Genomic DNA, 59,999 nt, shown 5'->3' on the forward strand with positions numbered 1-59,999 from the left:
GCTTGTACGCCCATTCAACATATAATTTCTCACTAAAGAGATATCATGAGCATGGTTTTAAATTTCGACCGAAATTTTGGATTTTGGTGAGGACTGAAACCGAAACGTACTGAAATTGAAATTATCTAAAATTTCCAAATTTCGTTCCAAATTTCGGGAATTTATGGAATTTCGTCAAAATTCTTATTAAAATATTAATTTTCTATTCCGTTAAATAAACTAAAATTTTGGGATAAGTCCAAAATTTTAGACAAAACCGAAATTTAAAACCATGATATTCATGAGATGGATGGGAGAAGAAGAATATCAGAATCGATAAATTCATCGCTGAAAGGCCAAGGTAATCCATGGAACGGGTAAAAAGAGGTAGCTTTTTTCATAGCACTCAGGATCAACGGTCTCCACTACACGTAGGGGTGGCAATGGTTCGGTTTCGGTTCGGTTTGACCCCCAAACCGAGCCGAACCAAAATTTGAATCGGTTTGGTAAAACCAAACCCGAACCGAACCGAAACCGAATTTTCCGATTTCGCCAATCCTTACTCATAATCATTGGAAATATTCAGTTTCGGTTCGGTTTGATCCCCAAACCGAACCAAACCGAAATTTGAATCGGTTTGGTTGGTTAAACCGAAATCGAATTTTCGGTTCGGTTCCGGTTCGGTTTGGCCAATTTTGCCACCCCTAACTACACGTAGATGTTACAAGTACTTATCGCCATACTGGGACCCACACTTTGTTCGGTACGAATATTTCGTTTCACATGACAACATCTGTCGTCCATATATGAGGCACGTGTACGGCGGAGATGAACGGATTGGGGATGATATTTTTCCACGGCAACAAAAGTGGGTGAATGAATTAATGCGGAAGAAAAACTTTATCGTTTTCCACGCGAGCGACAACGTGTTTCTCTCTTATTAAAGAGAAAGAAAAGGTCTGATTCATATCAGCCGTTGATTCATTATCACCGCCTTATTGAGAAGCAAAGCACAGCTGTTTCCACGTGCACGTATTTTAGCCGTGGATATCCACCTACTAAGGATTAATCCAACCGTCAATTCCATCAGCCGTTGATTCATTATCACCGCCTTATTGAGAAGCAAAGCACAGCTGTTTCCACGTGCACGTATTTTAGCCGTGGATATCCACCTACTAAGGATTAATCCAACCGTCAATTCCATCAGCCGTTGATTCATTATCACCGCCTTATTGAGAAGCAAAGCACAGCTGTTTCCACGTGCACGTATTTTAGCCGTGGATATCCACCTACTAAGGATTAATCCAACCGTCAATTCCTCATGGGAATTCAATAAATTAGGGCTTCATCTCTCTTTCCTCCTCATTCCTATCTTCTCTCATCGTCCTTCATCTTTGTTTCTATTTTCTTAGATCTGCTTTTATCTTCTACGTTATTGTCCATTCTATGATCAGATCTGTTTAGATCGGTTGCTGATCTACGTTCTGATAGTCTTTTCTGTCCTTTCGCCTGAGTTTTTTTTCCGATTTGTGGGAATCCTGTCTGATTTATAGAGTCCCTGGTTTTGCTTAGATCTGCGTCGCTTTAACCGTTTTTTTTGTTGATTTTTGTATCGGTATTTTATTTTTGCAGGCTGTTTCTTTGTTTTTGATTGGTCTGTAGTCGAAGTGTTATCCAGATCATGAAGCCTTTGGATCTTTCCAGATCAGCCGATTGGCGAGACAAATCGATAGTTTTGGTTGGTTTCAGATCGATCAAAGGAGCAGATCGTTATCTTAGCAAGCAAATATATGAAAGGATGGTGTAGCTCTTGACGGATTGATGTCTGATCTGAATTTTAATTTAGATATTAGGTGATGGATGGATATGGTGGTGGTGTGATTATCAATTGATGGAGGTTGTGATTATCGTGAAAAGAAGGGTAATCTCTACATACATAGAAGATTATATGTCCCCTGGCTGACCTATGCCATGACAGGTGCGCTTGCATGGCAGGTCACAATACCTTAATAAAATATACTACTTTTCTGGTTTTGGGAGGAGATCGCACGGGGCATTCTCGCCTGGGATCTCTTCTTCCCGTGTTTCGCCTTGTTTTCCTTTTGTCTTCTTTATCCTTTACAAGCTTTTATACTTCAAGCGGACCAGATGCAGAAGCCAATATCGTTCCATACGCTAACAAATACTACTCATCATCCGAAAGGTACTCTTCAATTTTTCTCTAAACTTGGTTGATTACATGTCTTCAATTTTTCTCTAAAATTAATTGTGAATGGTTCAATCGCACATGCATCTAAAAATTCGGTAACATCTTGTCGAGAAGAAAAGTTACTATAATTCGTTAATTTCTGGTTACTATAATTGGTTTGTGAGTTGTTCTACATTGGGCATCGACACAGCAAATGCAAGAATGGTTATGTTGAATTTCTATGGTGGAAACTGGAAAATATTATCTTTTCATTTAAACATGATCCCACCACTATACGGCATAAATGGGTGTTTGCTATTTTGCATCGAATGCTGCTATGTTATCACCCACTATTCTTTTCATTTCTTGGATAGTTGCTAAATTATGTTCTTGTTACATGTAATAATGTATATTTCCTTTCATTGTTGCCATCGTCATTGGATGTGGATTTGGGCCAATCAGACCTATTTATGTTTGTATTGTTATCATATAAATTTGGTTGTTGAGTATGCTGCTTAAAAGATGCCATGGAAAAGCTCTAGGGGTCTAATGTTGAGTCCAAGGAAGCTACACAAGGGACAGGGTTTATTTATTTTTCAAATGGATCGTGTGCTTTAACGGGTGGGAAATCTGCAATTTGCTTGGAATTGGAAGCCTATGATGGGGATGGGATGGGGATGGGATGAGTGTTTCTCAGCATAGAAGAAGTACGTTGGAACATGGTTCTCCACTTCTGTTGAAAGACTATTCTAGGTTTTCTAGGTTCACTGTGAAGCCATTTTTGCTGTTTACATATGTACTTATAATGTGAGCATGTATACACACGACCTTTGCCATGACGGGGTGCGCTTGCATGGCAGGTCGAAATACACCCTAATGAACTTTTCTTGTTTTCTGGCTGGGTAGGCAGGATCCTCCACTTTTGACCCCTAGCCTTGTCCCTTTTATTGGGTTCCTCCATTTTATTTTAGTCTCTTGAATTTAAGGAGTCACTGGGCTTGGCACCACCTATTACATAACTTCCTCATTGTCGGTCTCATCGTCTTGCCTCCATAGGTGAGGCTGTGGCCGATAAGTCACACTTATCATTTGTGATGCTTCCAAGATTTTAAACGGGTCAGGTAATGTGAAAATGAGGCAGGATCAATACTCGCCCCCAGCGCGCAACCCCCAGCAACCAGTGAGTTGAGATACTGTGTTTGTATTAGTTATATTTGTAAGCATTCGAGTTTTGTTTATCCATTTGGTTTGTTTCTTTGTTCTATTTTTCATATATATGTAGCCGCAATATATGTTTGAATATTTTTGGTGAGTTTTATGGTCATTTTGATTGAAGTCCCTTTGTTAGGCTAGTGGAATTGCGTACTTTTTTCTTCATTTTTATTGCTATAGATGATGATGCCCTTCATTATTGTCACAGTGTATAAGATTTGGGCTTGGGCAACCATAATTTCCTAATGCAGATTAGGAGTTTTTAAGATTTGTGTGCCAGCCAGCCTTCCTATTGTGGAAGGATGGTTGTTAGATTGTTTTTCTTTTCCCGAAGGATGGATTGTCGCAACATATTTTTATGTTAACAGTTGTGTAAAATAAGGGTGATGATTTTTTCACCCCCCTAGGATTATGCCCTCCCCTTTATATGTGCTTTTTTCACTCTAGGATTATGCACTCCACTCTTTATGTGATTTGATAAAATTTGCTACAATTTGAGGGGTGCAAAATCCTACTTGGGGTGAAAATATCATCTCCCTAAAATAATAGTAAATCATTTTGCTAAATCACCTTAATAGTCTTAACTTCTGGTTTGTTTAGAATCTTGAATTGTCTCTCCACTTCCATGTATTCTTCTTTAGATAGATTACTTGTTGCTCCTTCAAATCCATAGCTAATAAGAACAAGAGACGGTAGAATGGAATCCCATCTAACTATGGAAGCAAAGACCTCCCATAAGCCTATTAAGTAGTTCCTTTCTATAGATATGATAACCCAAAATGTTCCCCATAGAAACTGTCCAATACGATGTAGCTCACATGTCCCCCCTTTTTCTTTTTTTTTGTTATGCAAGCAATATTTTTTTTTGTTATCAAGGAATTATTGACCTGTCGTTTTCCTTTTTTTGAATATATAGATGTTACATTATTCTCTACTGAAAATCTATAGGAGGAAACCTACCAAGATTGCATCTTGAAATGATAGAGCTTCCTAATACATTATACCCACTAGTGGAAGATTATTCAAAGCCAATTTTTTTTAACTTTAGTGGAGGTGTTATTTTCGGTCAATTTTCGGTCAGTTCTTTTCTGACTTTCTAATTTCATTGCCGGTGTTCTTGCCGCACGACTACCCACTACCCTTGTCTAAAAGTAATGGTGTTATGAACTCGGATTTCGGTCTCGCATTTAATGCCGAGCCGTTTCGAGGATACTATCCCTTTTAGATGGTTTGCCAATGAAATGCTGTTCACGCTTCTCGCGTTGCCTTTGGACCTTAGGTCTCAGGATGATACCACCACACCTTTAAGTTCCCCTTCACTCTCCCCTATGTATGATATGCAAAATTTAGAATTTAAGTAAACCTTTGCCTTCCTTCCTGCATTACTTTGCACAAGATTTCAGAACAATTCATTTTTCATTTCAATTCATTTGATTACAGACAAGCAAGTATAAATTATCTAGGCAGGTATTAATAAGGCAAAATTTATGAGCAGAGCTACATTGCATAGACAATTTATATTAAAAACTATTACAAGGCAAAGTCTAGCTGTCACCTGCCTTCAAGTTAGATTTGTGGATAAAAATTTTGACGAGCTCCTTAGAGGAGGTGGCAAGATTGATAACCTGGCAATGATGAGATACATAGTTTATACATTAAATTGATTTTAACGTGGATGTGGTTTTCTGCAGATTTTGGAGCTTGAGATATAAGGCATGTGTAACGTCCCGGATTTTTTTATGTGAACCCCACATGTCACTATTTATGTGGACCCCATATGTTACTATTCAGGTGGACCTCACATGTCACTATTCATGTGGAACTCATATGTCACTCTTCATATGGACCCCACATAGTTTATTCACTAAATTGATTTTAACGTGGATGTGGTTTTTTGCAGGTTTTGGAGCTTGAGATATCGGGCATGTGTAACGCCCCAGATTTTTTTTTTATGTGAATCCCACATGTCACTATTCATGTGGACCCAACATGTCACTATTCATGTAGACTCTAAATGTCACTATTTAGGTGGACTCCACATGTCACTATTCGTAGTAGTTTATTGACAGATTTATCTTGAAGTGGATTTCATTTCCTTCTCTCTCGAATTTTCTTTTTTCCTTCTCCTCTTTCAGATTTTCTTTTCCTTCTCCTCTTACTCTTTTTGCGAGCTTTCTCCTCTTACTTTCTGCGAGCCTTCATCTCTTACTCTTTCTGCGAACGTTCTCCTCTTATTCTTTCTGCGAACCTCTATTTATAGGTTTAACTTGAATTATTATATTATTATTTTATTTCTTTGAATAGTAATTTAAATTATTATATTATTATTTTATTTACTTGAATAGTAACGTGAATTATTATATCATTTATTATTATTTTCGTCGTCTTTCGTCGGCGCAACTGCTCAATATTTATCATTTATTATTTCTATTTGTGAGTCTTGCTTGTAAATGGAAAATCAAGTCAAAATTTTATAGAAAGTCTGCTATTAAAGTTATCTAGCAAATAAAATATAAATATTGAGCCGTTGCACCGACGAAAGACGACGAAAATAATAATAAATGATATAATAATTTAAATTACTATTTAAGCAAATAAAATAATAATATAATAATTCAAGTTACTATTCAAACAAATAAAATAATAATATAATAATTCAAGTTAAGCCTATAAATAGAGCTTCGCAGAAAGAGTAAGAAGAAGGAAAATAAAATCTGAGAGAGGAGAAGGAAAAAGAAAATCTGAGAGAGGAGAAGGAAAAAGAAAATCCGAGAGTGGAGAAGGAAAGGAAATCCGAGAGAGGAGAAGGAAAGAAAATCCACTTCAAGGTAAGTCTGTCAATGAACTACTACGAATAGTGACATGTGGGATCCATATGAATAGTGACATGTGGGGTCCACAAAACAAAAAAACCTGGGCGTTACACATGCCCTATATCTCAAGCTCCAAAATCTGCAGAAAATCACATCCACGTTAAAATCAATTTAGTGTATAAACTATGTATCTCATCCTTGCCAGGTTATCAATCTTCCCACCTCCTCTAGGGAGCTTGTCAAAATTTTTATCCACAAATCTAACTTGAAGGCAAGTGACAGCTAGACTTTGCCTTGTAATAGTTTTCAATATAAATTGTCTATGCAATGTAGATCTGCTCATAAATTTTGCCTTATTAATACATGCCTACTTGTCTGGAATTAAATGAATTGAAATAAAAAAATGAATTGTTCTGAAATCTTGTGCGAAGTAATGCAGGAAGGAAGGCAAAGGTAATGTACTTAAATTTCAAATTTTGCATATCATACATGCGGGAGAGTGAAGGGGAACTTAAGGGTGTGGTGGTATCATCCTGGGACCTAAGGTCCAAAGGCCAACGCGAGAAGCGTGTACAGCCTTTCGTTGGCAAACCATCTAAAAGGGGTAGTATTCCGAAAACGGCTCGGCATTAAATGCGAGACCGAAATTCGAGTCCATAACGGTACTACCTTTAGACAGGGGTAGTGGGTAGTCGAGCGGCAAGGACACCGGCAATGAAATTAGAAAGTTAGAAAAGAACTGACCGAAAAATAAACCGGGGGAAAAGCCGGATGTACTTGGGGAATGTGCTGTCTCAATATATAAAATTGTTGCATACATAGTATAAATTTGCATTATTGTCACTCCTTTTAATTATATTGCCTTGAAGATTGTAATTTATTTCAGTCGCTATTATTGTTGCTATATATATTGCTGAAGATCTTGACTATATTGCCTGCACTGTTTATATTGTCTCCTTTACTCTGCTTGGTCTCTGGAGGACCTTGCTCTGACGTTGTTTCATCCACCACAGGGGTTGAGGCGTTAAATGGTTGAGCGTTCGCAAATGAAGGAACCTTGGGATAAGGTACTGTGTGATCAGAGAATTCGTTTCTGGAGTTTTTGCTCTTTGGCGTCTTGCGTCATTTACCATTTTTATTTCTAGCTTGGACTTTGTGGATTTAAAACTTTGCTTTTCTTTTGAAGTATGAGTATTGAAATTGTTATGGTAAGAAATATTTAAGTTGGAATAAGATCTTATCGTGGTTGATGTTTTTTTAAAAAAAAAAAAATATTTCAATGATTTTTGCGTTTTTTGCTCGTAGCGACTCGACGGAAATCGGGTCGTTACAAGTTTGGTATCAGAGCCGACCACGCCGTACCCCGGTGTGCCAGCGAGGACGCTGGGTCCCCAATGGGGGTGGATTGTGAGATCCCACATCGGAACGGGTGGAAAGATTTGGGGCTTTATATGTAACGTGCTTGGATCCCACCAAGGAATTATTTATCTGTAGGCCAATAGGCGAGTCCAACAGCCAGCCGGTCCCACCACTAGTGGGGCTCACAATTACCACAATAAATTTTAATCATTAATTAAAACTGTTGGATTTAATTTTCTAAATGGTGATTGTAATAAATTACCGACAAAATCGTTTAATAGATAACCGACGAAACTGTTATGTTTTACTATTACAATAACAATCGACGAAATTTGATCGAATAAAAAAATATAGAATATTTAATAATTAATTTTAGTCTTTTATATTATTCAAAAGTCATTATTCAAATATGTAAACCCATACTATTTTTTTATATATGAATAAAATAAATATAGTAATGACATTTGTCCAAATTGTAAAGCTATCACAATTTAGATATTATTAATTGCACTTTTTATTCAAACTTTTTCTACAAATAGACAGCGAGAGAAGTAGAAAAATAGAGAATAAAATAGAGGAGAGGAAGAAAGAAAGAAAAGGAAAAGAGAGAACAAAAGGAGGGAAAAGACCTAGGAGAATAAATACACACCGTGTGAAGAAGCAAAATAGAGAGAATAAGTTAGGAAGAAGAGAATCATTGAAGCCAACCAAACAATGCCCTTTTTGGTTATTTTACCACTAAAACTCCGTTTCGGGGCATTTGCAACCAAACACATAATACCTCCGTTTGCCGTTTAAAACGCCGTTTTGATCTAGCCAACCAAACATGAACATGCCGTTTGGCAAAACACCGTTTTGAACCAAAACACCGTTTTGCAAAACGGAGTTTTAAACGCTATTTCAAACGGTACGCCAAACACACCCTTTTATGAGGAATGATGGAGGCAAGGGCCCTCTTTATGCAAGTGCTAAAGAAGGGCCCATGAATAGATCCACGTCATTAAGTGCAACCGAATTCGGTTTCTCAACCGACTTTAAAAATGACGTGGATCTATTCAAGGGCCCTTCTCCAACCCTTGCATTTATCATTCCTAATATATATATATATATATATATATATATATATATATATATATATATATATATATGAGAAAACGGTTCCTACACATATGTGTAGAGAGTTCTCTACACACTAGCTTAAAATACAGTGGGGGCCCACATTGTTTGGGTGATCCAAGCCATCAATTTTAAAGGCCCTCACATAGATAGGGTGTCTACAAAAAATCAGATCAATAGGATCATCCCAACCCTACGATTTGTGGAGGTAAAATGGATGTCTCTAAATCTTCACAAATTAGTCCATTTTTTGCTAGCACAGTTCGAATGGTTAGGATGATCCTACGGATCTGATTTTTTGTGGACACCCTATCTATGTGAGGGCCTTAAAAATGAATGGTTTGGATCACCCAAATAATATGGCCCCCACTGTATTTTAAGCTAGTGTGTAGATAACTTATCTACACATATGTGTAGGAACCGTTTTCTCTCTCTCTATATATATATATATATATATATATATATATATATATAACCCATCCAAAAGTGAAGGGCAAAATAGATAGACACTGTTTGCCACAAATCTGCCCATTTTTGCCCTCCGCTTTTGGAGGGGTTAGGATGATCCAATGGAGCTGATTTTTGGCACACACCCTATCTATGATTGGACTTTGCAAATGAATGGTTTGGATCACCACAAAAAATGTGGGACTCATGTGTTTGGGCCCTCAAGCTCATATATATAAAAAATGCGGAAAACAAAATGAGTGGTGCCATTATAAAAACACGGCAGTGCGGATTTTAAGTCCCGGTAGAAAATAGATGATTTCTAAACTAAAGGGTGCTCTTGCAAAAACCCAGCTCAAAGGGCTCCCCATTGGATCCACCTCACCCAAATGCATCTATAATGGCACAGAATTGTAAAATCAAAGGAGTAATAAATGATGCACTTGGGTGAGCGGTCTATGGGGCGCCCTTGCCGCTGGGTTTTTCCAGGGGCGCCCTTCAGTTTAGCATTCAATTCCTCAACAATTTTAAACTGAGTGAGATTTTCAATCTCTCAAAGTAGAATGAAGATGTAGTCATGGCCCACCAAAGACTTGGCACACATGATTGGGGATCGGGACTCTTGATTTAATGGTCCACCGCCACGGAGATAGTGGGCCCTGATTCGATGCTTTTGATCCTCTCCACTAGATCATGGCCTTCCAATAAGTTTGAATTTTGTCCATTATCTATATTAGGATGGACCACATAAATCTAGCCTACCAAATCAACACACTCTTTCTTTCTGTTTTTTTCTCATGTTTTGTGCCCAATTTCTGTTCTTTGTTACACCCTTTTTTGGTTTAAATCAATCACGTCTTCACAGACAGTGTGACCTCCCTATTTCACCTATCCCCTTTTCACCGTAGTTACACCCCCCTCTCTCTCTCTCTCTCTCTCTCTCTCTCTCTCTCTCTCTCATGATTGTCACAACTCACAACCCAACAAAAAACCCGTGTCAGGTATGTGAGAGTAGCAGGCTCGTTTCTTTCAGATTTTGTTCACTGGGTATTTGTTATTTTACAAAATTATGCCTAGGTAATCCATGCAACGGCTAAGAAGATGAAACACTTTTCATAAACAGTCTCAGGATCAACGGTCTTCGACGTTACACCTACGATCCATACAGGGACCCACATTTTGTTGGGTAGGAATATTTCGCTTCAGACGACAAGATCTGTGGTCTATATTGATATTATTACATGAGGCACGTGTACGGCGGAGATGATATTTTTCCATGCCAGCAAAAGTGGGTGAATTTATTGCGGAAGAAAAGCTTATCGTTTTCCACGCGACAACGGTGACGTCTGAAATACCAACGGTGCTTAAGAATTACGCATCACCACGTGCTTCTCTCTTATTAAAGATAAAGAAAAGGTCTGATTAATATCAGCCGTTGATTCATTATCACCACCTTGTTGGGAAACAAAAGCACAGCTGTTTCCAGCTGTGGATATCCACCTACTGAGAATTAATCCAACCGTCAATTTCTCATGGGAATTCAATAAATTAGGGCTGCATCTCTCACCCTCTTCATTTTCTTCTGCTTCGAGTTTCTTTCTTAGATCTGTTACTTTGTTTGACGTTATTGTCTATTGTATGAGCAGATCTGTTTAGATCGCTTGCTGATCTACGTTCTGATAGTCGTTTTTTCTTTTTTATGTTTCTTTTCTTTCCATTTGAAGAGATTCACCCCTCGAATCGATCGGACGTTTGCTTGTTTCGCTTATTTGTTTGAAGGTCTGAGTTTTTTTGCCCTGTTATTTCTTGTTTGTGGGAATCCTGTATGATTTAAAGTCCCAGGTTTTGTTGCAAAGAAGTTTTTTTTAAAGCTTTTTACGCTGTTTTATCTGCTCTTTTCTTTGTTTGGTTGCTTGGTTTGCAGATCTGCGTTGCTTTAACCGTTTGTTTTGTTGGTTTTTTGTGGCGGTATTTTATTTTTGCAGGCTCTTTCTTTGTTTTTGATTGGTCTGTAGTAGAAGTGTGATCCAGATCATGAAGGCCTTTGGATCTTTCCGGATCAGCCGACAGATCGGTAGTTTTGGTTTCAGATCTACCAAAGGAGCAGATCGTTTGCTTTTATTTCATATCTTAGCGGGTGTGGTGAAGGATGGTGTAGATCGTGACGGATTGATGTCTGATTTGAATTTTAATGTAGATGGTAGGCGATGGATGGATTTGGTGGTGTGATTATCAATTGGAGTTGTAGATGAAGAAGGGTAATCTCTACATACATGGAAGATTATGTGCCCTGACCTATGCCATGACAGGTGCGCTTGCATGGCAGGTCACAGTACCTTAATAAAATTTATCACTTTTCTGGTTATGGGAGGAGATCGCACGGGACATTCTCGCCCGGGATCTCTTCTCCCCGTGTCCTGCCCTGTTTTCGTTTTGTCTTTACCCCACGTCCTTCACACACGCTTTTTATATTTCAAGGAGACCAGATCGAAGAAACAGCAGCGGCAAATATGGTTGTTCCTCATGCCTTCCAAATACAACTCATCATCTAAAAGGTACTTTACAAACTAAGATTATACATGTCTTCAATTTTTCTCTAATATTGATTGTGCATGGGTCAATCGCACACATTTCAGGCATGAAATCTGCTTTTAAGTATGGTTTAGTGTAATACTTGAACCTTTATTATCAAAAAATTCCACTGACATCTTTACGAGAAGAAAAGTTACCTAGGATTTTTTAGTAACCAAAAAAATTATTAACTGAAATAATTTCAGAGCTTTTCTCTTTAGAGTACAGAGTGAAGGGATTTCACAATTCAATGCCATAAATTTTTTTTTACAGACCACTTCCATCTAAAATCTTTTTTTTAATGCAGTGGAAAGTTTAATTACAATTATTCAAATTTTAATTTGTCTGAAATAATTAAGAAGTTCTTAAAAATTATTTCAGTAAAATTGTGCATAATGGTTATAATGTAAACACTTAGTGAAAATGGTTATCATGGTTAGGGAGAAGTGAAGTCTCAAGCATTTTTAATTCTTCTCTCTACCCATGTTGTTGGAAGGTCGCCCATCACTATGTATAGGAAAAGTTCCATTGAATAGTATAAAAACTCCTCTTTTTGTATGTAAATTTAGTGATAGCTTTATTAAATTTTAGTAGATGTCTCTGTATCATATTTTATTTGTAAAATAAATGAATAATATGTATCCATATTTGAATAGTGAAGGCTTTTTGAATAGTATAAAAGATTAATATTGTTTTATTATAAATTTTATTAATTTTTTATTCTAACTAATTTTGTCGGTATTTATTTTAATACTAAAATCGAACAGTGTCGTCGGTTATTTATCATAACCAGTTTTTTCGGTGATTATTATAACTATTATTTATCACGGATGAAAATTTATGGTTGTAGTTTTGAGGTGTGTGCCGCTAGTGGTTGGATCTAGTAGTGGCAAGACTTGCTGGTAGTGTGACTTGCTGTTGTTGGGAGTCACTTGTTAGCTCTGTTTGTAGGGGTGGACATGGTTCGGTTCGGTTCGGTTTTGGGGTATACCCAGAACCGAACCATATATAATCGGTTCCCTGAAATTGGAACCGAACCAGAACCATATAAGTTTGGAACCGAACCGAACCAGAACCATATATAATCGGTTCGGTTCGGTTCGGTTCTGGGTTTACCCGATCTTCATCAAATCAACGGAATTTCTTCACAATAGTTGTTTGAATGTTTGGTTTTCTTTTCTTGAGATAGAATAATTTTTTGTTTCCAGCTTGTCATCATCATTATGGGAAAAGCAGAGCACAAAAGTCTCTAATGAAATGATGAATATGACTTTGTGGGGGCGTTATACAAACTACTCTCATAATATTTTACTATTTTTAAAAGCCTTTCACTTTCTTCTTACACTTACAAAAACTTTCAAGTTAATATTAAAAACAAAAAGGATTCCCACATCTTCTTTCCTGCCATTAAAATATTAAGGCTTGTTTGGTGAGATTAAAAATATTTGGGCAAGTGCTGAGATTAAAAAACTTGTTTTCCAGTCTGACTAAGGGTTTTAAGGTGGGTCGGTTCTTGGTTCGGTTCTCGGTTCCGGGATCCAAACCCAGAACCGAACCGAATTTCCATCGGTTCCAGGTTATTAGAACCGGAACCGAACCATATAACTATGGAACCGAACCGAACCGAACCATATGTGCCGGTTCGGTTCGGTTCCTCGGTTCGAACCGGAACCATGTCCACCCCTATCTGTTTGTGAATAATAATAGTTGGGGTGGGTCGCACTATGAATAGTAATTTGAATAGTGTTTAATAATAAATTTAAATAGTATTTTATGCATAGTAATCTTGAATAGCATTTTTGAATAACATCTTATGTATGTATATATATTTTTTCTTTTATCGTCATTTTGGGGCGATTGCCTAATGGTAGGAAACCGTTCAATTCAACATTTTAGATTCGAATCATGTCAGCCATTTATGTCAGATCTATTACTCTAAGAGGAATATGAGCAATAGCAGCTAATTACCTACCTATGAGTAACTTAGTCACCAGTTGGTGGAAGAGACTACAGAGAAGCTGGCTATGATTATAGAAAAATTGAAAGCTGTTCAGGGTTGGCAGAAGAGTTACGCTGGCCAGCGCAGCATATGGAGCTCGTTGCTGAACTTAATCACCATTTACTATTCAAGTTTACTATTGACCGTTGCTAAATGGTAATGACACAATTTGAATTTAAAACGTTCGGTTTGCTGCTATTAGTTCATCGTTGCTTCTAGGTTGGGTAATCATCATTGCTGCTATTAGTTCATCGACGTAAATGAAGATAAAAGAAAAATTATATTTATATACATATAATATGTTATTGAAAAATACTATTCAAATTACTATAAAAGAAAATTTTTATTTAAATTACTATTCATACTATTTGTAATAGGACCCCACCAAGGAATTATTTATCTGTAGGCCAATAGGCGAGTCCAACAGCCAGCCGGTCCCACCACTAGTGGGGCTCACAACTACCACAATAAATTTTAACCTGTCATTAATTAAAACTGCTGAATTTAATTTTCTAAATGGTGATTGTAATAAATTACTGACAAAATCGTTTAATAGATAACCGACGAAACTGTTATGTTTTACTATTACAATAACAATCGACGAAATTTGATCGAATAAAAAAATATAGAATATTTAATAATTAATTTTAGTCTTTTATATTATTCAAAAGTCATTATTCAAATATGTAAACCTATACTATTCTTTTATATATGAATAAAATAAATATAGTAATGACATCTGTCCAAATTTAGTAAAGCTATCACAATTTAGATATTATTAACTGCACTTTTTATTCAAACTTTTTCTACAAATAGACACCGAGAGAAGTAGAAAAATAGAGAATAAAATAGAGAGGAAGAAAGAAAGAAAAGGGAAAGAGAGAACAAAAGGAGGGAAAAGACCTAGGAGAATAAATACACACCGAGTGAAGAAGCAAAATAGAGAGAATAAGTTAGGAAGAAGAGAGGAAGTTATCAAGAAAGTAGAGCGGAAAAAGGAAAAAGAGAGAAAAAGGAGTAAAGGTTCGGAGAACCACTTCTCTCATTCTGGATACATCATTTTTATTAACTGTTTACATTATCACTATTATGCACAATTTTAAGTATGACCATGATATTGGTACGAGCAAGGTTTTAAATTTTGACTGAAAATTGAAATTTTGGTCAAAATTTTGTTTATCCTGAAATTTCGTCCAAGATTTGACTGATTCCAACCAAATATTTTGATTTTTATAATTATTTTTTATTAACATTTTGAAATTTCACCCGCAATAAAGTTGGAGAAAAAATAGCTGTGAATAGATTTCGTCTAATTTTGTCCGAAATTTCGGGTTCGGTAAGGACAGAAACGTATTCCAAGACCAAAATTTGAAACCTAGGGTACGATTATTATCTGTTAAGGACACAATACCCGTATATATAAGTGTGCTATAAGTTTAAGATTTGAAAAAATATAATTTAAGTTATAAGTGTGCTATAAGTTTAAGACTATGACCTGACCATCAGCTATCATCCAGGGAAGGCTAATGTAGTAGCAGATGCTTTGAGCAGAAAGGCCCAGGGTAAGATGGCATCTTTGATAACTAATCAAAGGCAGAGAGCGTCTCCGAGCAGCACAAAGCAGGCAGAAGAGCTACGCTAATGTCAGGAGGCGTGAGCTTGAATTTGAGGTTGGAGATCGTGTTTTCTTGAGGGTGTCTCCCACTAAAGGAGTGGTCAGATTTGGCATTAGAGGAAAGTTGAATCCGAAGTATGTTGGGCCATACGAAATTCTTAAAAGGATCGGGACAGTTGCCTATCGCCTTGCACTACCACCCAGTTTGGCTGGGATGCATAATGTCTTCCATGTCTCTATGCTGAGGAAGTATATCCCGGACCCGGACTATATATTAGAATTGGCCCCTTTGCAACTCAGAGAGGATTTGTCATATGAGGAACACCCGGTGCGTATCGTTGATCGGAAGGACCAAGTTCTTAGGAGACGCACCATTCCCTATGTCAAGGTTCAGTGGAGAAATCACTCTGAGCGAGAGGCAACTTGGGAGCTTGAGGAGGCGATGCAGAAAAAGTACCCCCATCTTTTTCAAGCGCCAGGTATGTGAAATTCGAGGACGAAATTCTTTTAAGGGGGGTATGATGTAATACCCGGTTTCAAGTAATAAATTTTTTTAGATAGTTGTCCTTATCAAAATTTATAATTGGCTTTTAATAATCTTCCACTAGTGGGTAGGATGTATTAGAAAACTCTTATCATTTCAAGAATCTTGGTGGAAAGCACCATAAGATTGACCGAAAATAACACCTTCAGCTAGTAGAGAATAAGGTAGCATCTATATATTCAAAAAAAGGAAAACGACATGTCAATAATTCCTTGATAGAAATATTGCTTGCATAACAAAAAAAAAGGGGGCATGTGAGCCATATCGTATTGGATTGTTACTATGGGGGACATTTTGGGTTATCATATCTATAAAAAAGAGCTACTTCATAGGCTTATGGGAGGTCCTTGCTTCCATAGTTAGATGGGGTTCCATTCTACTGTCTCTTGTTCTTATTAGTTATGGATTTGAAGGAGCAACAAGTAGTCTATCTAAAGAAGAATACATGAAAGTGGAGAGACAATTCAAGATTGTAAACAAACCAGGGAAAGATGGAGGAGGAGGTGGCGGCTGTGGGTGGCTGATGGTGGTGGAGATGAAGGTAGAAGACGGTGGTGGTGGCGCCGGATTTTCGAAATGCAGAAATGGTGAAAAAAATGGGTTTCGGTTTTGATGGGTTTAGGTTTGCAGAGGGTTGTGGGTTTGGGAGTTGCAGAGCTGAGGGAGGTGGGAGTTGGCCGGAGTAGGGAGGAGGTTGCGGCTGTGGAGGTGATTCGGCCGGAATCCGGCAATGTCGCCGGAGGAGGAATGGCCGGAGGTTGTGGGAAGAGGGTTCCGCTGAGGTGGAGGTGGCTAGCAATTGTTGGTGCGGGTGATGGCGGTTGATAGAATGGCCGGTGGAGGAAGAAATGGTGTTGGAACGGAGGGGTTCTGGTGGTGGAGGAAATGGGCTGCCCGGTGGGAAGGTGGTGGCTGGCGGCTGGGCTCCCTCTCCCTTTTTTCTTTTTTTCTCCGCTGTTTTTCCCTCCCTCTGGTCCTTTTTTTTTTCTCTGGTTTTTTTCTTGCTGGTTCCTCTCTTCTCTGGTTTTTTTTCTCGTTTTTTTTTCTCTTCTTGCGAGAGAACCGAGCTGGAGTGGGGAGACTCATCATGAGTCATCATGAGGGGGAGAGAAAAATGAGAGTGGTTGTCCCCCCAATTCCCTTGATTTTTTAAAAAAAATCAAAAATAATCATCACAAATGGCATCGGATGCCATTCATGTCCGTTTTAAATTGAAAGAAAATGATTGAAAGAAAATGATGTCTTCCTTATTGTTTCTTTGAATACGAGCGGGTCCCACATCAGCGGGCTCCACACAAACGGGTCCCATATCAGCGGGTTCCACACAAGCGGGTACCACACAAGCGGGCCCTACATTCTTTTGCTCGGATTAATTCCATTCATTTTCCGCCTGACCTCGGGATTTTATTCGAATATGCGGGTTTAGGGCCTTGTCAAAATGGGGTGTCTACAGATGCCCCTCTTTGGCAGAGGGCGCTTGTCGCACGAATGTCAAAGCCAAAAAGACAACACATTTTGACCTGCCCCGAAAACTTGGTTAAAGAAGGAAAACGTAAAGAAAATGATTTTGTAAAGATTGAATTCTTAAAGGGTCCGATTTCACAAGGGTCTTACTCAGAGTGGATGCCTCAGGGGACTTTGGAAATAATGCTTCAGGATTGTGGATGCCGTGCGAGAACGGGTTTAGATGCCGTATGAGACGGGCTTAGATGCCGTAGGAGACGGGCTTAGATGCTTCAGGGGACTTTGGAAAGAATGCTTCAGGATGGTGCATCTGTAGACACCCCATTTTGACAAGGCCCTAAACCCGCATATTCGAATAAAATCCCGAGGTCAGGCGGAAAATGAATGGAATTAATCCGAGCAAAAGAGAATGTGGGGCCCGCTTGTGTGGGACCCGCTGGTTTGGGACCCGCTTGTGTGGAGCCCGCTGATGTGGGACCCGCTCGTATTCAAAGAAACAATAAGGGCTCGTATTCAAAGAAACAATAAGGAAAACATCATTTTCTTTCAATCATTTTCTTTCAATTTAAAACGGACATGAATGGCATCCGATGCCATTTGTGATGACTATTTTTGATTTTTTTTAAAAAATCAAGGGAATTGGGGGACAAGAGGGGGACAACCACTCTCATTTTTCTCTCCCCCTCATGATGACTCATGATGAGTCTCCCCACTCTAGCTCGGTTCTCTCGCAAGAAGAGAAAAAAACAAGAGAAAAAAAAACCAGAGAAGGGAGGAACCAGCAAGAAAAAAATCAGAGAAAAAAAAAGGACCAGAGGGAGGGAAAAACAGCGGAGAAAAAAAGAAAAAAGGGAGAGGGAGCCCAGCCACCACCTTCCCACCGGCCAGCCCATTTTCTCCACCACCAGAACCCCTCCGTTCCAACCACCATTTCTTCCTCCACCGGCCATTCCATCAACCGCCGTCACCCGCACCACCATTGCTAGCCACCTCCACCTCAGCGGAACCCTCTTCCCACAACTTCCGGCCATTCCTCCTTCTCCGGCGACATTGCCGGATTCCGGCCGAATTACCTCCACAGCCGCAACCTCCTCCCTACTCCGGCCAACTCCCACCTCCCTCACCTCTGCAACTCCCAAACCCACAACCCTCTGCAAACCTAAACCCATCAAAACCGAAACCCATTTTTTTCACCATTTCTACATTTCGAAAATCCGGCGCCACCACCACCGTCTTCTACCTTCGTCTCCACCACCATCAGCCACCCACAGCCGCCTCCTCCTCCTCCATCTTTCCCTCTTTCTGCAACCTCCACCGACAGCTACCATCTCTACCCCAAACCCAAAACCGAAACCCAATTTTTCCACCATCCTCCACCACCAGCCGCCACTGACCACCCCAAACCCATTCGAAAACCCTCTCCCACCCTCGTCTCCTCCAACCTTCACCTTCAAAATCGAAACCCATCTCTACCCAAAACCCTTATTCAAAACCCAAAATCGAAACCCATTTTTTGCCACCACCAAGCTTCTCCACCACCACCAGCCACTATCACCCAAATCAAAACCCCATCTGGCAGCCACTGCACCCCCACCACCTTCTTCACCGATTGCCACCACCTTCTTCACCGTCCGGCCAGCCATCTACAACTCCCACCGGCCGGCCATCACCACCCAAACCCATTCGAGCCACTCTCTACAACTTACGGCCATCACCACCCAAACCCATTCGAGCCACCCTCTGCAGCTTACGGCCAAGCCACCATTTTCATATGTATACCTTTTGAATATGAAACTTCAACACTAATTGAACCCACTTGAAAATACATTATCGTAATAATGAGAATTATCATCGAAAGAAATAATTGACAGCCCAAAACCTCTGTAAGCTAGATATAGTAAAATGGTGTGAATCAAGTGTGATCGGGTGTTGGTCTCACTTTCAGGTTGAGCGATCCTCTATTCTTATTTAGGACTTGGGTTCTCTCATCCGGGAGAAGTGTGAGGCAAGTGACAGTGGACTATTCTTGTATATCTCTCAATAAGGGCTTGTTATTGTTAGATTGATATTCTAATTATATTCTTATCTCAAACAGTTATTTTAGTTAAATTATCATGATAATTCATTTGATTTTAGATCTCAACCGCTATGTAGATTTGCATGATGTAGTTAAAAAAAAAATGGATTACTTTATGCTTTGCCATGAGCATGTAGATGGGGGTATAAGGGGGGCCGTTGTGTCGTCCTTGGACCAAATTGGTCAAAAGTCAACACGATCAGTGTGCGCAGCCTTGTGTTGATAATCTTACCGAAGGGAAATAATCCATAAGGCGGCTTGACATGATGTCTCTCATCCGTAATCAAAAGTCCAAAACTGCCACTACCTTTAGACGGGGGTAGTGGATAAGTCGTGAGGCAGGGTACCTGGACGGAAATAAATGAAAGAACAAGAAAAAATGGGAAATGCCAGATGAGCCCGGGGTGTACTCGTCGCATGTCATTTATAGAGTTTATACATTAAAGATGTGTGTTCCTTTAATTATTGTCGGTTATGATTTACATCAAACAATAATGGTGAGAGGTAATGTAGAAGATCCCATGAAGAATATGCTATTAAACAAAATATGAAACTTTAAAGAAATAATAGAAATAATGTAGAAGATCTCATGAAGAATATGCTATTAAACAAAATATGAAACTATAAAGAAATAATAGAAATAATATAAATCATAACCGCCAATAATTAAAGGAACACACATCTTTAATGTATAAACTCTATAAATGACATGCGACGAGTACACCCCGGGCTCATCTGGCATTTTCCCTTTTTTCTTGTTCTTTCATTTATTTCCGTCCAGGTACCCTGCCTCACGACTTATCCACTACCCCCGTCTAAAGGTAGTGGCAGTTTTGGACTTTTGATTACGGATGACAGACATCATGTCAAGCTGGCTTAGGGATTATTTCCCTTCGGTAAGATTATCAACACAAGGCTGCGCACACTGATCGTGTTGACTTTTGACCATTTTGGTCCAAGGACGACACAACGGCCTCCCTTATACCCCCATTTACATGCTCATGACAAAGCATAAAGTAATTCATTTTTTTTAAACTATATAATGCAAATCTACATAGCGGTTGAGATCTAAAATCAAAGGAATTATCATGATAATTTAACTAAAATAACTGTTTGAGATAGGAATATAACTAGAATATCAATCTAACATTAACAAGCCCATATTGAGAGATATACTAGAATAGTCCACTGTCACTTGCCTTACACTTCTGCCGGATGAGAGAACCCAAGTCCTAAATAAGGATAGAGGATCGCTCAACCTGAAAGTGAGACCAACACTTGATTCACACTATTTTACTATATCTAGCTTACAGAGGTTTTGGGGTGTCAATTATTTCTTTCAATGATAATTCTCATTATTACGATAATGTATTTTCAAGTAGGATCAATTAGTGTTGAAGTTTCAGATTCAAAAGGTATACATATAGTTTAAAATTTAGAATTTATAGGTTTAAGTCATTGCTGAAATTTCAGATTCAATGAGTTAAATTTCAGATTTAAAGAGTTCATAAAGGTGCTGAAATTTCTGTTTTAAAAGGGTTCATAGATGCTGAAATTTCAGTTTTAAAAGGGTTTATAAGTTGCTGAAATTTCAGTTTTCAGTTTATAAGTTGATCAAAGCGTACAACACTATGATCCATTAATTTAAAGTTCTCAGAATTTCTTAGGTTAAGCGAAGAGGGTACTTATTTGGAGCGAATTGAAGTTGGAAGGGTTAGATCACCCACCTTCTTCACTTCTCCTCCTCTCCTTCTTCTATTTCTCACTTTTTCTTTGCAAAGGAGAAAAGAAATGAGCGCACTCTCCTCTCCTTAAGCAATTTAATCTATTTAATGAGTCCTTCCTATATTCTTAGAATCTTTGAAAGATTGCCACATCTACTACAATATTTAGGTGTACCCACTAAATCATGGGGAAAACATGATTGCCACATCTACTACAATATTTAGGTGTACTCACCAAATCATGGGGAAAACATGATTGACACATCTAGTACAATGTTTAGGTGTACCCACCAAATCATGGGGAAAACATGATTGCCACATCTACTACAATATTTAGGTGTACCCACCAAAAAACATGATTGTCACATCTACTACAATGTTTAGGTGTACCCACACCAAATCATGGGGAAAACATGATTGCCACATCTACTACAATATTTAGGTGTACCTACCAAATCATGGGGAAAACATATGCACTACTATTTTTCACATTTATTTCATTCCACAAAATTATTTTCATGGGAAATTTTTTTTCAAGAAAAGCTTTCTATCATAATATAAATCTACATACTAAAACAAGGACCCTTGATTCGTAGATCATACGATCTAAGATAATCGAGGGGAAAATAAAGGCCCAAATTTATGACCCGACATCGATCAAAGATGGATTGATGATCTAGGCCATTGATTGGAACAATAAGGATTAAAAATTTGGATTTTACAAAAATCACGAGGGAGATTGAAAATGGTGGTCTTTACATTCTACCCCCCTTTAAAGGAATTTCGTCCCCGAAATTCAACTTCCACAAGTATAGATTCAAAATCCTAGAGGTAAAGGGTGGAAAAATTCATTTATCTACAAGCATAACTTGCAAAAGACTAATCAATCTACTCCTTTTCGCCGTCATGGATCGCTCCAATGTTCAGAGGATTCGTCTTGCCTCCTTCTTGCTGAAAGATGACGCTGGTGTATGGTGGAGATCGGTTGAGCAAAGCTATCCTGCAACGAAGGATGAGTCATGGGCACAATTCAATGTGCGATTTAACAATCAGTATTTCCCAGTTCATGTGAAGAACTCATTGGCATCTCAGTTTGCGTCGTTGAGTCAGGGAGCATTGACTGTGGCCCAATATGGGGCCAAATTTAGATAATTGTTGAGGTATGCACCCGGGTACGCCGCTACCGAGGAGGACAAGGTAAGGAAATTTATCGATGGTCTTCGCCCTTCTATCATGGCGGACATCATCAATCTGAGACCTCAGACTTTGGCAGAAGCCTGTGAGATGGATGAAGTTGCAGAGCGTAGTGAAAAGCTAGTACAGGCAGTGTTTAAAAACGCGTTGACTCGGCTCGGAACTCGGCCGAGTCGACGCGGATTGGTGGTGACCGCGTCATTGAGCCATGGACTCGGCGAGTCCATGCCATCTCGGTCGAGTTCAAGCCGAGTCAAACACAAATCCAGCTTTTTCCAAGAAACAAAACGAGGGGATAATATATCACTTTCTCTTAATTATCAAGGTAAGTGTGTTGCATGCCTACACATAGTAGACTAAGCTCGAGGCATAAAGGTGACTACGTGATAGCTATTCCATCATGAAGTATGTGTTGTCAACATCATAACAGTTTTGTCTTAAAGCTTGCATCCCTGTTCTCTTTCTCACTCTCACCTGTCATTTTGATAATGCTGCCACAAGTATTATTTTGCAGGGGGTATGATTTGATGGGTCATCAAATGGACGGTTTGGATCTTGGGATCATCCTATAGTGTGTGTAGTTGCATAGTCTAGAGTTTTTTCATAAAGTGCAGCACTGCCCATGCCATAGGATAATCCAAACCGTCCATTCGATGCATCACATATAGTCCAGAATTTTTCCAAAAAGTGGTGTAATGCCCATACTTTAGGATGATCCAAACCGTCCATTTGATCCGCCACATCTTGTATTTTTTCATTTATATTTTATAAAAAATTATAACTAAGCCGCGTCGACCGCGTTCTTGGCCGTGTCCGCGTCGAGTCGACTAGGTTTTTCTTCGGCCGCATTCCGCGTCGTATCCGCATTTTTAAACACTGAGTACAGGCAATGCGAGTTCAGTTTTCTACAAATAGAAACCAGATGCCTCCCCCTAAGAAGCAGAGGACAGATAGTGGTATTCAATCTAGAGCAGTGTGCCCTCTTTGTGAAAAAGCTCATAGTGGTCTGTGCTGGTGGACCATGAATGTTTGTTTTAATTGCGGATCTGGTCCTGAAAGCTGTCTTGGGCACATCTTCTGGCTTGATCTTCAACTGATGGTAACCCGAGCGAAGATCGATCTTAGAGAATACTTTAGACCCCTGTAACTGATCAAATAGATCCTCGATCCTCGGCAATGGATACTTTAACTGTCACGCCCCAAACCCAGAATTCGAGGTAAGGCACACGTGACAGCCGCCGCATGCCCATAGGGTCGCCCCCCACAAGCATGCAAGGCTCCTTTACAACAACTATTCTCAACAATCAGAGTAACTAATAAATGCGGAAATTTTAGTCTCCAATAGAGTTCAAATGAAATACAAATATAGATTAGGATTATAAGTCTAAATCCAAACAATTCTTATTAGACGACAATCACCTTAATAACGTAACAAAAGTCTCTAACTCGAATAATGAAAGAAAGCAAGAAATTTCCTAAGCTCCAATCCAAGTGCCTGATCTCAGCAAGTCTACTATCGCTCCTCTATATCTGAAAATTGTTAAACCACATAATGAGCTAACAGCCCAGCCGGTTTTCCAAATCCAAGCCAGCTAATAGGAAAACGAAAACAAAGCTGGTGCGGAAAAGAAGTAACATGCCATAAAATTCTGTCTGCAAATAGTACAGACTCCCATTAATTTTTGTATGTAACATGCAAATATAACTTATATATTTATAAATCATATTAAATGAATGATTTAAGTGACTGTGTTCATGATTTTGGCCCAAAGTTTGGGGTAAGGGCTATTAATTGGACGCCTAGGATCAATCAGAGGAGGGACCCACAAGAGGAAATATCCTTCATTAGATCTTACCCTTCGCCACTTCTGTAATGCAATGCTAACATACTCATTGTTACGTATAGGCCCCTACCTCCTGTATTTTTTTAAAGCCTTATGATGATCTCTAATCGCCTGATACACTATCAATCAAACGAAATATTTTTGGTGGGAGAAAGCAGAAAACTTCCAATGAGCAAAAATACACATTGGACCATTACAGGAGACCCATAATAGCATTTATCAGATGGACAGTTTGGATCACCTGAATGTAGGACCCACTATGCAATAGGAGGTATTCCTACCAGATAGAGGCTTAGGATCAAAGAAAATATAAATACCCTAATAGTCTTAACTGCTGCTTTGTTTAGAATCTTGAATTGTCTCTCCACTTTCATGTATTCTTCTTTAGATAGACTACTTGTTGCTCCTTCAAATCCATAGCTAATAAGAAGAAGAGACAGTAGAATGGAATCCCATCTAACTAAGAAAGCAAGGACCTCCCATAAGCCTATGAAGTAGCTCCTTTTTATAGATATGATAACCCAAAATGTCCCCCATAGGAACTGTCCAATACGATGTGGCTCACATGCCCCCTTTTTTTTTTTGTTATGCAAGCAATATTTCTATCAAGGAATTATTGACCTGTCGTTTTCCTTTTTTTGAATATATAGATGCTACCTTATTCTCTACTAGCTGAAAATCTATAGGAGGAAACCTACCAAGATTGCATCTTGAAATGATAGAGCTTCCTAATACATCCTACCCACTAGTGGAAGATTATTCAAAGCCAAATTTTTTTAACTTTAGTGGAGGTGTTATTTTCGGTCAATCTTATGGTGCTTTCCACCAAGATTGCATCTTGAAATGATAGAGTTTCCTAATACATCCTACCCACTAGTGGAAGATTATTCAAAGCTAATTTTAACTTTAGTGGAGGTGTTATTTTCGGTTAATCTTATGGTGCTTTCCACCAAGATTGCATCTTGAACTGATAGAGTTTTCTAATACATCCTACCCACTAGTGGAAGATTATCAAAGCCAATTATAAATTTTGATAAGGACAACTATCTAAAAAAAATTTATTACTTGGAACCGGGTATTACATCATACCCCCCTTAAAAGAATTTCGTCCTCGAATTTCACATACCTGGCACTTGAAAAAGCTGGGGGTACTTTTTCTGCATCTCCTCCTCAAGCTCCCAAGTTGCCTCTCGCTCAGAGTGATTTCTCCACTGAACCTTGACATAGGGAATGGTGCGTCTCCTAAGAACTTGGTCCTTCCGATCAACGATACGCACCGGGTGTTCCTCATATGACAAATCCTCTCTGAGTTGGAAAGGGGCCAATTCTACTATACGGTCCGGGTCCGGGACATACTTCCTCAGCATAGAGACATGGAAGACATTATGCACCCCAGCCAAACTGGGTGGTAATGCAAGGCGATAGGCAACTGTCCCGACCCTTTTAAGAATTTCGTATGGCCCAACATACTTCGGATTCAACTTTCCTCTAATGCCAAATCTGACCACTCCTTTAGTGGGAGACACCCTAAAGAAAACACGATCTCCAACCTCAAATTCAAGCTCACGCCTCCTGACATCAGCGTATCTCTTCTGCCTGCTTTGTGCTGCTCGGAGACGCTCTCTGATCAAATTTGAAACGCATTCCCGTATATAAGTATATCCCCTTTACCACCTAGGGTACGAGTATTATGTGTTAAGGACATCATACCCGTATATAAGTGTGCTGTAGTAAGTTTAAGATTTGAAAAAATATAATTTAATATCTATATATGCTGATCCTAAAACTGGACTGAAAGAACACTGTTTGTAAGATATAAATTTTGGACTAAAAAAGACACGATATTGTTCACAAAGTACCCTATTTTTAGAACATAAGTTAGAGAGAAACGACACTTTCTTAGAATAGAAAGGATACTAGTTTGGAAATAAAGGATATTCCTTGAATAGAAATTAATACTGTTTGATGACCCCAAATTAGACATTTTGGGACAAGAAAATTTTAAATATAACAATACCATATTCAACAGCCTTCTTAAGTTCCTTTACAATTATATCTATATTTTATGAGAAATATTAAATAGTAAATGTGCATGATAAATGAATAGTAAACGATAAAGAAATAAATATGATGCCCTTCATTATTGTCACAATGTATAAGATTTGGGCTTGGGCAACCATAATTTCCTGATGCAGCTTAGGAGTTTTTAAGATTTGTGTGCCAGCCAGCCTTCCTATTGTGGAAAGATGGGCTGTTAGATTGTTTTTCTTTTTCCGAAGGATGGATTGTCACAACATATTTTTATGTTGTTAACAGGTGTAAAATAAGGGTGATGATTTTTTCCCCCCTAGGATTATGCACTCCCCTTTTTATGTGATTTTTTCACTCTAGAATTATGCACTCCACTCTTTATGTGATTTGATAAAATCTGCTACAATTTGAGGGGTGAAAAATCCTACTTGGGGTGAAAAAATCATCTCCCTAAAATAATAGTAAATTATTTTGCTAAATCATTTGTTTTGGATAAGATTAATCATCTTCGTATAATTTTTATAGTTTGTGTATAGGTGTGAAAGATCTGGAATTCATATTTAGGGCCTTCTCTTTATTCACCTTATGGTTCGGGCTTGAAACAACTTCGTATACCCACCCTTTACAACAAATTCGGAAGGCTCCATATGCAATAAAAGGAAGCGCCATGTACGTGAATGTGGTTTCTTAGATATTAGGTAATGTCCGCCTATAGATATAGAAGGAAATACCCACTCTTATAACAAATTATTTCTTGTTTTCTTATAGGCTTAGTCCCTACCTTTGTTGTGGATTGTGAGCTAAGCAACCTGATGTTTTGGAAGCTACAAATGTTGTAAAGAGCATCATTACCTTCATGGGAAGTGATATATGCACCCTTTTGATTGCTTGGGCCACCCACCAGCACTGTACGTGGCCACCCCCCCTCTGCAGTCATTCATACATAGTTGTTGGGTGTCCCAAGTAATCAAAAGGGGTGGATATATCACTTCCCTTTACTTTGTATATCTTTAGAAATTGCAGACATATGAAGTATGCTGATCGATGATCGATCGTCTTTTTCCACTTGGGGATCTTTAAGCTCAAAATGGAAAGAGCGCTCAAATTATGTTTGGGAGGGTGGTGGTTCGAATCCACCAAGATCCAGTGTCATTTTACTATTCGTGTGTGACTCAGAATATTATAATAACAACTGATGTCAATGGTCCTTCACATGTACTTTTCTAAGTTAAGTTACAAACATCTGTGACTGGTTCTTGTTGAAGAAGTGGCAGGTTAGATGTTTCATATGAACATTTTTTTATTGGGCAAGCTGGGGTTAGGCGGACCCAGACCAGAATTCATTAATAAGAGAAGATTACAAGCCATAGTACAAAGTGCCAGAGGCATCATCTGAAATGATAAAGGCAAGGAGAGGAGGGATCATTGAAATTGGGATCCTATATCCCCTTTACAGGGACAATGATGCTGGAGAGGTGGTATCATTGAAATTGGGATCCTATATCCCCTTTACAGGGACAATGATGCTTTGACAAAAAATCAGCAGCCCTGTTGGCTTCTCTCCAAATGTGAGAGTTGGACCCGTGAAAGAAAGTAGAAAGTAATCTTTTTATTTTTTGAAATTGAGAAAGTAATCTTTGTATATCATGAAGAAGTGGGGTTTTTGTCCATGGACATTTTGTCTCTTCCTTGATAATCTGCAATGCTAGGAGAGAATCAGTTTCAATCCAAATATTGTGGATCTTGGAGTCTTTGGCCAATGAGATGCCATGAGCAATGGCTGCAAGCTCAAGTTCAGCAATGGTACCAGGAGTCAAGGTTTTGGGATTGATGTGGAGGGGATTTAGTGCGCGGGTCTGGGTTGAAATGGCAGATGTGGTGGGTGTAGATGGCTTGAAACGGCGGTGATGGGGTCTCACGTTTGTTGATCTCCTCGCTCTCAAGTGTCTTGGATCATTCGCTTTGATACTAGAGAGAGAGAGAGAGAGAGGAGAGAGGAGAGAGAGAGGGGTTTGGGTGTAGGGTTCAAGGTGGGAGAAGGGGTGGAAAAAAAAATGTAGGTGGGTTTTAGGGTTTTGAGATTGATGTGGAGGGGATGGAGATGAGCGGATCTGTTAGCCAAGTGGAGGAGATTAATGCGATGACAGTGCCTAGATGGAGGAAAGGAAAAAAATGTTTAGGGTTTGGGTTTAGTGGTTAAGAAAATTTGTTGTCAAACAATAGGTGGAGGATAATAGAGGGGTGTTTATGGGTTAAGTGTCAAACATTAGGTGAAGAGGCTGATAGTGGGGTTTATGTGTTGAAATGGTGAAGCAATGAACTGCTTCTCATCGATGGATGTAGATGGCCTGAAATGGCGATGGGTGATGGGGTCTCACGTCCATTGATCTCCTTGCTGTGAAGTGTCTTGGATCCTTCGCTCTGATACCAGGCTGATGTAGGCCAGGGAAGAGAAATAGAAGAAGAGATGATAAGGCTTCGTTTGGTTGCACAAAATCTCGGTGGCCGTCGGAATTTGGCTTGAATTTGGCATGCCATTTCATGTTTGGTTGCCAAAATAGCATTGGACTCCCTTGAATGTCTCCCATGTAATAATTACGTATCTGCTGATGTGGATTCCTTGCCCCCTCTAAGTAAGTCCTTTCAAAAAACTGGGACTTAGGTAAAGATTTAGTTGATGAACTTATTGATTACAACACAGTATAGTCAATGAAACAGAGAATGAAAGAATGAGTTTTCTTCTTTTTCTCTAAATAATTTTAAGTAAAATAAGGAAGGAAACAATAAAATTCCTTACTCGAGACAATGGTAATTATATGTAAAATATTTTAGGAATCTTTCTTGTTGAATAGAACAAATTCACTACCTACAGAACTGCCCTGAAATAGAAGAAAATCTAATGTATTGATTCTTAATACATGTAATCCGAAAAGATGAGAAAGCTCTTATAAAATTCCTGAGAAAAAAAGCACCAAAAGGCTTCAAAGTTTTCAATAAACAGTCAAAATATCAATCAACCAATAGACATTCTTATGTGAATCAACATACCTATGTCCAAAGAATGATAGAATAACTAAGCTGTAGCAGGCAACATATTAGATGCTCAATTGTGCATTCTTGATAGAGTTTTAGTGTTGTGGATTTTCTTACACTTGCGATGAGATATTAACAAAGAGTAACAACCAGAATTTTATTGTTTGAATGGTTACATAGCCAAAAATTATTATCCTAATTTTACGTGTTTTCTTGTTGAGAAACTTTAGTTGGGGTTTCTTTCCGGTGATTTCTTTATGTATATTTTGTGCGTGTTTGGCGTACAGTTTAAAACACCGTTTGGCGTTTGAAACACCGTTTTGGGGCCAAACGGCCGTTTGGGAGTGTTTGGGTGCGCAGCTACCGTTTGAAACGCCGTTTGAAATACCGTTTTGAAACCCTCAAAACGGCGTTTTGCAAACGGAGGGGGGGAGGTCTGTTTGCAAAACACCGTTTTGAACGGAGTTTTTGGGCTACGGGTTTTTACATGTTTGCCTCTCACCAAAACCCTTTTTTACGTATATGCGTGCGATTTTATGCGTTACGTCAAATATAAAAAAAGTTGGGATGTTAATATCATTCTTGATCACACAAATTTGTTAAATTGTTAATATTTAATTCAAAACAAGAGGCTGCTGATATCATTATATGATCTCTTAATTTTGATTTTTTAAAGACAAAAGAATTAAAAGAAACCACAGTTTCTTACTTTCTTCATCTACTTTGCAAAGTTGCAAACCCTCTCACGCCTCATTGCCTCAGCGCCTCCACTCGTCCGTCAAATCCGGCCGTTGAGAAGAAGAAGGAGAAGAACCCCAAAGGTATAGTCTTTTTTTTTTGGCAATGATGTTAAATTTTAATAGTGTTTGAATGAGATCCTAATGACCTTTTAATATTGGGCCTAATGAGAGAGTAGTTGAGTTACATTGAAGCCAACCAAACATTGAAGCCAACCAAACAATGCCCTTTTCGTTTTCCTATTAGATGGCTTGGATTTGGATAACCGGCTGGGCTGTTAGCTCATTATGTGGTTTAACAATTTTCAGATACAGAGGAGCGACAGTAGACTTGCTGAGATTAGACACTTGGATTGGAGCTTAGGAAATTTCTTGCTTTCTTTCATTATTCGAGTTAGAGACTTTTGTTACTTTATTAAAGTGATTGTCGTCTCATAAGAATTGTTTGGATTTAGACTTATGGACCTATCTATGTATTTCATTTGAGCTTTAATTGAGACTAAAATTTCCGCATTTATTAATCGATCTGAATATCGAGAATAGTTGGTTGTGAGGAAGCCTTATGCTTGTGGGGGTGACCCTATGGGCGTGCGGCGGCTGTTACGTGCGCCTTACCTCGAATTATGGGTTCGGGGCGTGACAGTCTGTCCATGGATTTTGTCATGGGATTGCCAAGATCTAAGCGTGGATTTGATAGCATCTGGGTTATAGTAGATCGTCTTACCAAGTCGGATCATAAATTTGGGCCTTTATTTTCCCCTCGATTATCTTAGATCGAATGATCTACGAATCAAGGGTCCTTGTTTTAGTATGTAGATTTATATTATGATAGAAAGCTTTCATTGAAAATTTTATTCCCATGAAAATAATTTTGTGGAATGAAATAAATGTGGAAAATAGTAGTGCATATGTTTTCCCCATGATTTGGTGGGTACACCTAAATATTGTAGTAGATGTGGCAATCATGTTTTCCCCATGATTTGGTGGGTACACCTAAATATTGTAGTGGATGTGGCAATCATATTTTTCCCATGATTTGGTGGGTACACCTAAACATTGTAGTAGATGTGGCAATCATGTGTTTTGGTGGGTACACCTAAATATTGTACACCTAAATATTGTAGTAGATGTGGCAATCATGTTTTCCCCATGATTTGGTGGGTACACCTAAACATTGCATGTTTTTCCCATGATTTGGTGGGTACACTTAAATATTGTAGTAGATGTGGCAATCTTTCAAAGATTCTAATGAATATAGGAAGGACTCATTAAATAGATTAAATTGCTTAAGAAGGAGAGGAGAGTGTGCTCATTTCTTTTCTCCATTGCAAAGAAAAAGTGAGAAATAGAAGAAGGAGAGGAGAAGTGAAGAAGGTGGGTGATCCAACCGTTACAACTTCAATCCGCTCCAAGTAAGTACCCTCTTTGCTTAACCAAAGAAATTCTGAGAACTTTAAATTAATGGATCATACTGTTGTACGCTTTGATCAAGATTTAAAACGTAAATCTAGAATTTTATAGATTTACGACTATAGGTTTTATTGAAGAAAAATAATAGGATATTATCTTTAAAACTGAAAACTAAAATTTCAGCAACTTATAAACCCTTTTAAAACTGAAATTTCAGCAACTTATAAACCCTTTTAAAACTGAAATTTCAGCATCTATGAACCCTTTTAAAACAGAAATTTCAGCATCTATGAACCCTTTTAAAACAGAAATTTCAGCATCTATAAACCCTTTTAAAACAGAAATTTCAGCATCTATGAACCCTTTTAAAACAGAAATTTCAGCACCTTTATGAACCATTTTAAAACTGAAATTTCAGCACCTTTATGAACCCTTTTAAAACAAAAATTTCAGCACCTTCATGAATCCTTTTAAAACTGAAATTTCAGCACACCTTTATGAACTCATTGAATCTGAAATTTAACTCATTGAATTTGAAATTTCAGCAATGACTTGAACCTATAAATTCTAAATTTTAAACGGGAACGAGCATCCCCGAGAAAACGTCTATCTAAGCATGCATGACCCGGGGATGGGCAAAAGAAAATAGACATCCAAATCCTAACTCACCGCATCTACTCCTAACCCATCACATCTAGGAAAGCAGTAACATCCGCATGCACAGCTACAGCTAAACAAGCAATATCAGATATGGTAAGCAGAAAAGCAGTAAATAGCCACAGCTAAGCATGTGAAACTAAGCGCACAAATAATAAGCAAGCTGAAAGTAAACACACAAGGAATCAAAGACAAACACACGATAAACAAAAGATGCGAGGAAAGAAATGAATCGATAAATCGACGGTACATGAAGACCGAGAATGCCAGGGAAAATAAAAGGGAGCGTACGATAGGCTCAGGGAGCGATTCTAATGAATCAAACTCAAAAATCCTGATCCGCTGAAGATCGGATAGGTCTCACGATCGTCATAGCCTATCGTTGGGCTCAGCGAGGACAATCCCTGCGAAGGGCCACGCTACGTCGTCGCCCGTCCCAAAACACGATAAAAAAGTCGGAAAACCGATAAAACCGGCAAATCACGATAAAAATCGGAAATGAAATGAAAAGAAGGCTCCGAGTGACCTTGCAATCACCATCCTTGCCCATTTTGATTTTTTGTATTTTTGGGAAAAGCTTGAAAGATATTTTTGGATACTGAAATGATTTTTTTGAAGGGTTTAAATGATTTTATTGAAAGGTTTGACTGAACTTGGGTGGACGAAAAGATGAGAAATATTTGTAAAAATGGTGAAGTGACGGAAATTGTGGGAATTGTGAGAAATATTTACAAAAATGGTGACTGCACTCAGGATGCCAGCAGCACGCCTGAGCTGCCTACGTACCCCTCAGCTAGGGATCAAGCCATCCGTAGTTCGGACGGAAAGGTGAGAAGTGGTGATAAAAAGAGTGAAAGTGAAAATGGTGGCTTGGCCGTAAGCTGCAGAGGGTGGCTCGAATGGGTTTGGGTGGTGATGGCCGTAAGTTGCAGAGAGTGGCTCGAATGGGTTTGGGTGGTGATGGCCGGCCGGTGGGAGTTGTAGATGGCTGGCCGGACGGTGAAGAAGGTGGTGGCAATCGGTGATGAAGGTGGTGGGGGTGCAGTGGCTGCCAGATGGGGTTTTGATTTGGGTGATAGTGGCTGGTGGTGGTGGAGAAGCTTGGTGGTGGCAAAAAATGGGTTTCGATTTTGGGTTTTGAATAAGGGTTTTGGGTAGAGATGGGTTTCGATTTTGAAGGTGAAGGTTGGAGGAGACGAGGGTGGGAGAGGGTTTTCGAATGGGTTTGGGGTGGTCAGTGGCGGCTGGTGGTGGAGGATGGTGGAAAAATTGGGTTTCGGTTTTGGGTTTGGGGTAGAGATGGTGGCTGTCGGTGGAGGTTGCAGAAAGAGGGAAAGATGGAGGAGGAGGTGGCGGCTGTGGGTGGCTGATGGTGGTGGAGATGAAGGTAGAAGACGGTGGTGGTGGCGCCGGATTTTCGAAATGCAGAAATGGTGAAAAAAAATGGGTTTCGGTTTTGATGGGTTTAGGTTTGCAGAGGGTTGTGGGTTTGGGAGTTGCAGAGGTGAGGGAGGTGGGAGTTGGCCGGAGTAGGGAGGAGGTTGCGGCTGTGGAGGTGATTCGGCCGGAATCCGGCAATGTCGCCGGAGAAGGAGGAATGGCCGGAGGTTGTGGGAAGAGGGTTCCGCTGAGGTGGAGGTGGCTAGCAATGGTGGTGCGGGTGATGGCGGTTGATGGAATGGCCGGTGGAGGAAGAAATGGTGGTTGGAACGGAGGGGTTCTGGTGGTGGAGGAAATGGGCTGGCCGGTGGGAAGGTGGTGGCTGGGCTCCCTCTCCCTTTTTTCTTTTTTTCTCCGCTGTTTTTCCCTCCCTCTGGTCCTTTTTTTTTCTCTGATTTTTTTCTTGCTGGTTCCTCCCTTCTCTGGTTTTTTTTCTCTTGTTTTTTTCTCTTCTTGCGAGAGAACCGAGCTGGAGTGGGGAGACTCATCATGAGTCATCATGAGGGGGAGAGAAAAATGAGAGTGGTTGTCCCCCTCTTGTCCCCCCAATTCCCTTGATTTTTTTAAAAAAATCAAAAATAATCATCACAAATGGCATCGGATGCCATTCATGTCCGTGCCCTTGATTTTTTTTAAAAAATTAAAAATAATCATCACAAATGGCATCGGATGCCATTCATGTCCGTTTTAAATTGAAAGAAAATGATGTTTTCCTTATTGTTTCTTTGAATACGAGCGGGTCCCACATCAGCGGGCTCCACACCAGCGGGTCCCACAAAAGCGGGTCCCACACAAGCGGGCCCCACATTCTCTTTTGCTCGGATTAATTCCATTCATTTTCCGCCTGACCTCGGGATTTTATTCGAATATGCGGGTTTAGGGCCTTGTCAAAATGGGGTGTCTACAGATGCCCCTCTTTGGCAGAGGGCACTTGTCGCACGAATGTCAAAGCCAAAAGGACAACACATTTTGACCTGCCCCGAAAACTTGGTTAAAGAAGGAAAACGTAAAGAAAATGATTTTGTAAAGATTGAATTCTTGAAGGGTCCGATGTCACAAGGGTCTTACTCAGAGTGGATGCCTCAGGGGACTTTGGAAAGAATGCTTCAGGATTGTGGATGCCGTGCGAGAATGGGCTTAGATGCCGTATGAGACGGGCTTAGATGCTTCAGGGGACTTTGGAAAGAATGCTTCAGGATGGCGGATGGCGGATGCCGTGCAAAAACGGGCTTAAATGCTGTACGAGAACGGGCTTAGATGCCGTAGGAGACGGGGCAGCTCCGGCGCATAGCTAGGAAATAGATACAACGGCTCCATCTGGTGCGCGTCATATCTATTCCCTGAGGCCAATAAGGAAAATAATGAAAGAAATAAAGAATATGACAATGCATGATGTGCAGTGTGTGAATCCCTTGTTTTATTTACGCACCTACTTGGTGCCCCTGGATTCTAACGGAAAAGGTTCCCATTTAAAACGATTTTAATCCAAATTTCTTCAAAATTAGTAAAAATGACATTTTTACAGAGTTAGGCAATGTTCCAAGAATTCCCCAGCAGAGTCGCCAGTCTGTGGACCCGCGATCCGAGACGGGGCTGGGGGACGTGCCCCCACGCGAGTCTCAGGATCATCCACGTGAAGGAGAGCTCCGCCAAGGAACTCTCGAAAGAGTGCCCCTCACAGCATGAGCGGCGATGTGAAGTGAGATACCTCTCGATTCGGGGACCAGTCCGGATTCGAGACGCACCTCGAATAAGGAAAGAGTCGCCATCCAAGGAAGTGGGCCCTGGATCCCATGATGTGCTCTGTCACAACGGATAACCAACGGATAACCAGAGACGGTGGTGGTGGCGTTCTCGCACGGCATCCGCCATCCTGAAGCATTCTTTCCAAAGTCCCCTGAGGCATCCACTCTGAGTAAGACCCTTGTGACATCGGACCCTTCAAGAATTCAATCTTTACAAAATCATTTTCTTTACGTTTTCCTGTTTTAACCAAGTTTTCGGGGCAGGTCAAAATGTGTTGTCCTTTTGGCTTTGACATTCGTGCGACAAGCGCCCTCTGCCAAAGAGGGGCATCTGTAGACACCCCATTTTGACAAGGCCCTAAACCCGCATATTCGAATAAAATCCCGAGGTCAGGCGGAAAATGAATGGAATTAATCCGAGCAAAAGAGAATGTGGGGCCCGCTTGTGTGGGACCCGCTTTTGTGGGACCCGCTGGTGTGGGACCCGTTTGTGTGGAGCCCGCTGATGTGGGACCCGCTCGTATTCAAAGAAACAATAAGGAAAACATCATTTTCTTTCAATCATTTTCTTTCAATTTAAAACGGACATGAATGGCATCCGATGCCATTTGTGATGACTATTTTTGATTTTTTAAAAAAAATCAAGGGAATTGGGGGAGAAGAGGGGGACAACCACTCTCATTTTTCTCTCCCCCTCATGATGACTCATGATGAGTCTCCCCACTCCAGCTCGGTTCTCTCGCAAGAAGAGAAAAAAACAAGAGAAAAAAAAGCAGAGAAGGGAGGAACCAGCAAGAAAAAAACCAGAGAAAAAAAAAGGACCAGAGGGAGGGAAAAACAGCGGAGAAAAAAAGAAAAAAGGGAGAAGGAGCCCAGCCACCACCTTCCCACCGGCCAGCCCATTTCCTCCACCACCAGAACCCCTCCGTTCCAACCACCATTTCTTCCTCCACCGGCCATTCCATCAACCGCCATCACCCGCACCACCATTGCTAGCCACCTCCACCTCAGCGGAACCCTCTTCCCACAACCTCCGGCCATTCCTACTTCTCCGGCGACATTGCCGGATTCCGGCCGAATCACCTCCACAGCCGCAACCTCCTCCCTACTCCGGCCAACTCCCACCTCCCTCACCTCTGTAACTCCCAAACCCACAACCCTCTGCAAACCTAAACCCATCAAAACCGAAACTCATTTTTTTTCACCATTTCTGCATTTCGAAAATCCGGCGCCACCACCACCGTCTTCTACCTTCATCTCCACCACCATCAGCCACCCACAGCCGCCACCTCATCCTCCATCTTTCCCTCTTTCTGCAACCTCCACCGACAGCCACCATCTCTACCCCAAACCCAAAACCGAAACCCAATTTTTCCACCATCCTCCACCACCAGCCGCCACTGACCACCCCAAACCCATTCGAAAACCCTCTCCCACCCTCGTCTCCTCCAACCTTCACCTTCAAAATCGAAACCCATCTCTACCCAAAATCGAAACCCATTTTTCGCCACCACCAAGCTTCTCCACCACCACCTGCCACTATCACCCAAATCAAAACCCCATCTGGCAGCCACTGCACCCCCACCACCTTCTTCATCGATTGCCACCACCTTCTTCACCGTCCGGCCAGCCATCTACAACTCCCACCGGCCGGCCATCACCACCCAAACCCATTCGAGCCACTCTCTGCAACTTACGGCCATCACCACCCAAACCCATTCGAGCCACCCTCTGCAGCTTACGGCCAAGCCACCATTTTCATATGTATACCTTTTGAATCTGAAACTTCAACACTAATTGAACCCACTTGAAAATACATTATCGTAATAATGAGAATTATCATTGAATGAAATAATTGACACCCCAAAACCTCTGTAAGCTAGATATAGTAAAATGGTGTGAATCAAGTGTGATCGGGTGTTGGTCTCACTTTCAGGTTGAGCGATCCTCTATCCTTATTTAGGACTTGGGTTCTCTCATCCGGCAGAAGTGTAAGGCAAGTGACAGTGGACTATTCTTGTATATCTCTCAATAAGGGCTTGTTATTGTTAGATTGATATTCTAATTATATTCCTATCTCAAACAGTTATTTTAGTTAAATTATCATGATAATTTCTTTGATTTTAGATCTCAACCGCTATGTAGATTTGCATGATGTAGTTTAAAAAAAAATGGATTACTTTATGCTTTGCCATGAGCATGTAGATGGGGGTATAAGGGGGGCCGTTGTGTCGTCATTGGACCAAATTGGTCAAAAGTCAACACGATCAGTGTGCGCAGCCTTGTGTTGATAATCTTACCGAAGGGAAATAATCCCTAAGCCGGCTTGACATGATGTCTCTCATCCGTAATCAAAAGTCCAAAACTGCCACTACCTTTAGACGGGGGTAGTGGATAAGTCGTGAGGCAGGGTACCTGGACGGAAATAAATGAAAGAAAAAGAAAAAATGGGAAATGCCAGATGAGCTCGTGGTGTAGCCGTCGCATGTCATTTATAGAGTTTATACATTAAAGATGTGTGTTTCTTTAATTATTGTCGGTTATGATTTATATTATTTCTATTATTTCTTTATAGTTTCATATTTTGTTTAATAGCATATTCTTCATGGGATCTTCTACATTACCTCTCACCATTATTGTTTGATGTAAATCATAACCGACAATAATTAAAGGAACACACATCTTTAATGAATAAACTCTATAAATGACATGCGACGAGTACACCCCGGGCTCATCTGGCATTTTCCCTTTTTTCTTGTTCTTTTATTTATTTCCGTCTAGGTACCCTGCCTCACGACTTATCCACTACCCCCGTCCAAAGGTAGTGGCGGTTTTGGACTTTTGATTACGGATGACAGACATCATGTCAAGCTGCCTTAGGGATTATTTCCCTTCGGTAAGATTATCAACACAAGGCTGCGCACACTGATCGTGTTGACTTTTGACCATTTTGGTCCAAGGACGACACAACGGCCTCCCTTATACCCCCATCTACATGCTCATGACAAAGCATAAAGTAATCCATTTTTTTTTTAAACTATATCATGCAAATCTACATAGCGGTTGAGATCTAAAATCAAAGGAATTATCATGATAATTTAACTAAAATAACTGTTTGAGATAGGAATATAACTAGAATATCAATCTAACATTAACAAGCCCATATCGAGAGATATACTAGAATAGTCCACTGTCACTTGCCTTACACTTCTGCCGGATGAGAGAACCCAAGTCCTAAATAAGGATAGAGGATCGCTCAACCTGAAAGTGAGACCAACACTTGATTCACACCATTTTACTATATCTAGCTTACAGAGGTTTTGGGGTGTCAATTATTTCTTTCAATGATAATTCTCATTATTACGATAATGTATTTTCAAGTAGGTTCAATTAGTGTTGAAGTTTCAGATTCAAAAGGTATACATATAGTTTAAAATTTAGAATTTATAGGTTTAAGTCATTGCTGAAATTTCAGATTCAATGAGTTAAATTTCAGATTTAAAGAGTTCATAAAGGTGCTGAAATTTTTGTTTTAAAAGTGTTCATAAAGGTGCTGAAATTTCAGTTTTAAAATGGTTCATAAAGGTGCTGAAATTTCAGTTTTAAAATGGTTCATAAGTGCTGAAATTTCTGTTTTAAAAGGGTTCATAGATGCTGAAATTTCAGTTTTAAAAGGGTTTATAAGTTGCTGAAATTTCAGTTTTCAGTTTTAAAGATAATATCCTATTATTTTTCTTCAATAAAACCTATAGTCGTAAATCTATAAAATTCTAGATTTACGTTTTAAATCTTGATCAAAGCGTACAACACTATGATCCATTAATTTAAAGTTCTCAGAATTTCTTAGGTTAAGCGAAGAGGGTACTTATTTGGAGCGAATTGAAGTTGGAAGGGTTAGATCACCCACCTTCTTCACTTCTCCTCCTCTCCTTCTTCTATTTCTCACTTTTTCTTTGCAAGGGAGAAAAGAAATGAGCGCACTCTCCTCTCATTCTTAAGCAATTTAATCTATTTAATGAGTCCTTCCTATATATTAGGATCTTTGAAAGATTGCCACATCTACTACAATTTTTAGGGGTACCCACTAAATCATGGGGAAAACATGATTGCCACATCTACTACAATATTTAGGTGTACTTACCAAATCATGGGGAAAACATGATTGACACATCTACTACAATGTTTAGGTGTACCCACCAAATCATGGGGAAAACATGATTGCCACATCTACTACAATATTTAGGTGTACCCACCAGAAAACATGATTGCCACATCTACTACAATGTTTAGGTGTACCCACCAAATCATGGGGAAAACATGATTGCCACATCTACTACAATATTTAGGTGTACCCACCAAATCATGGGAAAAACATATGCACTACTATTTTTCACATTTATTTCATTCCACAAAATTATTTTCATGGGAAAATTTTTTTCAAGAAAAGCTTTCTATCATAATATAAATCTACATACTAAAACAAGGACCCTTGATTCGTAGATCATTCGATCTAAGATAATCGAGGGGAAAATAAAGGCCCAAATTTATGATCCGACATCGATCCAAGATGGATTGATGATCTAGGCCATTGATTGGAACAATAAGGATTAAAAATTTGGATTTTACAAAAATCACGAGGGAGATTGAAAATGGTGGTCTTTACATTCTACCCCCCTTTAAAGGAATTTCGTCCCCGAAATTCAACTTCCACAAGTATAGATTCAAAATCCTAGAGGTAAAGGCTGGAAAAATTCATTTATCTACAAGCATAACTTGCAAAAGACAAATCAATCTACTCCTTTTCGCCGTCATGGATTGCTCCAATGTTCAGAGGATTCGTCTTGCCTCCTTCTTGCTGAAAGATGACGCTGGTGTATGGTGGAGATCGGTTGAGCAAAGCTATCCTGCAACGAAGGATGAGTCATGGGCACAATTCAATGTGCGATTTAACAATCAGTATTTCCCAGTTCATGTGAAGAACTCATTGGCATCTCAGTTTGCGTCGTTGAGTCAGGGAGCATTGACTGTGGCCCAATATGGGGCCAAATTTAGACAATTGTTGAGGTATGCACCCGGGTGCGCCGCTACCGAGGAGGACAAGGTAAGGAAATTTATTGATGGTCTTCGCCCTTCTATCATGGCGGACATCATCAATCTGAGACCTCAGACTTTGGCAGAAGCCTGTGAGATGGCTGAAGTTGCAGAGCGTAGTGAAAAGCTAGTACAGGCAGTGTTTAAAAACGCGTTGACTCGGCTCGGAACTCGGCCGAGTCGACGCGGATTGGTGGTGACCGCGTCATTGAGCCATGGACTCGACGAGTCCATGCCATCTCGGTCGAGTTCAAGCCGAGTCAAACACAAATCCAGCTTTTTCCAAGAAAAAAAAACGAGGAGATAATATATCACTTTCTCTTAATTATCAAGGTAAGTGTGTTGCATGCCTACACATAGTAGACTAAGCTCGAGGCATAAAGGTGACTACGTGATAGCTATTCCATCATGAAGTATGTGTTGTCAACATCATAACAGTTTTGTCTTAAAGCTTGCATCCCTGTTCGCTTTCTCACTCTCACCTGTCATTTTGATAATGCTGCCACAAGTATTATTTTGCAGGGGGTATGATTTGATGGGTCATCAAATGGACGGTTTGGATCTTGGGATCATCCTACAGTGTGTGTAGTTGCATAGTCTAGAGTTTTTTCATAAAGTGCAGCACTGCCCATGCCATAGGATAATCCAAACCGTCCATTTGATGCATCACATATAGTCCAGAATTTTTCCAAAAAGTGGTGTAATGCCCATACTTTAGGATGATCCAAACCGTCCATTTGATCCGCCACATCTTGTATTTTTTCATTTATATTTTATAAAAAATTATAACTAAGCCGCGTCGACCGCGTTCTTGGCCGTGTCCGCGTCGAGTCGACTAGGTTTTTCTTCGGCCGCATTCCGCGTCGTATCCGCATTTTTAAACACTGAGTACAGGCAATGCGAGTTTAGTTTTCTACAAATAGAAACCAGATGCCTCCCCCTAAGAAGCAGAGGACAGATAGTGGTATTCAATCTAGAGCAGTGTGCCCTCTTTGTGAAAAAGCTCATAGTGGTCAGTGCTGGAGGACCATGAATGTTTGTTTTAATTGCGGATCTGGTCCTGAAAGCTGTCTTGGGCACATCTTCTGGCTTGATCTTCAACTGATGGTAACCCGAGCGAAGATCGATCTTAGAGAATACTTTAGACCCCTATAACTGATCAAATAGATCCTCGATCCTCGGCAATGGATACTTTAACTGTCACGCCCCAAACCCAGAATTCGAGGTAAGGCGCACGTGACAGCCGCCGCATGCCCATAGGGTCGCCCCCCACAAGCATGCAAGGCTCCTTTACAACAACTATTCTCAACAATCAGAGTAACTAATAAATGCGGAAATTTTAGTCTCCAATAGAGTTCAAATGAAATACAAATATAGATTAGGATTATAAGTCTAAATCCAAACAATTCTTATTAGACGACAATCACCTTAATAACGTAACAAAAGTCTCTAACTCGAATAATGAAAGAAAGCAAGAAATTTCCTAAGCTCCAATCCAAGTGCCTGATCTCAGCAAGTCTACTATCGCTCCTCTGTATCTGAAAATTGTTAAACCACATAATGAGCTAACAGCCCAGCCGGTTTTCCAAATCCAAGCCAGCTAATAGGAAAACGAAAACAAAGCTGGTGCGGAAAAGAAGTAACATGCCATAAAATTTAGGCAATGCAGAAATTGATAAGAATCAAGAAAGATCATTTCTACATAAGCTATATAAGAAAAATACATGTTTTTACAAAAACAGTTCCAACCACTCGATTATGCAGTTTTCCACTTTGAAATCAATGACAAAGAATATATATTTTCAAACACTTGATTTTTGCATTTTTCCACTTGGAAATTAAATACTTAACAGTCTTCTCTGTGGCCAATTTCCAACCTTATTGGCAAGTAGCGTAACCCAAGGCGAACACTCGTTCGCAGGACTCACAGGTCCAAAAGCGCGCAATGTAATATTATCAATAGCCAGAGGACTCCCTACTGGCCGCCCGAGATCAACCTTACGGGTAGATAAAAATTGACCGGTCTACGTGATCACGTCCAGTGTACTGACCCACTAGCAGGTTGGGCACTTGATCCCCAGATCAACCTTACTAGCGGAATCCATTCCTTACCAAGACTGTATACAAATAAAGAGAGAAGCAATTTAATGTTTGCAATACCGTGCCATAAATTTTGTAGACGTTTTAAAACCATTGGGGGCTCCCCCGTTCCAAACCATTGAAACCATATCATATATAAAATGCTTTTCAATAGTGTTTCATGAACTTGAGTTTCCAAAATCATGTTAGTCACAAAGCCCTTTTGTATAGATAAGGAAGCATGTTAAGACTAAAACATTTCATGGATAATGACAATTCAATCATTTGGAATGACATGCTAAAAGAAAACAGTGAGAAACCTTTTCAAAACAGGTTCCATAAAATGAACTGTAATAAAAGCTTGCAACAAATCTAAGTATATGAAATATACGTAATACACTGATATAGGGTATGATCACCTACCTTAAGCGCTACTCTAAGAATTTCCTTTAGCGAAGCACCAAACGTGTGGCTGTTATTTTGGTATCAACACAATCAAAGATTTGTCCAAATTCTGTCTGCAAATAGTACAGACTCCCATTAATTTTTGTATGTAACATGCAAATATAACTTATATATTTATAAATCATATTAAATGAATGATTTAAGTGACTGTGTTCATGATTTTGGCCCAAAGTTTGGGGTAAGGGCTATTAAATGGACGCCTAGGATCAATCAGAGGAGGGACCCACAAGAGGAAATATCCTTCATTAGATCTTACCCTCCGCCACTTCTGTAATGCAATGCTAACATACTCATTGTTACGTATAGGCCCCTACCTCCTGTATTTTTTTAAAGCCTTATGATGATCTCTAATCGCCTGATACACTATCAATCAAACGAAATATTTTTGGTGGGAGAAAGCAGAAAACTTCCAACGAGTAAAAATACACATTGGACCATTACAGCAGACCCATAATAGCGTTTATCAGATGGACGGTTTGGATCACCTGAATGTAGGACCCACTATGCAATAGGAGGTATTCCTACCAGATAGAGGCTTAGGATCAAAGAAAATATAAATACCCTAATAGTCTTAACTGCTGCTTTGTTTAGAATCTTGAATTGTCTCTCCACTTCCATGTATTCTTCTTTAGATAGACTACTTGTTGCTCCTTCAAATCCATAGCTAATAAGAACAAGAGACAGTAGAATGGAATCCCATCTAACTATGAAAGCAAGGACCTCCCATAAGCCTATGAAGTAGCTCCTTTTTATAGATATGATAACCCAAAATGTCCCCCATAGGAACTGTCCAATACGATGTGGCTCACATGCCCCTTTTTTTTTTTGTTATGCAAGCAATATTTCTATCAAGGAATTATTGACCTGTCGTTTTCCTTTTTTTGAATATATAGATGCTACCTTATTCTCTACTAGCTGAAAATCTATAGGAGGAAACCTACCAAGATAATCTATAGGAGGAAACCTACCAAGATTGCATCTTGAAATGATAGAGCTTCCTAATACATCCTACCCACTAGTGGAAGATTATTCAAAGCCAATTTTTTTTAACTTTAGTGGAGGTGTTATTTTCGGCTTGGAGAAGCAAGAAAGCTTACTGCCATAAATCCAAGCCCTTCTGGGCGGCCTGGAAGGGCAGAAATTGCGCTGGAGGTTTGTCCGTCTAGGCCTTCTGGGCGGCTCGGCCGGGCAGAATTTTGTCTTCTAGCGAACGCGTCATATCCTGTCCGGCTAAGCCTTCTGGGCGGCTCGGCCGGGCAGAATTTTGTCTTCTAGCGAACGCGTGATATCCTGTCCGGCTAAGCCTTCTGGGCGGCTCGGCCGGGCAGACTTTTGTCTTCTAGCGAACGCGTCATATCCTGTCCGGCTTAGGCTGTGGACGGCCAAGCCGGGCAGGTCTTTTGGCGTCTAGCGATTGCGCCATATCCTGTCCGGCTAAGGCGCTGGACGGCCGGGCCGGGCAGGTCTTTTGTCTTCTTCAGATGATCAGATTTTCTGCTCGGCCTGTGATGAGCTCATTTTCTGGTCGGCCTCTGATGAGCTCATTTTCTGGTCGGCCTGTGATGAGCTCATTTTCTGGTCGGCCTGTGATGACCTCATTTTCTGGTCGGCCTGAGATGACCTCATTTTCTGGTCGGCCTGTGATGACCTCATTTTCTGGTCGGCCCGAGATGACCAGGAAAAATATCCTGTCCGGCCATAGTATTGTGTACCGGAGTGAACCAAGCGGCTCAACCCCAGTTTAAGAACTTGGATTTCATTGTGGGTGGTTTTTGGCCCCCGTACTCTCCTGGCCGGTAGTTGGCTCACAGCCATTTAGAGGCGAACCGAGGTGAACCACCAATTCAGGATCCCATTTTTCTGAACTCGGATTTCAGGTGGTTTTACATGGGTGGTCCCTGGCCGGAATTGGGTTCCAAGCTATTTCGGGACGGACCGGATTGAACCATTGCTTGGATCCAAGTCTTCAGAACTTGGGCTTTATAAGGTGGTTTTTCACTTGGTGTCCTTGGCCGGAACTGGTCTCCAAGCCATTGCGGACGTGCCGGAGTGTACCACCACTGAGCTACAGAGGTCTAAGTCTGCAAACACTGCAAACACTTAGAGCTGAGCTGAGGAGGTCTAAGTCTGCAAACACTTAGACTGAGAGCTAAGTCTGCAAACACTTAGAATCTTCAAGGTTGGGTTTCCACTGGGGCGGGTCCTTGGTTGGAACTGATCTCCACACCGAATTGGACGCGCCGGAGTTGCACCACTGCCGTTCTCTAAGTCTGCAAACACTTAGGCTGAGAGCTAAGTCTGCAAACACTTAGGCTGAGAGCTAAGTCTGCAAACACTTAGAGTCTTTTGGCGTCTAGCGATTGCGCCATATCCTGTCCGGCTAAGGCTGTGGACGGCCATGCCGGGCAGGTCTTTTGTCGCTTAGCGATTGCGCCATATCCTGTCCGGCTAAGGCGTTGGACGGCCAGACCGGGCAGGTCTTTTGGCGCCTAGCGATTGCGCCATATCCTGTCCGGCTAAGGCTGTGGACGGCCAGGCCGGGCAGGTCTTTTGGCGCCTAGCGATTGCGCCATATCCTGTCCGGCTAAGGCTGTGGACGGCCATGCCGGGCAGGTCTTTTGTCGCCTAGCGATTGCGCCATATCCTGTCCGGCTAAGGCGTTGGACGGCCAGGCCGGGCAGGTCTTTTGGCGCCTAGCGATTGCGCCATATCCTGTCCGGCTAAGGCTGTGGACGGCCATGCCGGGCAGGTCTTTTGTCGCCTAGCGATTGCGCCATATCCTGTCCGGCTAAGGCGTTGGACGGCCAGGCCGGGCAGGTCTTTTGGCGCCTAGCGATTGCGCCATATCCTGTCCGGCTAAGGCTGTGGACGGCCATGCCGGGCAGGTCTTTTGTCGCCTAGCGATTGCGCCATATCCTGTCCGGCTAAGGCTGTGGACGGCCATGCCGGGCAGGTCTTTTGTCGCCTAGCGATTGCGTCATATCTTGTCCGGCTAAGGCGTTGGACGGCCAGGCCGGGCAGGTCTTGGAGGTGGTTTTCCACTAGGGCGGGTCCATGGTTGGAACTGATCTCCACACCAAATTGGACGCGCCGGAGTGCACCACTGCCGTTCTCTAAGTCTGCAAACACTTAGGCTGAGAGCTAAGTCTGCAAACACTTAGAGTCTTTTGGCGTCTAGCGATTGCGCCATATCCTGTCCGGCTTAGGCTGTGGACGGCCAGGCCGAGCAGGTCTTTTGGCGTCTAGCGATTGCGCCATATCTTGTCCGGCTTAGGCGCTGGACGGCCAGGCCGGGCAGGTCTTTGAGGTGGTTTTCCACTAGGGCGGGTCCATGGTTGGAACTGATCTCCACACCAAATTGGACGCGCCGGAGTGCACCACTGCCGCTCTCTAAGTCTGCAAACACTTAGGCTGAGAGCTAAGTCTGCAAACACTTAGAGTCTTTTGGCGTCTAACCATTGCGCCATATCTTGTCCGGCTTAGGCTGTGGACAGCCAGGCCGGGCAGGTCTTTTGGCGTCTAGCGATTGTGCCATATCCTGTCCGGCTTAGGCGCTGGACGGCCAGGCCGGGCAGGTCTTTGAGGTGGTTTTCCACTAGGGCGGGTCCATGGTTGGAACTGATTTCCACACCAAATTGGACGCGCCGGAGTGCACCACTGCCGTTATCTAAGTCTGCAAACACTTAGGCTGAGAGCTAAGTCTGCAAATACTTAGAGTTTGATTGGAGGAGCTGGCATATATTAGTGACTCAAAAGTGAGGGACACAGTTTAGTGACCACTCCACTTTATTTCTCTTTGAAATTTAATTACAGAGATTCTTTACAGGCCTTCAAGCATTGGCTCTGAGGAACTGAGCAAGATCCTGCTGCGCGGCCTCTGACAGGGCAGAGCCGATTTGGACAACCCTCAGATAGTCATCGCTGTACAAAGGGACGCATTCTTCCCTTTCAGTGCCGCTACATAGCACCGCCTCGACTGGGGCTGATCCCCTCTGAGAACCCCTACACCTCATGGTGTAGTGAACTTCATCTTCTGATGATAGGCGAAGGGAACAGCTCGGAGTAGTGAACTTCATCCACGGACCTGGGTTTGAGCCGTGAGTACCAGTCCCTCGCGGCTCCAGTCAGTGTGGTGGGGAATGCCCGGCAAAGGAATCCATCCAACGCCCCGTGGAGGAGCATTGTAGTCCTGAAAGTCTCCAAGTGGTCCACGGGGTCGGTGGTCCCGTCATACTGCGAAATTTGCGGCATCTTCCAGCCCGCGGGGGCTGCCGCGCTGAGCACTCTGTCCGAGAATGGGGGAGCGCTTGTGAAGATCCGGGAGGCAGGCCGGCCCTGTTCTCTGGCGAGCTCTTCAATCCGGTGGTCGATCTGCTGGATCCTTAGTAACATCGGGTCGTCTCTCTTCTCTGCCCGGTGGACGGGCCTCTCTCTTCTTGCCGGCGGGCTCATAGCAGAGCCGGACTGACTGGCCGGACTCCTTCGCCGGTGCCGCAATCCTTCTCCGTGCGCGGGGTCTCTCCTGGTACCATGCTTTTGTACGGAAGGAGATCGTGACCGGTGATGTAAGCGAGGCTCGGGGCGCACATGCTTGTCCCGGGAGAGGTGGTCTCGTCTTGTGGAGTGACGAGTCTGTTCCCGGGGCAAGGGCGTGTGCTCTCTGCGGGAGCTTCCCCTCCTCTGGGTGGGCTGAGAAGCCTCGACTGGGTGCTGCTGGAGTGCGGGGGCCAGATTCCTGAACTGCAGTCATTTCTTGGAAAAGGGCCCGCATCTCCCTTGGGGTCGGGGTAGGGTCTGAGCGGTCCGAGCGAGTCGGACTTTGCTCCCCGACTGCCCCGGCCTCTATCTGCGAGGCCAGTCGCTCGCTTCTTCCTTCGCGGGGGGCTGTAGCCTGGGTCGTCCGGGAGGTGGCACATGCTTTCCGTTTTTCCCTACCATTGCTTGAGTGAGGTTCCGAACAGCTTTTGTTCCGGGGTCCCACGGATGGCGCCAAATCTGTTAGGTCTAAAATTGGTAACAGGTTATGGTAGGGCCGGAAGGGCTGATCTGGCAAGCCACAGCTGAAGAGCTAATGGAGTACTGCGCTGCACAAGGGCACAGACAAGGATACAAAGGGTCAGAAGACCAACCCGGAGTGGTGCTCCGGACGGGCGCTTCGACACTCAAGTCAGTATGAGCAGGAGTGCAGAACAATGTCAGAGCAAAAGGCTTAGGGTTTTGATCTCAGATCCCTCACCTTAGCACAAGTGAAGGCTATTTATAGTGGTTCTGAGCCACCTGTCCAGGACAGGTGGTAGCCCCTGTATGGACCAGGTCTCATACCTAGGAGGGGCAGGTGGAAGTCCCCGATTGGTCCAGGTGTCATACCTAGCAGGGACAGGTGGAAGTCCCCGATTGATCCAAGCGTCATACCTAGCAGGGACTGGTGTTGGCTTTGCAGTGGTCCCTGTGAGGGCCACGTGTGAACAGCCGATTGGTTGCAGATTTTGGACCCCATCATATATGATTATATTCCCTTGTCTTCCGGGGAGGTAGCACGAGATATTCATCTACCGAGTCCCCCACTTTTGACTAGCCATGTCTCTTTTATTGGGTTCCTCCATTGTTTTTTTCGTCTCTCAGCTTCAAGAAGTCACTGGGCTTGGCACCACGGTGGGGGAGGTGTGGAAGATAGCTGGCTGTATTACATAACTTTCTCATTGTATGAACAGAATGGACCGGTCTCATTGTCTTGCCTGCAACAGATCGTGATAGGTGAGGCTTTGCCCGATAAGTCGCACTCTTATCATTCATGATACTTCCAAGATTCTCAACCAATGAGTTAAGGTACTGTGTTTGTATTCGTTATATTTGCAAGCATTAGAGTTTTGTTTATCCATTTGGTTTTTTCTTTGTTCTATTTTCATATGTATTGCCTGAATATTTGTTTCCGGTGAGGTTTATTCTCATTAGCGAGCCGAGGAGCTAAGTTGCTATTTTATTTTCATATTTGTTTTCTTTTTTTCCATTTTAGTTGTCTTTTGATGTAAGTTGCTATTTTATTTTCAATTTTTTTGGGGGTTTTGATGAATGACTCTGTGATGTTGTTCTATGCTAGTGAAATCTGACTCTTTTTTTTCATTTTTATGCCTATTGAGTTTACCCTTCATTATTTCCCTAGTGTCACAGTATATAAGATTTGGGCAACCACCGTTTTGTTATGCAGCTTAGGAGTTTTATATGTGTGCCAGTCAGCCTTGCTATTGCGGAAAGATGGGTTAGATTGTTTTTCTTTTCCGGAAGGATGGGTTGTCACAACATAGTACTCTGTTGTTAACAGGTGTAAAATAATGGTGATGATTTTTTTCACCCACCCCTTGGGATTTTGCGCCCCCCCTTTTCATGTGAAAAGATCTGTTGATCATCTTCTTAATTGAAGTATAATTTTTATAGATGATTGTATATAGGTGTGGAAGATCGGAATTCAGAGTTCCCTGGGCGAGGGAAGGGCCTTCTTTTTATTCAGAAATTGCTGGGTGATTTTCTCATTTGACCTTAGTGTATCTAGACACGACTCGTTATAGAGTCGTAGGAATGTAAGGTGCAACCTATTATTCCTCAGGTTTTTGTTTTTAAAATTATAAATTGTTTGCTAAAAGTTCACTTTATTGGGTCTTTTTAGGTATTCTGATCTCTCTCAATATAGCTATTTGATAAAGCAGAATTTGGTTGCTTGTGGTTATAAATATATATATATATATATATATATATATATATATATATATATATATATATATATATATTCACATATATAAGATAGTATTTATAAACACTTTCAATTTAATATTCATAGTTACTATTCATCGAGGGACCTACCAATTACTATTCATATTTGACATAATGGGGGTAGCACGATTCGAACCCAGGACACTACTTGGATTGAACGACTTTCTTCCACTAAGCCACCACCTCAGATGATGATAAAAAAGAATGCGTGTGTGTGTATATATATATATATATATATATATATATATATTCACATATATAAGATAGTATTTATAAACACTTTCAATTTAATATTCATAGTTACTATTCATCGAGGGACCTACCAATTACTATTCATATTATAGAACTGTCTCTAAATATTGATTTCTGATACTTGTTGAACTTCTGACCCATTTTCTCCGAGTTTTAGAGAACGGAAGTAAATGAGCTTTTGCAAATGAGGAGACTTAGTCATTGGGATGGGTGTGAAAGCAAATCGGTTATGAAGATGACGACCCTCGTCAATCTCCTCTGTTCAGTTTCTTTATAAAAACATTATAACTTTTATGAACTTTTTAATTATGTGTTACTTCAGTCCATTGAAATTTGAATGATTGTAATTAAACTTTCTGCTGTATTTTGGAAATAAGATTTTAGATGGAAGTAGTTAGAGTTATAATTATGTAAAAAAAAAATTAAAGCATTGAATTCCGAAATCCATTCACTCACTTCACTAAAGAGAAAAGCTGAGGATTTAGGATCGATGCCTTTGTTACAGTTTTATCTAAAAATATTTCATGGTCAAATAAAATGGCATCCCTTTTCTAATTTAGCAATCCTGCGCAGATCAACCCCCAGATTGAGAGTTTGACTTCGGTTTCTGGTTTGCCTTTATATGACTATGAATCGAATTTGTGACAGTGGCAAACATCATTGGAATTCTATGAATGGAATTTTTATAATGTTCCAATTGAGCATCGATACAGCAAATGCAAGAATGGGTATGTTGAATTTTTGTGATGGAAACTGGAAAATATCATCTTTTCATTTAAACATCATCCCACCACTATATGGCATATATGGGTGTTTGCTATTTTGCATCGAATGCTGCTCTTGTTATTATCCACTATTCTTTGTTTCTAGAATTTGAATTTCTTAGATAGTTGGAAAATTGTGTTCTTGTTACATGTAATGTAATTTTCCTTTAATATTTGCTTATGTTGCCATCGTCGTTGTATATGGCTTTGGGCCTTGCATGTGTTGTACCCACTTTATCAGACCTATTTATGTTTGTATTGTTATCATATAAATTTGGTAGTTGAGTATACTGCGTAAAAGAAGCCATGGAAAAGCTCCAGGGTCTAATGGTGATTCCAAAGAAGCTGCAGCGCGGGGGGTTATTCTTTTTTCAATTGGACCGTGCTTCGAACGACGGGAAATCTGCTGTTGCATGTATGTGGAGGCTTATGATGGCGATGACGAGTGTTTCTAAACATAAAAATACGGTTGGCTGGAGTTCCAGGGATGTCGTTGGAACATGGTTCTCCACTTCTGTGGAAAGAACTATTCTAGGTTTTCTAGGTTATGGTGAAGCGATTTTTACTGTTTCTATATATGTAAGTATAATGTGAGCGTAAACGACCTTTTGCCATACCGGGTGCGCTTGCATGGCAGGTCGAAATATACCCTACTGAATATATATGATTATATTCCCTCGTCTTCCGGGGAGGTAGCACGAGATATTCATCTACCGAGTCCCCCACTTTTGACTAGCCATGTCTCTTTTATTGGGTTCCTCCATTGTTTTTTTCGTCTCTCAGCTTCAAGAAGTCACTGGGCTTGGCACCACGGTGGGGGAGGTGTGGAAGATAGCTAGCTGTATTACATAACTTTCTCATTGTATGAACAGAATGGACCGGTCTCATTGTCTTGCCTGCAACAGATCGTGATAGGTGAGGCTTTGCCCGATAAGTCGCACTCTTATCATTCATGATACTTCCAAGATTCTCAACCAATGAGTTAAGGTACTGTGTTTGTATTCGTTATATTTGCAAGCATTAGAGTTTTGTTTATCCATTTGGTTTTTTCTTTGTTCTATTTTCATATGTATTGCCTGAATATTTGTTTCCGGTGAGGTTTATTCTCATTAGCGAGCCGAGGAGCTAAGTTGCTATTTTATTTTCATATTTGTTTTTTCTTTCCATTTTAGTTGTCATTTTTATGCCTTTTGAGTTACCCTTCATTATTTCCCCTAGTGTCACAGTATATAAGATTTGGGCAACCACCGTTTTGTTATGCAGCTTAGGAGTTTTATATGTGTGCCAGTCAAGCCTTCCTATTGGGGAAAGATGGGTTAGATTGTTTTTCTTTTCCGGAAGGATGAGGTTGTCACAACATATTACTCTGTTGTTAACAGGTGTAAAATAATGGTGATGATTTTTTTCACCCACCCCTTGGGATTATGCGCCCCCCCTTTTCATGTGATTTAATGTCAAAAAGCGTTAACAGTCTACCACAATTCATGTGAAAAGATCTGTTGATCATCTTCTTAATTGAAGTATAATTTTTATAGATCATTGTATATAGGTGTGGAATATCGGAATTCAGAGTTCCTTGGGTGAGGGAAGGGCCTTCTCTTTATTCAGAAATTGCTGGGTGATTTTCTCATTTGACCTTAGTGTATCTAGACACGACTCGTTACAGAGTCGTAGGAATGTAAGGTGCAACCTATTATTCCTCAGGTTTTTGTTTTTAAAATTATAAATTGTTTGTTAAAAGTTCACTTTATTGGGTCTTTTTAGGTATTCTGATCTCTCTCAATATAGCTATTTGATAAAGCAGAATTTGGTTGGTTGTGGTTAAAGGATATTTAGATGAATGGCTGAGATTAAAAATAAGCTATTTTGTTCAATGGCTGTGATTCAATGATTTATTTTTAAGTTAAATTAAATTATTGTGACTGCTTAGGTGAGATATGTGAAGAAACCTCGGTAGTTTATTCCACTTGTTTTGATTTAATTTTGTTCTGCTTTAGCTTCCTCTTTTATATAGGCTCAAGGTATATTTGGTCTTTTAGGGCCAGTTTCATTCGCCTGTACAAAGTGAGTCTCAGTGATTCACCCTGGGCTGGGAGTAATCCCATGTTTCTTAATTGTAGCCCTTGCTAGAAAGGTAAGGTTCGGGCTTGAAACAACTTCATATACCCACTCTAACAGCAAATTATTTCATGTTTGCTTATGTGTTTGCTTATGAGAACAAATTATTTCATGTTTGCATATGAGCTAAGTCCCTGCTTTTGTTGTGGAATATTAGAGTCCATTCAATACGTTCTCCAAATCCGTTAAAAACATGGACCGGACTGGTTAACTAGACATAAAATTCAGTCCGACAACCAGTTATTGACCCATACCAGATCTAAAACAAACTGGGCCTCAGCAACTTGATGTTTTAGAAGCTAGAAATGTTGTACCCTTTACGGGAACTGATATATATACTTGCCTCTTTTGATTGCTTGGGCCACCCAGCAGCACTGTACGTGGCAATCAACCTCATTGAATCCTTCTGATGTGAAGTACATCGGCCCCTCTGCAGTCATTGATGCACCTCGGTTGGGTGTCCCAAGTAATCAAAAGGGGCGGCTATCTCACTTCACTTTGTGTGTTATGTCGTATAAATAAGGGATTTTTGCTGATTAGTCCCACATGGCACATTAATTGCTTTTTAGTCCGTAAGAAAAGCATATTAGATTAACAGTCCTACCTTTATAAAATATTTGCTAAAAGGTCCCTAAAACTCACCCAGGTTAATTTTCTCCTTTAGCGTTTTAGGATTTCCCTTTCAAAGTTTTCAGAAAATAACTACAAAATCAGCAAAAATATTATCTCTTTTAATATAAAAGTCAAAAATCTTTCAACAAGAAATGTTTTTTAAATAAATTTAAAATCCCTCTAAAATAAATTAAATAGGGTCGGTTTGAGTTATCTTTTCTTCATGGATGAATTAAGTTAGAAATTTTAGGTATAATTTTCATTTTGAGCTTTTTCAATAAATTCATACCATGGTTGGATTGCAAGAAAATATCTCAATTATTTCTATTGAAATTGTTTTCAATGATTTAAGAGGGGAATTATGTCTATTGTTTTAGAGGGAGAATGTCAAAGGGAAAGTCAAAATGGGATAAAATGTTAACAGCTTTGAAGGATATTACAAGATTTTTGAAGAGAAAATTGGAAAAGATTGCTGTTTTCATTTTACTATCCGTGTTGACTGTTATATTATAACAATAATTGTTGTCATTCAATCCTTTTCTACGTCGTTACCGAATTCTGTGATTGGTTCTTGTTGAAGAAGAAGCTGGTTAGATGTTGCATATGAACAATTTTTTTGGTAAAACAATAGGTGGGTTTTAGGGTTTTGGGATTGATGTGGAGGAGATGGATAGGGTGACGGTGGCAGGATGGAGGGCAGAAAAAAAGTTAGGGTTAGGGATCAGTAGTTAGGAAAATTGGGTGTCAAACAATAGGTGTAGAGGCTCATAGAGGGGGGAGGGGTTTATGGGTTGAAACGGTGGAGCAGTGAAGTGCTTCTTCTTGGTGTGTGTAGATGGCCTGAAATGGCGATTGGTGATGCGGTCTTACGACCGTTGATCTCCCAGCTCTGAAGTGCCTTGGATATTTGCTGATGCCATACTAAAGTAGGCCAGGGAAGAGAAATAGAAGAAGAAGAAGAAGAAGAGTAGATAAGGAGAAGAATAGAAGAAGAAGAATGGGAGAAGAAGATAAGAGAAAGAATAGAGAAGAGTGAGAAAGAAGAAGAAATCTGTAGAGGGGAGAAATATATTTCGCTATCTTTGAGGTTTCTCCAAAGTTTTATAGATCACACCCCCCCACCCACACACACCACCCCCCCCCCCCCCCCGCTCGCGTGCGCATAACAAAGACTCTCCGATCCACAGGTCTAGCAAGAAACGGATACCCTCCCCCTTCCCACGTTAAATCTAACTAATGTTTCATTCCAAGTGTCTTGAGACACAAATAGACTTCTATGCACCCAAACCTTTGCCTATGACTGGGTTCCTACTCTCCCAATCCCGCCATCCTCACCCGTATTTATTCCCAATGATTTTATGCCACAAAGCCTCTTCCTGCTCTTCGTATCTCCACAATCATTTTACCAGTTGTTAATTGTCCAAGTCCTAGACCACCATTTGTCTTTAATCTACATACTTTCTCCCATCTCATATAATATTTCAGTAGAAAGTCTCTTTGGAGTTGTTCTAACCTCTTTGCCACTTTTGTCGGGATTTTGTAAAGTGACATGAAATATACTGGCATGTTTGACAAGGCCGCCTCTACAAGTGTAATTCTTCCTCCAAATGATAAATGTTGCTTTTTTCATGTCGACAGCTTCTTTTCAACTCTTTCCACAACTGGATCCCATTGTGCCACTCTGTCGATGCCATATCCTCACCTTTTCATTTTCTTTTCAACCGAAGGGTTGTAGGAAATGCGTCATTCACCGTCTCTTTCATTTTCTTTCCAACAAAAGGTTTGTAGTGAATGCCTCTAACCGCATCTTTTTGTAACATACCTCTACACATAGGGATTGATTCTCATGTACCAGATAAGCTTCACATTACTGATTCACCCTATCTTTTGAAGATCAACGAACAATTGATTTTCCCACTGGATTTACGATCATCATTAAGAATTGGCTGGTGAAGTCTATCTCCTTTATCTGCTCATGCTTGTGGGAGATTTAAGCAGGGCATGCAATAATAGAATGCAAAATTTACATAGTTGTGATCCCTCTTCGAAATACAGTTTACCAGAATTATTCGTGTTTTTATCTACTACTAATCTTTGATTGGCCAACATATAATCCACATATGGGGTTTTGCATGGAAGATGGTCACTGTTTTTTCTATGATTGAGGGTAGACAATTGAATTTCTCAGTGATGGAACTCTTCTATGAATAGAAATGTTGATTGCGTCTAGAAAATTGGAGACACTGGACATCTCCCTGCTTGCTAAAACACCCTAAACCTAAAGATAGAAAATTTACATGTCAGAACTGTTTGTGGTTGCTTAAGTTTTACTAAAGGCTTCCTTTTTTTCTTGTTTTTTTTTTTTCCAGATTCATTTGAAGCTTGTACGTGTTTGGTTGCGGGTGCTGATTGCTTACCAGAAGAGGAATGTTTCATCAATACCTTGTAGTCAGAAACAATTATACAAGAAATTGGAGAAAACATTTCTGAGGATCACCTCCACGTTGCCCTTGTCAGAGGCCAAGCAATTGCTGCTTCATTGCTTCAGCTTTCTCACCTGGGATCTTGAGGATTGCCTGCACTTGGCATCAGCCTACAATACTTGGATCCACCCGGCAACTAGACTGCCTTATGGTGGTAATGCCAGTTGAAAGGGGACCATTTGTCTGGTTTTAGGAAGGAATGTAAAAGTGACTTTCTTTTTAGGAAGGAATTCTCAGCCTACAAAATCCAGCCTAATAAGTTTTGTTTTTAGGAAGCAACATAAAAGTGGCTCTCTTTTTAGCATTTTCCTTTTACAAAATCCAGATTTAAGGGAAGAGAAACATGAAAAAAATAAATTAGAGAAAAAATGGTAAGAAAAGAATCTCAATGGAATTCAAATAAATGTAGATGAATTTCCACGATTACAAGAAAAATGGCTTATGAAATCTCTAGTTCTAGTTTTAAAATAGTAAATATCATAATGCAACCTCTGATCTCTTATTTTTCTGATGGATAGAGATTCAGATATCCCTATAATCTCTCCACCAAGTCTTTCTCATATTGATTTGAAGTCCCTCTTGATTATGGAACCTGCATTCCCTGATTGTAAAATTCTGAACTCCTCTTCCATCTAACGAATGTTGATCGAGTAATGTTTCCTACTTGGTAATTCTAGGATCCATTTTACCCAGAAAGAAATAATGACCTAGAAAAGATAACAATCTGTAAATAATCAATGAATGCGGAATCCATTTTTATTGTAGAACTCAGAGAAGTCAGAAAAAACGTAACAGACGAATGGATGGTGTCTGAGTTTTTTACCCATTGCAGAAGCAAATCAAATTTTTTACCATCCCTGGACAGGCTATCTCTTGTTGGGATCTGGTAGTCAGGATGACCACCTCTTTTTCTTCCTATGTTCCAGCTTCTTATATTCCAGGTTGTATCAATCTCCAATTCATGCAGATTGTTCGAGCTTCTGGGAAGGTCCATGTTTGAGTTTTAAAACAATGACTCTTGTTCATCTAGATAAAAGTTTCTATATCTTATGTTTTGGTTAAGAGATATTTATATCTATCTCTTTGATGGTTTCACAACCATCATATAACCGTGCATTCATGTTAGGATGAAACTTTCCCAAGGTTGCCATGTGTGACACCTCATACTGTCTAACACTGACAGATGTGTCCATGCCTAAATAGTGTAGCCTTTATATACTGAATCATGAATGATCAAGGTCTCCTTATTGGGCTCTTTCTGTCCACATTAAACAATTGGAAGCAGGTTTTGATGTGGATCCATAATATCCAGGCACAGTTAAGTCACCGATTTAGGTCTTCTTTTTTTTTTTTTTGGTAATTGAACTGATTTGGGTTTCTGTTGCAGAAATCAAGGGAAACCCCACATTTAGGTTTGTCTGTTGAAAATCGAGCTCCCATGTAATAATTACGTATTTGCTGATGTGGATTCCTTGTCCCCTCTTAAAGTAAGTCCTTCCAAAAGCAAAGAATTTTGGTTGAATTTTTTAGGAAATGATGCTCTCTTTCTTCTCTCCCTATATTAGTAATGACACCTCTACTTATTCTCCTAGGCTCTGTTTGGTTCGCTGGGAGAATAGTGGAAGTACTATTCAAGGAGGAGGTGACAAGGATGCTGGAGAAGAATAGAGGAAAAGTGGTAGTGTGTTTGGTTGGGCCTCAACTCATGTGGAAACTGTAGGGGTGTCATTACCAAAATAAATAGTAGAAGAGAGAAAGGGAAGAGAGAGAAAAAGAGAAAATGTAATGATTACACAAGACGAGAAATATTCCACTCTTCTACCTTCTAAAATCCACCAAAATGGAGTTTTTTCATTAGAAGGTTAGTAGTGGGGACAAGAATGTCACGTAGGCGCCACCTAGGAAAAAAGCTAATAATGAAGTCCTCTCCATGTCTTGGAGTAAAATGGAATTTGAGCTCAAATTTGGCAACCAAACAACATCTCACATTTCATATTTCGCGAAGTGTTGAGCCATCTTCCACGTTTTTTGCAACCAAATAGGGCCCTACTCTCCCAGAATATGGTGTGCAACCAAGCACTACTTACACTATTCTCCGAGGAATCTTTCTTCTTGAATAGAACAAATTCACTACCTACAGAACTGCCCTGAAATAGAAGAAAATCTAATGTATTGATTCTTAATACATGTAATCCGAAAAGATGAGAAAGCTCTTATAAAATTCCTGAGAAAAAAAGCACCAAAAGGCTTCAAAGTTTTCAATAAACAGTCAAAATATCAATCAACCAATAGACATTCTTATGTGAATCAACATACCTATGTCCAAAGAATGATAGAATAACTAAGCTGTAGCAGGCAACAAATTAGATGCTCAATTGTGCATTCTTGATAGAGTTTTAGTGTTGTGGATTTTCTTACACTTGCGATGAGATATTAACAAAGAGTAACAACCAGAATTTTATTGTTTGAATGGTTACATAGCCAAAAATTATTATCCTAATTTTACGTGTCTTCCTGTTGAGAAACTTTAGTTGGGGTTTCTTTCTGGTGATTTCTTTATGTATATTTTGTGCGTGTTTGGCGTATAGTTTAAAACACCGTTTGGCGTTTGAAACACCGTTTTGGGGCCAAACGGCCGTTTGGGAGTGTTTGGGTGCACAGCTACCGTTTGAAACGCCGTTTGAAATACCGTTTTGAAACCCTCAAAACGGCGTTTTGCAAACGGAGGGGGGAGGTCTGTTTGCAAAACGCCGTTTTGAACGGAGTTTTTGGGCTACGGGTTTTTACATGTTTGCCCTCACCAAAACCCTTTTTTACGTATATGCGTGCGATTTTATGCGTTACGTCAAATATAAAAAAAAGTTGGGACGTTAATATCATTCTTGATCACACAAATTTGTTAAATTGTTAATATTTAATTCAAAACAAGGGGTTGCTGATATCATTATATGATCTCTTAATTTTGATTTTTTAAAGACAAAAGAATTAAAAGAAACCCTAGTTTCTTACTTTCTTCATCTACTTTGCAAAGTTGCAAACCCTCTCACGCCTCATTGTCTCAGCGCCTCCACTCGTCCGTCAAATCCGGCCGTTGAGAAGAAGAAGGAGAAGAACCCCAAAGGTATAGTCATTTTTTTTTGGCAATGATGTTAAATTTTAATAGTGTTTGAATGAGATCCTAATGACCTTTTAATATTGGGCCTAATGAGACAGTAGTTGAGTTACATTGAAGCCAACCAAACAATGCCCTTTTTGGTCATTTTACCACTAAAACTCCGTTTCGGGGCATTTGCAACCAAACGCACAATACCTCCGTTTGCCGTTTAAAACGCCGTTTTGATCTGGCCAACCAAACATGAACATGCCGTTTGGCAAAACACCGTTTTGAACCAAAACACCGTTTTGCAAAACGGAGTTTTAAACGCTATTTCAAACGGTACGCCAAACACACCCTTTATGAGGAATGATGGAGGCAAGGGCCCTCTTTATGCAAGTGCTAAAGAAGGGCCCATGAATAGATCCACGTCATTAAGTGCAACCGAATTCGGTTTCTCAACCGACTTTAAAAATGACGTGGATCTATTCAAGGGCCCTTCTCCAACCCTTGCATTTATCATTCCTAATATATATATATATATATATATATATATATATATATATATATATATATATGAGCTTGAGGGCCCAAACACATGTGGGACCACATTGTTAGGATGATCCGAAGCATTCATTTGAAAGGCCCTTACATAGAAGGGTGTGTACAAAAAATCAGCTCCATAGGATCATCCTAACCCATCCAAAAGTGAAGGGCAAAATAGATAGACACTGTTTGCCACAAATCTGCCCATTTTTGCCCTCCGCTTTTGGAGGGGTTAGGATGATCCAATGGAGCTGATTTTTGGCACACACCCTATCTATGATTGGACTTTGCAAATGAATGGTTTGGATCACCACAAAAAATGTGGGACCCATGTGTTTGGGCCCTCAAGCTCATATAAGCTATATGAGCTTTAAACTCACAATCATTTTCCTCTCTCTCTCTCTCTATATATATATATATATATATATATATATATAGAGAGAGAGAGAGAGAGAGAGAAAGAGAGAGATTATATGATGCCCGATCAGGCATGCCCTTGTGAAAAAGGGCGGCCCTTGATATTTGATCCAA

The 59,999-nt window shown here is 40.4% G+C and overlaps 1 long non-coding RNA gene across 6 annotated transcripts; it reads left to right on the plus strand.

Annotated features, from left to right (window-relative positions):
• The first annotated feature begins 10,372 nt into the window (after window positions 1-10,372).
• LOC143851780 (uncharacterized) lies at window positions 10,373-51,142 on the plus strand. 6 transcript variants are annotated; one of them, XR_013236509.1, is made up of 4 exons: window positions 10,373-10,893; window positions 11,100-11,669; window positions 15,202-15,778; window positions 22,036-22,764. It is a non-coding gene; the product is annotated as an uncharacterized LOC143851780 (long non-coding RNA). The 6 variants fall into 6 exon arrangements; XR_013236511.1 differs by lacking the exons at window positions 15,202-15,778; window positions 22,036-22,764 and adding exons at window positions 26,714-26,846; window positions 26,946-27,847 and having other exon boundaries at window positions 10,386-10,893; XR_013236512.1 differs by lacking the exons at window positions 15,202-15,778; window positions 22,036-22,764 and adding an exon at window positions 50,897-51,142 and having other exon boundaries at window positions 10,395-10,893.
• The last annotated feature ends 8,857 nt before the right edge of the window (window positions 51,143-59,999 follow it).

This window comes from Tasmannia lanceolata, unplaced genomic scaffold, assembly GCF_043159265.1.
Source record: "Tasmannia lanceolata isolate RefF3 unplaced genomic scaffold, GAP_Taslan_0.1 ptg000018l, whole genome shotgun sequence".
NCBI classification, from domain to species: domain Eukaryota; kingdom Viridiplantae; phylum Streptophyta; class Magnoliopsida; order Canellales; family Winteraceae; genus Tasmannia; species Tasmannia lanceolata.